Below are 69,200 nucleotides of genomic sequence, written 5' to 3' on the forward strand. Positions count from 1 at the left end.
GCTGAGATATGATGAGTTGTATTAATCGAAATGTTTTTATTGGGTGACAATTTTAATGATGTGTCAACATGAGAATATCTTAAAAAGCCGAGGTGTCAGACATGGAGAGACTCTTAGTGTTTTTATTGTATTGATTGGCTTTAAAATTGCTAGTAACTGACTTCAAGTTCGGTCAACATACTTTATGGGGTTGTAATTGAGAGATCAACGAAATGAGAAAAATTAAATATAACTTTTATGATATTTTAATGTCACTTGATATATCAAGCAGAGTCTAATTCTAATTACTTTTAAACTTGCCTAACTTATTTCAAGTTCGGTATAACCAACTACTTAATGGTTTGTAATGAGTTATTCAAAGATACTTATATGTCGAGTTCTTTTGTGTGATGAAAATTGTAGAGGAGAAGAAGAATGGCAAGGGAACAATTGCAAGTGTTGAATGCACTTGACGTGGCCAACACGCAATGGTATTGAAAATGTTGAGAATTAATTTCCATGAAATCACCGGACAATTCAGAGGAGAGAACATCGATAAGATCTTTGCCATAAATCTCTCTGTTACTTTCTCTGATCTTTCTTCTTTGGCTCTGATTTCTTTGTCCTAAAACTCTTATAATCGCCTTCTCATCTGGTCCCCATCCTGCAAGAATGAAAATTTTGATTCAGAGATTTATGTCTTAATGCATCGAACCACACAACGAATGCTTGCGTCTATTTGGCATGATCATTGGCTTTCTATTGGGAGACTCATTGATCTCACTGGTGTTGCAGGCCCTAGGATCTTAGGAATCCCTTTGCAGGCTACAGTTAAAGAAGCTCTCGGTCCCAATGGATGGAGGCTAAGAAGGACAAGACTACCTCACTTTGCACTTATAATTGAACATTTGCGGACTTTACCTGTCCCCTCTCCAACGCGAGGATCAGATCAGTTCTTCTGGCGACACGAGGCTGATGATTTCAAACCAGTCTTCTCAACTAGCCACACTTGGGAACAAATCCGGGTCTCTCAAGCACCGATAGTTTGGAACAAAGTGGTGTGGTTTCACCAAGGCATTCCTCGCTGTAGTTTTATTACATGGTTGGCTATCAGGGATAGGCTCTCTACGGGAGCTAGAATGCGGTTGTGGGGCAGAGAACAGCCGTGTGTTCTATGTGGTGAACGGGATGAAACACGTGACCATCTTTTCTTTGCGTGTCCATATTCCTTCAATGTCTGGTCCGCCGTTGCTGGGAAGTTACTGGGGCAGCGGCTAGACCCGGATTGGGACAGCACAATAGACAGCTTAGTGAGTGGCGTTGGAACCAGAGATAAAGACGTTCTTGTCCGGCTCTGTTTTCAGGTCACAGTTTATTATGTGTGGAGAGAAAGGAACACTCGCATACATGGTGGCGGTTATTGTTTAGTGCCTCACATGGTCCGAAGTATCGACAAGCAACTGCGTAACGAGATTATCTCCTTGGACTACACTCGACGCCCTCGTCTCCGGAATCTCCTTCAAACATGGTTTGAAATTTCACCAATTCCATAGCATCCTCGTCTCTGTTTTTTGCTCCGTTTGCTGTTGTAATAGGCATATTTGCTCTGTTTTGCATTCAGCTCTAATTTCCCATTGTACATAACTATTTATTTTTCGATCAATCAATTACACATTTAATCAAAAAAAAAAAAAAAAAAATGCTTGCGTCTATGAATGCAACGTACCGCGAATAGTAATGACGTAATTATATATTTCTGTCAAGTTCTTAGTTTTAAAGACAATATATTAGGGTCCAATATTGGTTCTTTAACGATTTGCACAATCTCTACCTAATACTTACCAGTTAACCCAAAATAAACGTTTTTCATATTTAAAGTTTTTGTAAGGTTGCAAATAAATGATAAAAAGGACTACGACAAAATAAATGGTTTTGATGGAAATTTAACTTATAAATACATGATAAAATAAATTATGATTTTTCATATCCAAAAAATAAAATATGGTCGCAAATAAATGGTCAAAGACAAAATAAACGGCTTAGATGAGGAAGTTAACTATATCTTAAATTAATAAATTTATATACTCTCTTTGTTCTATTTTTTTATTTGATGTTTTAGGAAATTGTACATAGTTTAAGAAATCATTTAATTTTTATTTATTTCTAAATTTAAACATCAATTCTTCTCTAACCAACCAATAGAAATACAATATGCATAATATAAATCATCAAAACCAATAAAAAACTAATTAATATTGCATTAAAAATTGAAAACATCATCTATTTAAAAACCAAAATATAAACTTAAAACATCATCTAAAAAAACGGAGGGAGTATCACTACTAGTATAACGTAGTGGTTACAAAATGAAAAGAACTAATAAAAAAGAGAATACATAATTTTGAAAAAAAAATCTTGGTAAACATAAATTTAAATTAATTGGATATTTCAAATACTCGAACCTTAATAACAATACTTATAGGAAAATAAATAGTTGTTGTCAAGACTTCAATTTTAGTTATAGAAAATTTGAGATTCTAATAAGCTCATTTGTATTTAGATTATATCCATTGTATTCTTTTTTTTTAATTATAAAATAAAATTGAGTTTTTTTCTAATGTATTATTCTATTTTCTACTCTTAAAAAGTTCGTTTGTAAAACAGAGTAACAAAAAGAATTACTCCAAATATAGAATAATTTTAACATTTATTTTATTTTAGACTGAAATATAGACTTAACTTGGAGAGGTCAAATTATTACATTGCTTCTTCTCTGCTTTTGTTTTTTTTTTATGAGTGAGTTTCTCGTAGTTAATATTTTTGAATCCCCTTCTCAAATTAAAAAAACCATGCTTTTCTATTTTTTTCCAAAATTAAAAATAATATAATATAGTATTATATAAAAAAAAATCATAATAAACTTGATAAAACAACTTTTAAATCCATAAACAGTTTGTAAGAAAAGAAAAAAACTACTAAAAGTAAAATTATTTTCTTTCAATACAATTATTTTCTTTGAAAGCAAAGCCTTCCATTTTTTTTAATGAAAGTCACATACATTAATTACAGTAAAATCCAAGCAAATTGAAGAAGAAATAACAGTAGAATCAATAAAGGGAAAATTTTGTACAAACGTCTTTTTTGGTTAATATAAATTTACATTCATACAAAAAGAAAAAAAATGTTTTCGATTAGTTTTTGTTTTTTCTAAACCAAAATTTTCTAAATTTTTTTATTAACAAATCGCTAAATTAATATTTTATTAACTTAACATCTTAAAGCCCAACAAAAAAATGAATTAATAACAAAACCTATGATATTTTGTGTTACATAAAATATGCCCTCTCTCTTTGGATGTGCTAAGGCATTGCTTGCATAGCTTGTGCGGTAGACCGAGCCTGTTTGGAGGTATGTGAGCGTCAAATCATCAAGAATTAACGATAAAGGATGCAATCACCACGGATGATCTTAACTGTGTGGATCAAGAAAGTAAAGACCGTTTGTTAGCTCATGAGGAGAGCAAGCTTGATATTGATCCTTGGAGGACGGTGAACCGGACTATCTTCTGGGTCACCGGGTCATTGGGTCAACCGGATCCGACAACGGATCAATTGATTCAAATTTATTTAATGTATTTAATATATATAGAGATTATATAGTTTTATAAATAGAAAAATAAAAATAATCATACCACGTTTAATAAAATATAAAGTCTAACTAATAATAAAGTGATTTAAAATTTTAAATAGAAATTTTATTGTGGACATGGTACCATAATCTCAGTTTAAGCAAGTCATTAGTAATAAAAATAATTTATAAAAAATATTCCGCGGCGTAGCGCAGATTTCGTCCTAGTCCAACTAAATCCGTTTAAGAAGAACCGAAGAATTGAAAAAGTTGTAAAAATAATAAAATAGTGAATACATTAAAAACCTAAAACCTTATATTTTATTCCAAAATACCAAAATCAAATGAATTTTGTTAAACCCAGGTCTGGCCGGTTCACCAGATCACAGATTAGTGGCAGATTTTCGTGGATTTTTCCGGTTTTGAAATGGCTAGAAAAGTATCTGGATCGCGAGTCAACCGGTTGGACCGGACCGGACGATTCGGATAGGATATAAAAACACTATTTTCCATTTAAATACCAAAACATAAAAAGCCCAAGTAGGTAAAAGTTGGAAGCCCAAAAATCCAAAACAGCTTTTTCATCAATATTAACTATTATTAAGGCACCGGAAAAACTAATAAGAGAGCAAAAGAAAGGATTTTAATCTTATTGGCCCATTTGGGGAGAATCATTTTTTGCAAAACCCCTCTTTATTCTCACTACCCCCTCTCCTTCCCAATTTTTCCATAAACCAACTTTACCCCTTATCCCTTTAATTCTACATTTAATTTAATATCAACATATTTTTTATTCAACCAATCAAAAACTTTCTCTCTCTTCTCTCATTAAAAAACAAACCTACCAAATGTCTCACATTTTAAGACATTAAACGTACGAGACTTTTGTTCACCAAAAAAAAACGTACGAGACTTTCTTCTCTTCTTCTTCTTCTTCTTCAATAGCTCCGACGTTGCAGCTCCGACGTTGCAGCTCCGACGTTCTTCTTCTTCTTCTTCTTCTTCTTCTTCTTCTCCATCTACCATTGAAGTTCACCATTAAAGCTTGCATCTCCAAAGACATATTTCTTCTCTTCTTCTTCTTGTATTCCCAACATACTGTAAGGTAAGTATACTTTTTCTTAGTGTAGTATGATTAAGTTGAATTCGTAGCTTGAATAGGGTTATTTGTTGAAATATTTTAGGATTGCAGATTTGGGACAACTGAAATCACTGGGTACAACTAAGTAGTTACGGAAACCCTAAGTTTGGTACAACTGGGACAAATGCGTACAACTATGTTGATGGTCTGCTACGAAAGTTATGAAATTATAGGCCGTTTTTTTTCTCTTTCTTTTTCAGGGACAATGAAGAGGTCGCAGAGATCGAGCGTTTTGGGCGAGTGATTTACTAATGATGATGACGTTGATGGAGACGATGCGGGTGACCAAAATTGATTTTCGAGTGCCATTTATTAGGATAATTTAAGAAACGATGTTGTTTGTGAAACTTATATGGTTTGTGTTGTACAACTAAGTTTTACAGGTACAACTATTGTTGATTTTCTTCTCGTATCTGTGCAAATTTTGTCAGTCTTGGTACAACTAAGTACCATAGGTACAACTAAGGTCTATTGCATTGGCCAATTTTTAGAATTTTATATAATTTGAAAATTTAAAACCAAACTAAAACAACTTAAAAAATGCATACACGATGGTAATGAAACTACACAACAAGTTTTTGACAAAAAATTTCATATTTTTAAAAAATACTAAAATTCTTACTCAAAATCCCACATTCATACACTAACAACCTTATACTTTCATGGTTACTTTGTAGATTTGAACTAAAAATTTATAAATTTTTGAAATACTTGTATTTTGATAAATATAAATACACAGATACATAGTAATGGTATTTTTATGAGGCAATACCATCGGTTCCACCCACAAAAATTAAATTAGAGTTGATAACAACTAGATTTACTAAAATCTCTATATTGTACAACTATGAGAAAAAATGTGCAACCGAGTACAACTGTACAACTATGAACAAATTTGTGCTATTTTTTAAATTATTTTTTTTTCAAAATAACGGCGCCAGGTACGCCTTTTGTCAGATCTTTTTAGATATTTAGATATTTCAAGATATTTCACTGTTTTTTTTTTTTTAATCAAAAACCTTACAAACCTACATATTTGTCAGATTTTTTGAATAATTTAGATTATTTTTTTGGTTCAAAACCCTTAGATTACATTCAATACTTAGATTCATACATAAAAATATTAAGATCTGATTCAAAGATTCATACATAATTAGATTCAGATTCAAAAATTTATACATAATCAAAAAACATAAACCCAGAAACATAGTTGTACGTGATCATACCAGTTGTACCTAAACACTTAGATTTATACATAACCTTAGAAACCAAATTACAAACCGAACAATTGTTACTAAAAACCATACAATATATCTAAAACCACCAACAGACCTTCTCCTTCCTCTTTTCATTCGTATACGGTTTGCTGACATGAATTGGAGGCTTAACTATCCTTTTGAATTACAACTAACATTTCTTTTGGAGATTTGCCGGCGACGAGAGTAGAGTAGATCTCTGAGAGGAGAACGACGGAGGGATTCAGTGGGTTCTTCGAATTCGTCGTTCTTTTTCTTTGAGAGAGAAAAGGAAAAAATTAAGGTGAATCGCCAAATGTTGTTCTCAAATTCTCTGCTTCATTGTCTATTATTTGATTTTGGCTTCTTCTCTATTTCTTTGACGACCTACTTATAATTGAAATCTGCAACCAAAAAACAAACAAGAAACTTCCATATAAAAATCCTAAGTCTTTGATAATAATTCCAATCAAAGCAAATCAAATTTGGCAAAAACATAATTAGATTTTCTTGATGATACGAGGAACAACAAGAGAAGGGTATGAACTCTTGATACCAGATAACCAATCTCTAGAGAACAGCAAGTCAATCTCAAAACAAAAATTTTCTATTTAGAATTAAAACATCCTAACCCTAAGATCATTCTGAGTTCTCTCCCGATCCAATAATCTTCTTGTAGATTGACATAGCAAGGGGAAGAAGAGCCATGAGAGCAATCTGCAACTGTTATGAGCTGTTGGTTCGGACAGTGAAACGCCCATTCCTCTTGCTGTCAAGATTTACAAAAGTTGTTACCTTTGTTTGTCCTCCAACAGAGAGGATCTTGATGTCGTATATTGGCTTTGACGAGAGTAGCGTAGATCTACGAGAGAAGAACGGCGGAAAGATTCGGTGAATTCTTCAAGTTCTTCGTTCTTCTTCGAGAGAGAAAAGGAAAAGAAAATAAAAGATTAGGGATTCTCTTCAGATTGTCGATTTTGAGGATTTGAGTTTAAAAGATCCGACAATGAAACCCAACATAAATGGATATAGATCCAAACTTAGGTTGGATTTGTAATTATGTCCAAAAGCCTAAATTTTATTGTTTTTTACCAATTATTCGAGTTAAAATAAATAACTAAGTAAAAAGAATTTATAACGGGGCTTAATAGAGAATCTTTTGAGAAGAGGGGGCGGACGAGATTAAAATCCCAAAAGAAAGGGGAAAAAGGTTTTGCCGAAGAGAGATCAAACAAAGATTCGAAGTTCCGATGAATTTCGGAGGAGGAATCGTTGCTGAAGCAGCTACAGCAGCAGATCCTTCAAGCGGAGGTGGTAATGTTGAATGGCACGTCCGATCACCGAACCCTAAAAACCCAGTTGGCGTCTTCGACGTTTCTATTGGTGGTGTCCCCGCCGATCGTATCAAGATGGAGCTCTTCGCCGACATTGCTCCCAAAACGGCTGAAAACGTCAGACAGTTCTGTACTGGTGAACACAGGTACACTTAATTTTTCTGGACTTTGATGTTGAATTTACGATTTAAGATTTTAAAATTTAGTGTCTTCTCGAGAGATTTAAGAGCTTTTTTGGATTCATATAGTATTGAGTTTGCTGCTTCTCCCATGCTTCAGTCTACCGTTTGTATTATTAATGCCTAATATTTGAACTTTGCTAGCTTAATTAAGCGTATAGATGCGCAATGGTTTGGACTAATTGAGAAATCTTTGGTTCTTAATCTAATTTTCTTTAACGTTTTGGTTTGCTTTGGTGCAATTGCAGAAAAGCCGGAAAGCCTCATCCCTTTGGTGACCGTTTGTTAGCTAATCTCGATCTTGATTCCTTGGAGAACCCTCCTCAGAGAATCCTCGGAGGATCCTCATCCACAGCTCATACCTATCGGTTAAACTCCAAGGGTTTGGTGAGTGAAGAGCTTATTAAGGATGATACGATGCTGGTCGTTGGTTTAGGTTTGTCCCTCTGTGACTCGCACGATAACACGATACTGGAGATTAATAAAGCTCTGAGAAACCAAAAGCTGGCACACCCAGAAGCTGCAGAACTGGCTGCCATCATTCACGGTTTGAAAAGGGCCTTGGAACTTGGTGTTCAAAGTATCCAATTCTTCTGTGACGACTCCAAGATCTTGGCCTACGTAAGTTTCTCTCTTCTTTTACCCTGAACCCAATATCCTGTACGTGTGTGTTATTCAGGCCTCCCATGTTTTTACAGGTTACTGGTAAAGCTGCACCGAAGGAGTCCATTGTAGCAAAACTTTTGGAGCAAGTGTCTCTTCTTCAGACAAGATTCACTTCTTGTCAGGCACTTGCTCTAAGCGGAGATATTATTTCTGTCATTAAGCTAGCAAAAGATGCTATAGCTTCCCAAACTAGATGGTGTGAAGGCGACACCGAGTATGAGAGTTGTCCAGTCTGCTACGCTTACGTTTCTCCTAATGATAAGTTTGAGGTGAGCGGCTGCTTCCACCGCATCTGCGTTACGTGCATGAGGAAGCCGTTCTCATCCGAACAACTACTACGAGGGAACACAGCAATCTGCCCTTACCCGGATTGCGAGAATGATCTTGTGCCAGAGGATTGTAGAGGTTTTGCTGATGCTGATGCTATTACTCTTATGATCCAGCGCAAGAAGGAGAAGGCGATCCCCGTTAAAGACAGAGTCTATTGTCCCAACCCTTCTTGTTCCTTTTTGATGTCGGACCTCGACCTCATTAGGCACGTACGCAATAATCCTCGGCAGTCAGAAGCACGGAAGTGCATGGAGTGCGGCTTGTCTTTCTGCAAAAAATGCCATGTTCCATGGCACTACAAGAAGACCTGCGATGAGTTCAAGAAGTCGGAGTCTTACCTGAAATCTGACGCGGCGCTTTTGGAGTCTTTTGTGAAGTCACAGGGATGGAAAAAGTGTTCCCAGTGTCAGAGCATCGTTCAACATGGTGGCGGGTGCAAACAAATGACTTGCAGGTATTGGACATTTGTTATTGAGCCTGGTTTTATATTATTTGTTCAAATTTGACTTTAATTATTTGTTCATGGCAGACACTGCAAACACGAGTTTTGTTACACATGTGGTGCTGCGTGTAAAAAGAAGAAACTGACTTGTAAATGCTCGCGTTCAGGGAAATAAAGATCCAAGGTTTGACTATATGGATCTCATTCCAAATAGTTTTTTATATAACTTATAAGACAAGATGACTTATTTTGATGATGTTGAAGATATTAGTGATATGCTACTGAGAAGATAGTAGACAAGATGAATTTTTGTGTGAATACTCTAGTTTAGAGGAAATGAAAACATAACAGTGTGAGCTTATGTAGAACCTTGTGCTGATCTTCTAATGAACTGCAGTGTGAATGCTGGAAAGACTCACTCGGAAGAAGCTCACCGATCTAGCCCTCTTTCTGTTCTGGAGCATATGCAGACTCAAACAAGAACAAGAACTCTGGAAAATACTTTTGTTTGGATTTTATTTAATGGATATACACTAATGAGTTTATGTAATGAAGCAATTTCGTTAATGTGCTTTAAGAGTTTATGTAATGGAGCAATTTCGTTAATGTGCTTTAAGTTTGAATTGAATTAGGTTATGGTTTGCTTACTACAGCTGCAGTATTCCACTTTTCCACTTTAGCATCGTTTAAGAGCAATATCTATTACTAAAAGATATGAATACGAGAATTATAGATATGCTTTGTCCAAGAAAAACACAGCATTTGACATTAGATTTTTTTCCAATCTCCTGCAGGAAGTTGCATCTTTATTGACCTCATCTGAAGTTAAATATATTTCCTCTTCGGGAAATCAGTCGTTTTCGGTGGCTGTAAGGTTTAATGGGCATTGAAGGTGTGCCTGCGCATTTGAAATCTGGAAACATGGACATAATTTCAACTCCGCCAGGTTTTTGTATCTCAAACATCGTTTGTGCTGAGGAATGTACGCCGAGACAAAGAAAAATCCAGGTCGGTGTCGACACAAGAGCAGACAACTGGATTCGGCCCAGGTGGTGAAGATAGTTGCAATATGTTTCTTACAAACCGACCGTGGATAGTGCATGATCACAAAATTCCCAGCTCAGAGGCCTTAAGGCCGAGAAAAACTGAGGTCTCATTACTATGTCTACCTCTTTCCTCTCTTTCTTCCATATAGAGGAGTTTTTCTTAGTATGCTGTTGTGAAGAGCAGTACAGGGAATATACTTATTTGAGAATTCTTAGCTTAGCCGTGTGGACAAGGGTTCTACGCCTTGTTGGAGGGTCTTTTGAGTATCATTGTTGGAGCAAGAGCCAATTTGTTGTGGAGGAATGCTTTTCCTTTTGTTTATTCAAGATAGTTATGTTTTCCTATTATTTTGAGTTCAAAGAGGAGATATTTCTGGAATGTGTGCATAGTCATTACTACTAATAGACATTTTACTTGATTGATGTATAAGTTGTTAGTTAAGCCGGAGATGTTCATGTTGTGGATTGCATATCCCTACTAGCCCCTTATGGTTTTAGTGTTTTAAGTGATTTAGCATGAATTCTTTAGAGCTGGATGTGCTGATTCGGGTAGGTCTACTATGCCTTTTAGACGTATGAGAGCATAGGTATCATGATTGTGTGTTCAGTCTTTCACATTCTTTACTTAAGTACGAAAAAATTCTTTTCACAGGTACGGAGAAGACGGCCCCTCAAAGTGTCTGAGACCGAAGTCCTTGAGGAAGTTCCTGTGTTCAACCCAACCGAAGAGGTCAGTTTTGTTTTCCTTTTATGAAAGAAAAATTAGGGTATTAAACTACTCTACATCATCTTTGGTAAACAAACATGTACTCTTACAGAGGAATATATTCCTTATCCTCTAACCCAGTGTTACTGAATCATCAGGAATTCAGTGACACACTCTCATATATATCAAGCTTGCGTGACAGAGCTGAGCCGTATGGAATCTGTTGTGTTGTTCCTCCACCTTCATGGAAACCTCCATGTCTTTTCAAGGAGAAAAAAATATGGGAGGCTTCTACAATTTTCCCTCAAGTTCAGCTCTTTGGAATTCAGACCAAGAACCCAAAGATTAAAAAGGAGGTTGATGCAGATAGTGATGATGCTGCATCTGAAGGGGTTCAGTTTGGTCCTGGGTATACTTTGGAGACCTTTAAAAACTTTGCAGATACATACAAGAAGAGTCATTTTATCATGAAGGATGAGGTTTTGGGTTCAGAGAACTCATCTCCACGACTTAAACCAGATGAGCTAACTGTGGCAGACATTGAAAAAGAGTATAGACAACTTGTTGAGAGTCCACTTATTGAAATTGGGGTAATGTTAAAATCAAGTCTTCTGCTTTTATATATGAAACGGGGTATATCACTAACTTTATGGCAATGATCTAGACACAGAAACTTTTGGAAGTGGATTTCCCTTATCTGCACCATCTGAATCTTGCTAGTACTCATCAGGTTGGAATCTGAACAGTACGGCTAAGCTTCCTGGTTCTCTTCTATCATTGGAAGGCTGCGAATCAATTTGTGTTCCTCGCCTAAGTGTAGGAATGTGCTTGTCTTCCCAGTTCTGGGTAAGTTTTAAAGTTGATGTCAAGCTATGTTCGTCACTTTCTGAAAGCATAAGCATAACTGGTCAACGCAGAAATAGCATTTGTTTTGCAAGCTACCACTAGAATAAATTTTGCAGCATTGTAAGTTTATTAATCTAAAATTTGCTTGTGTAGTCTCATATTTGTCTCTTGGAATATCTGTTACTGAACAGGAATCTGAGAAGGAGAGACTCTACTCTCTCTGCTATTTGTATGTGGGCGCTCCTAGAGTGTGGTATTCTGTAGCAGGATGTCATCGATCAAAGTTTAAGGCTGCCATGAAAAGCTTCATCCCTGAGATGTCAGAAGAACAGCCAAAGAAGAGTCATGATCCTGTAAGCATTAGAACACATTAAGCATCAAAAGTTACTCATTTCAAAATCCCTAAAGAAAATAGACAGAAGAGTGACCAACAACGATTCCACTTTCGATTTAGTTCTTGTTCAGCATAAACATGGCATGACATAGAGAGATCACACAGTATTTGGATTTATTTGTTCAAAGCAAAGCCTATCATAACTTTGTTAAATTTTTGTGAGCTATTAAATACTAGTCTTGGTTCATTGACAAGGGAAGCAATTCATTTGGCAGGTGATGATAATGTCTCCATATCAATTGAGCATGGAGGGTATACCAGTGACCCGCTGTGTCTAGAACCCTGGCCAGTATGTTATTATATTTCCAGGGTCGTATTACTCTGCCTTTGACACTGGCTTCAACTGTTTGGAGAAAGCAGATTTTGCTCCCCGTGATTGGTTGCCCCATGGGGATATTGCTGTTCAGCTGAATCAAGAGAAGAGTAAAAAGTCCCTAACATCGTATGATAAGCTATTATTAAGTGCTGCAAGGGAAGCTGTGAAATGTCTTAAGGAATATGCTTTGTCCAAGAAAAACACAGCATGTTACATGAGATGGAATGATTCTGGTGGGACGGATGGGTTGTTCTCCAACATAGTCAAGGTAATGCTCACTGCTCCTCTTTGCCTGTCTTATTCCTCATATTATGCACTAAACCAAACCTGTGTAGCGTGAAGAATTTCCTCTCTACCTTATGCTTATATTATTTCTCTCGTTTGTGTAGTCACGGATCAAGCAGGAGAAAAACAGACTTGAATTTCTTAGTAATTCACTAGAATCGCAAAGGATGGACAAGAGTTATGATGCTGTGACCAAAAGGGAATGCTATGTATGTCTTGGGGATTTGTATCTTTCCGCTGTTAATTGTTCATGCTCTGCTGATCGTTACTCGTGTCTAGGCCACATGAGGAAGCTCTGTGCATGTCCGTGTGACAGAAAGAGTTTTCTCTATATGTACAATATCGATGAGTTGAATCTTCTCGTAGAAGCTCAGCTCTATGTTCAGATGGGCAGGCATAGATCAAAAATACTGTGCTTCTCCAGCCACCACAAGTTCACAACCCGAAGGCAACAAAGGCAAGGAAACAGATATCGCAGCTGGAACTAAGGACCAGACAAGAGTGAAAGCGAGATCTATGGCCGAGATACTGAATGTTAAAGATGGAAACAATGATGCAAAAGAGACTTTGAAATCTTGTTCTAATTAATCAATCAGGCCTTGCGATTCCTCTGAGGCCAACACGCCAAAGAAACAGAAGCAGTGATGAATAATGAAGGAATGTTTTGTTTTGTCAAACGAAAGAGTGTTTTTTTTTTTTTTTTTTTAATGTAGTTAGAGAATAAAACAGAGTCTTAAATCGATATATGAATCAACTAAATGTGTTTACACAAAAACAGAGTCTTGCAACAAGTGACTACTGGAGTGAGACAATTTTATCAAACTCTCTTTATCAAAAAGAGTCTTGCCCATTCCACTTATTTACAAATCTAATTGCAAACTTTATCAAACATAAGCTGATTCCAGTTATATGCAAACTTTATCAAACATAGCTTCATACCTCCATTGAACTAAAGCAGCTTCATACCTCCATTGAACTAAAGCATCAGATATTGCATTTGCATGTAGCCTTCTTCTTTATACAGGGAGCTCCGCAAGTGTAACAAAACTCATGTTTGCATCGACTGACCAAAGCAAGAGTTAAATCTCATTAAATCCAATCCAACACACCCTTAAGAAAAGACAAGGAGAGATACCTGCACGTAATGTGGTTACAGCCTTCAATACGTTCGACAGTGGACTGACAATTTTGACATTTCTTCCATCCGAGGGTCCTGGATGCAGCTTCAAAAAGTGCATCTTGAGATTTCTTATAATCCTTGGACTTAAGGAACTCAACACAAGTCATTTTAGCGTGCCATTTTGTGTTGCACTTAATGCAGAAGGTGAAGCTACATTTGAGGCACTTAGAAGCTCCCGTCTGAGTCTGAGAAGCACCAAGGCTACCTTTTGACATGAGAAAAGAACAAGTTGGGTTTGGGCAGTAGACCCTATCCAAAACATGAATCTTGTCCTCCTCCTCACGTTGGATCATAAGAGCAATTTGATCATGATTTGCAATGTTGTGACAGTCCTTTGCCAGAAGTACCGAGTTGCAACCAAACCCTGGGCACTTTACTGCTGTTCCCCATTGCCCTAGGCTTACTGCAATACTGTTTCTCATGCAATCCAAGCAGAAGCTGTGCAAGCAACCGGCAACCTCAAACATCTCAGGAGCTGAAAACTCCTCCCAGCAAATCGCACAAGCCTCCTTCTGAAACATGATCGAGGCTGAAACAAGAATCGATTGGGATTATTCGATTATCATGATTATCAGATTCTCATGATTATCAGAAAATCCAAATTCATTCTCATGATTACCAGAAAATCCAAATCGATTATCAGAAAATCCAAATCTATTATCAGAAATTTGCATCCACTATCTAGTTCCTTCAGCAATTTTATTCCAGAAGCAAGAATGGATTTGTAAAGAAATGAGAATACATACCTCTGATCGATGAAGTAAGCAAAGCAATCCTCCTCAAATACAGAGACGACGGAGAGAATAGGAAGTGACTGATCGGAGAAGATGATTGATCGCAGAAGAGAATGAGCAACTACTGCTTCAAGCTACTGTCTTGAGCGCTATTATCATTTTTTCAAATTCTCACTACACGCCAAAATCAGTTACACCTCTGCCTTACTTATGGGCTAGTAGCTTACGGGCTTTTAAAGCCCACAATTTCTAAAAAAAAATATATTAGATCAATCAAGCATGCATTTTTCATTCAAATAAATAATATTGTATAGTTAAAGTAATTTTACAATGAAATTATCCACTCTCAAGGTTCTGAAATTAATTTTCAATATGTGGATTTAATGATAAAAAATAAAAAATATATGTGTTCATATTTGTTATGTAACCACCACAAAACACATGTATATATGTAACACACAAAACAAAACACATGTATCCCCAATCTTGTAAAAGTATAAAACTCATGAAAAATGTTTGTCTTCATGAGGAAGTTTATTCATTAATTGATATGATACATTACTAGAAATAGACCCACCCATTTGCGTGGATTCAGTGATATATTTTCAATTTTTATAATTTTGTAAATTATATTATTTTAAATATTTTTATTACAATACTATATGAAGCTTTATTGGTAATAGTACGATTATATAAAAAAAAATAAAAAAATGTTATACGTGATAATGGTATAGATTTAGTGATTTACTACTTATATTAAACATTTTTTTTTTGTTGTTATTATTGTACAACTTAGTAATTCTATAACCATTAGTTATATATATTCTCTTTTACTGCATAAATATATATGCATAACATCTTCTATTTATAAAATGCAAATGTGACATTTTAAATGTGGTTTGTCATTTCTAAATTTATATCTATTATATTTAGATGCAAAAAAGGAGTTATATATATAACTTATTTTATAATATATATTAGTTTCTCTTTAGACCTTTAACTTTGTGAGACTAATTTTGTCACCCAGTTCTGATATTTCTATAATCTATTATTATTATTATTATTATTATTATTATTATTATTATTATTATTATTATTATTATTATTATTATTATTATTATTATTGTTTTTATCTTATAAAATCCATTGTTGTAATTGTGCTCTTTTTACCTATTTTTGATATTTCTTAAATAACTGTTTTATAGTTTTAATAAGTGCATAATGTTTGTATTACTATCAAATGCATTTATACATTTACTTTCATAATTTTTTATATTGTATTTATGCAAATCTAAAATTAAAGGTATACATAATTATATTTTTAGTTTTCTTGTCAATTTTAAATATAATATTAAGCGATATTTTAACATTTTGTTTAGCTTTATTTATAAGCTAATCAACTATTAGTTTAGTTATTTTGTCATAAGTAACATTTTTTATATAAACAAAAAAAACTCGAAAATGTATGACTTTTCAATTTTCATTCTTTCTAATAAAGAAAAAACTTTCATAATATTTTTGAAATACCAAACATATCGATTTTAAGTATGTGATAAGATTCATATATCACTATATATATATATATATATTTTTTTTTTTAAATGAAAAATGTATGACCTTTCAACTTCCATACAATTTTAGAATTACCCAACATACTTATTTTTAATATATCAATTTTAAAACTGAAATATTTCTAAAATTTTAAATATTATCAATCATAACACTTTTTCGCTAAATTCAGATAATATTATTACGTAAAGTAACAATATAGTTTTATACTTTGAACCTGCATATGTATGAACATACACACACAACACCTTAGTAGAATAATAATAATAATAATCCACAACACCATCAATAACCCAACAGAACGTTTGATTTGCTCCAAACGTGTAACATACTTGTCTTCTCCTTGAGTTGCATAACCAGCCCATAAAATCCATATGACCAACCCAACTTATCATTGATCCTCTTGTATTGAACTTACATTCAACACGCTTCCGCTGTGATACTTCACACGGTCAAACGATCCTGAGATGACTAGCAAACCATAAGTTCCACCACTTATGAACCATCCAATCACACATTCTCCACCATGGCTTCTGTAAAGACCCCAAGAACGTCTTCAGTGATTGAAGAACCATATAACCCTCTGCAAAAAATGTGATTCCCTTGCTATAGCTCCTATGATTTACTCATGTGCACTGAGATCAAAATCCTCTGAATTTCCTTGAATCAATTATCAGAAAACCGATTAATCAACTTAGCCTCGAACTTGAAGCTCTTCAATTCACTATGTCGTCAATCTCTACAATAGCTTAGACCATTTTAGAATTGCCCTCTACACACCATGTTTAATAAAACATACCTTGGACACAACCCTTGTCCAATCCTTCTCTAACCACAAAACTTATCACCAACAGATGTTAATCACTTCTGGCGATCTTTATCTTGTCTCATACCAACAGAACCTTGTGATACCCTTGAGCCACGTCCTCAAATCCCCTTACACATCAACTCTAGAACCCTTGACGTCACTCTTAGCTGTAGACACACCTGCAAAACCCGCAGAAACTCCACCAAACAACTTGAACCATGCACCATTCAATATCAGACTTAAACCGAAGTCTCTTCTTCTTAATCATCACATCATACTTGAAGACTCTTCTCTTGAACGTCCATAATGAGTTCTTTCCTTGAGAGCATACTTACAAAAACTCCCCTTTGGTGTAGACAAACGACCTCAAGAGATCTTAGTCGTTATCCTCCAAATGCATCTTCGATTTCTATGCATTTTCGCCCTTTCTAGGACCCTACATTTCCAGAAGCTAACCACTAGCTTAATGTGTTGTGTATCAAGCTAGATACACACCATTCTCGCATCACTAGCACTTGTCCCCATTTCGTTTCTTCCTTCTGAGAATCCCTCTGTAATATCAACAAACTTCAGCCAAAAAATGTAAGAGTCTTCTTACCCTTGGATCTTGAACGTGTTGATTTGCACCATTCTTGACTTCCCTTTCTTTTTAGTAAACAGGACATGTACCCACAGTGGCTTCTGTAGCTTTCCATCTCTTCGTTTGAACTCAACCTCCACGGAAAAATGGCTCCACCAGAACCATAATAACCATTGGATGTTAATTCGTCTCTATAAGCTCAAAACACCTTTCTAAGTTCAGCCACTCTTCACTGTCACATTGCTCCACTGTTACCCAAAAGAACCACCAAGAACAATCCTTTAAAACCTCTGCAGCCTTGTCACCTCTACTTGGAGCCTTCTTCATGATCTAATGATGTAGCAACATTTTTTGACACATCATCAAACCATACCTCAATCTCATACTTCAAATCTTGTATTTTCCTCTAGCAAAACTACCATACACTTCCCTTGTACCGCTGTTCAAAAGAACAGAACACGCCGCCTAACACCCTTTGGCTAGGAAGACTTTCGACTCAAGTAAGTAGTACAGTTAATCGCTTACCATCAGATTCTCCTTCTTGTCACTTGAATAACTGATCAAAAACACAAGAAATACCCTCTGAGAAATCAATGCTCCACCCGAGATGAGATTCCTTGTTCCTTAAGTAACAAGTCACACAAGAGAATTCGTTCTCAAGACAAGTAAATCCGCACACTGCCCAGCTTACTCCAAACAAAATGCTAACCAAAACCCCGCTGCATTCCTTCTGAAAATAGCAGCCTTGTAGCTTCGTCACTTCCTCTGAAGACCCACTTCTGTAGATTCTCTCATTCAAAAGATCAACCGCTACTCACGAAGATGGGCAGTGACGCAGTGTTATCTTGTTATTATCCGCTACCCAAGAAGACCCACTTCGAGACATCTTGTTATTATCCGCTTCAATCATACATATTGAACATTGAACATTGAACATCTTGTTATTATCCGCTACCCAAGAAGATGGGCAGTGACGCAGTGTTATGTACGTCTTCAATCATACATATTGAACATTGTGAAACATCAGATGATATACTTTTTAAAGAAGGAATGACACTAACAAGTTTTTGTAAAGCTGCGGTTGATGGATGACCAAGGCGTTGGTGCCAAAGAATTCCATCAGCCAAAACAGAACCAGAAAAAGAAGAACATGCTGTAGGAAGAGATGCTGAGAGGGATGGCTTCTCTATATCCAAAATGTATAAGTTGTTGAAAAGTTTACCCCTCCCAATCATCAAGCCCCGAGAAAGTTCCTGAATGTAACAACAAGTAGGAAAGAAATGAGAAGAACAAAACAGAGTTTTGACTAAACAACTGACACTTATCAAATTGAATTTAAAATCAGGTACATGCAACACATTATGCAAGATTAATGTTTGAGTGATGCAAATGGTGCCAGTGTGTGTTATAGGAACTCTAGTGCCATTAGGTAAAGTCACAGTTACACTAGATACTGGTATTAAATCCCTAAACATTGCTAAATCTGAACACACATGGCTAGAAGCACCACTGTCTATTATCCAAGCATCATGTGAAAGAATTTTCTGTAAAGAAGATAGAGTATAGTTTTGAAAAGTGAGATTATTATTCTCATACTTAAGACTAGTAGAAGGAAATGAAACAGTACCAGAGGTAGAAGTTTGAGCCATCAAACCGAGTTCAGTAATTGTTGCAGTAGTACCAGAAGTACTTGAAGAAGTCACAGGCTCTTGTGCTAGTACTTGAGCTTGAAACTGTGAAAGAAAATGCTGGAGTTGTTGTGGAGTAAGATCTTGTATGTTGAATGTATTTCCACCATCAGTAACCTGTGGAAAATTCTGTGAAACCATATAGGGATACGTCTGAGAACCAGCTCCAGCATAATAAGGAATAGACTCTGTGTAGATATTAGCAACAACATTCGTCGGAGCCATTTGCATTTGCATTCTTGGCTGAGATGACATCATCCTAGGCTGAAACTGAGGAGTTTGAGTCTGCATTCTAGGTTGAAACTGAGGATTCTGCATCTGCATATTAGTGTTCCTGTAGTTAAAACCAGAAGCATTGACTTTATAGCCAGGAGGATATCCAATTATCTTGTAACATTTCTGCACTGTATGTCCAAGTTTCCCACAATTAGTACACACTGGTTTCTGAGCTGATCTCATCGTATTATAAGCAGCAATATATGCATTCTCTGCATCAACATCTGTAGTTGCCTGAAAAGCCACACTATCCACTCTAGAAGAAGGCTTGATTGATTTTTGTCTCTCATCCTGAGCTAACATATTGAATGCCTCTTCAATATTTGGGATAGGCTTTAACATCAATATATGTCTACGAGTCTGATCATAACTCTCATTCAACCCCATCAAAAATTTAGTAACACGACTTCGTTGCTATAAATTCTCCCATTTAACAGCCGCTTCACATTCACACTTACCACAAGTACAAACCGGAAGATCAACATAATTCTTATGTTCTTCCCAGAGAGTCATCAATTCAGTATAATAAGTAGAAATATCCATAGATCCCTGTTCAAGCTTGCTAAGACGCTGCTCTATATCAAACACACGTGGTGCATCATCTTGCTTAAATCTTGAAAGCAAATTACGCCATATACCTTCAGCAGTACTGATGAAAAGTAAACTTTGTCCAATCTTCTTAGAAACAGAGTTTATCAACCACGTTGTGACAATATCATTACACCTAGACCAAGCACCATAATCTCTATGATCTATAGGCGGTTTCTTTAAAGTTCCATCGATAAAACCTAGTTTATTCCTCACATTTAAAGCCATCCACACAGATCTTCTCCAAGAATGAAATTCAGAAGCCTGAGTAAGTTTATCAGAGACAAGAACAAGACCTGCGTGATCATTGCTGAAGAAAAAATGGATTCTCATACCGATCCACCTGATAGTGATAGTGAGACTGATCTTGATTAGGTCTAATCGTCGAAGCATTCACCGGATTGTCCGTCGAAGATGGAGGTACATAAGATCCCATTCTCAGAGTAAGAAATGAGAAATTACAAAGAAATGTGTGACGAAATTAGGTATAGAAACAAGAAATTCGTCAACACAAAGGTCAAAAACAAAGAGAAACAAAGAACAATTCCGGCGAACAGCTCAAAGAAGCTCAAAAAGAAAAAAGGTAGAATCGTTGAAGAAAATCAATCGGAAAACTCATCGCCGATGAAAGAAGAATGCGGAAGATCAATTAGTTTGCTCTGATACCATATTAAACTCCGATGATCGGAGTATCAAAGACGGCGACGAGAGTAGATCGGAGTTGTAACGGAAGAAACAGACTTTCTTATTCAAGAGAAATCAAAAATGTTTGTTACCAACTCAAAGACTAATTAATCTCTGATTAAGCTTATATATACAATCATAAGATAACCAAACCAACATTTAAACCGGAATAAACCAAGACTCTAATAATTCTCGTCCTCCTATAAAGTCAATGACTATGCAGAGGAGTCTCAGCTGTGTCCCAATTCAAACAAGATTCTCGTCCTCCTACAAAGTCAATGACTATGCAGAGGAGTCTCAGTGCTGCTTCGTCACGTGTCACCTCGAAATGGGTTAAATTGGGTCCATCAGATCTAAGAGATGAAAGGTTTAAAGTTACAACCGTTAATGCTGGTGGTGCTGCCGGAGGAGGTAAAGGTGGGTCGGCGGCTGGTCAGGGCCAGACCAAGAAGCAGTCAGGATTTGTGACATGTGGTGGTGTGGCCATGGATGATCAAATCTTATGAAACAGTCACTCAGGGTTTATCATTACACAGGACATTACTATTTGCTAAATGGAATGAAATGTGAAAAGTGTGGTTAAGTCTTTTGAGTCAACTTGGGGATTCCTAGTTCTAAAGGTGGATTTCAATTTCTTTATTCTTTTCCTAGTTGGGTTTGTTTTATGTTTTAGTATTTATAGAGATGAAGTATCAGACTCAACCAAAGGTAGAAGAAACTAGGATCAACAAGAGCTTTGTTTATTTATTCTCTTTGGTGTTTGATTCTCATATTCTGTTATGTTCTTTCAATTAATAATAATAATAAAAAAAAAGAAGCTTTGTGTGTGATCCTTAAATGTAATCAAATGAATTTTAGTACACACCAAAAAAAAACAAATGAATTTTTAGTTAAGGTCAATAACAGATGCAAACCAAACAACGACTAAATTAGCTGTGTTGCATCGCATTACCTATATATTGTATCTATAACACTTACATGTAAAGAAGTTGACAAGATTTTGTGACTTCAGTGCATATTCCCTCTCAGTGCAGCCACAAAATGAAGACCATTAGAATCGGAGACGCAAAAAGAATCACATATCCCCATTGCCTCTCCTTCTTTTTCCTCCTGCGCTTTGTAATTCGTTTTATCTTTGTCAAAGGCTTCAAAGTAGTCCTGATAACCAGTGTTTCCCTCCATGAAGCTCGACCCCTTAACCTTCAGCATCTCCATTGCCTACAAGTGTGTAAAGAAAAACCCTCACATTTTTAAGGGAAATTGTTTGCCAAAAACCAGAGGATATAATAAGTTATTAAGCCAACATTTTTTTTTTATCATTAGTCACACAATAAGCAAACAAAAAGAGTTGAATTGGCTCTTGTCCGATCATAGTCAGATAGCAAACTCAACTCATCTTGCTTGTTGTCATTTGTTGGTATAGTACTTTTGTGGGTGTTTGAGTTACCTGAAAACTGAACATCAACTGCCTCGCTTTCTTGCTCACTCTCGGATTCGGGTGGGATAGAAGCTTCTCATACATGCGCCTTGCCACAATACTCAACAAGAATACATTTTCTTTTTTTTTTTGACATCACTCAACAAGACTACTTTTGAGGATATTTTAGAACATTCACAAATGAGCCATCAACTTGGTAGGTATAAACAGGGGATGCTTCAAGTATTTTGTGGTTTTCTTGGGGACTTTTGGAGCTTGATAGAGTTTTGGGAGTATGGTTTACAAATACAAATATATACGAGTCTATTACAAAGTCAAATACTCATGGAGAAATACTTGTCAGTTGTCACCCTGTAGTTGCATCAACCGAAATTATAAGGAGAGAAAAACTTACTTTCGAAGTGAATCCTGACAAATAGACCACTGCAAAGCCGCTAGTCCATGAAGCTCACTCTGCACAACTAAACTCGTAACTAGTTAAGGTCACATCTGAAGCAGACTACTCTAGGTGATCTAGGTGGATCAATCGATTAAGATTTCGATAGAGTGACACCCAACAAAGCAATGAAACTAATAATGCAAAATACTGCTGGGTAGATAATGAACAAGTCTCATGCAGTCAAAACAAGCAAGGCATATATAGAAAGGTATTAGTAGACTTACGCATAAACGTAGACATGAACAATAAACCAGATTTGCAGAAATTTCTCCATGACCTTTTCATAGTATGGCAAAGCTTCCTTGAGTCTCCCAGAATCCATAAGCGAGTTCCCCTCGTCTATTGCCTGTTATAATTAAAGTATCACAATCAAGGAAAGAAGTGAATGATGAGCAAAACGATTGTAGCTACCTTGAAACACAGATAGGAGCAGACATGCCTGTAGATAAAGCACATAACCTTTTCTAGTTCTTCTCCACTCAAATCAAATTTTCAACTTTCTAGAAAATGTGGCAACATGCAACTCTAATATTAAAATAAGAGAATCTGCTTGATTGAAGATGAGTCCATGTCAGAGTTTCAGCTGAACCCATATCCTTGCTCTATATGATCTATAAATAGGATTCTAGAGACAGCGACTAGAAATTTATAAAATATAGATTGGAGCATTCTCATTGAGAGCAAAATTACTCGGTAAATGAGAATTTTTTTTGCAATATTACATCCAAATTAACTTCAGCATCAGGTCTGTCCTCAAAAAAGGAAGAACAAAAATGTATTTTTGGAGTACCTTCTCACACTCAAGTTTGAGTTTGGGATCAATATTCAGTCCGATTGATTCCTTGTAGGCTATGAGAAATTTTTTTGTCTGCTTTTCTCTCACAATCCTCTCTTCAGCGGTCTCAACTGAATCCCCCGGTCGGAGTGTCCTTCCACCACCAAACTTAAACAAGAAAAGTATATATCTCAATCCTCATGACTTGAGACCATAGATGTCAACATGAAAGTATAAATTCCAAAACCATTGAAGTTAAGAGTTGATAAACTTCTCATCAGAAGATGCAAATACATACCGCCAAAATTGGCTTCCCACGTATGACCATGAATGGATTAGTTTTAGAGGTTCAAGTTGTTACATGTATTTACTTATCATCTAGCTTAAAACGAGGGATATAAATCCAGCAGCGTTGATAGAATTTTGCAGACCATCAACAAGAATGAATTACTCAAAACAATTCAAAGAACTATCTGTATCTAGCTCACTTCAGAATACTAAGCAAGTTTTAATACCACAACCAACAATCCAGAATGTACTTATTGTTGGACTTATTTTCACTAAAGCCAAATAGGCTTAGTAAAATAAGAAATGGTGAAGAGAAATGGTGGGGTGGGCAAAGCCTAGTATCACTAATGGTGGTGCCTAGTATCACTAATGGTGGTAGGGTGGGCAAAGCCTAAAACCATGGAATGGTGGAGTTTTAATCACTCACTCCCACTCATGATTTGATTAGAATTTGTTGTGGAATTGGTTGAAGGCAACAAAATCCATTCTTCTATAAATGTTGTTTTGTTGTGTTGAAAAAAAAAAAAAAGAGAAACAAACATACGTTTATACACAAAGAGAGCAACAAACATACGTTTATACACAAAGAATCAAATCAAAAATTCCGTCAAATCTCCAAGTTTTTTGAGTAAGTTTTGAGAGTATCGTAGAGTTGTTGTTCGTGTAGAATCGAGTTTCGAGTGCTTGCGAAATCGATTAGTGTGGTTGTATCTTGGGACTCTTGAATCTTAGATTCCCGTCGCACTACGGGTGATTCAAAGAGTTAAGGAAAGAGTTTTATAACTCGCCTCCACTTGTTATTTTCTGGGTTTATGATTTCGTAAATTTCAATCATCTTTCGTAGTGTTGCAATTTTTGCTCCTACACTTATAGCTAGAGGAAAATACACCAACAAGTCATTTTTAATGCATCATATTTCAGAGTAGACTAAATGATACGCGAACTAAATGATAAACCCATGAAACCTTCTGGTACTCCTACTTGTAAATATCGGAAGTAAATGGCTCTATCGACCCTATCTTAACAACATTGGACATGAAACTTCTTTCCCCTTGGGGTTTTTGGAACAACTAATCCAGTTGCATAACACATATCTTTAGATGGGTCAATCACATACTGTCTTAGAGATGTTGCTAGGTCTTGGGAAAACTCACTAAGTAGAAACTTTGGGCTTATACACATCAGAGTTTCCATCTCCTTCTTGCTCGACCTCCTTCACTTTCTCCGCAAATCTTGTTAATTCACCAACACTAAACAAGAAGATAGTCCACCTCAGGTAAGTCTCCTTCAGGAAGATAGTCCCCGCTGGAAGCCCCCTTGTGCTCTTCTTATCAGCAAAGCCAAGCCCCATGAAATCAATGCTGGAGACTTTCAATTCTTTCTTCTTAACATCAATATCTTCAACAACCTTAATTGTTGATCTAACAAAACGTTGCTCTGTATTACCTGAAATCCGTCAGAATCAACATCATGTTTTGATCGACAAGCACTTGAATGCTTAACAGTAATACAGCTAAAGTCAAAGGCTTTACTCCTAAATCTAATCAAAACCAATCTTTTCAAGGAACAGGCCACGAAATACACATGAATGATGAGGTGATACTAAAGCCTATTGGAAAAGAAATGTTGCAGCCACGAGTCTGTGAAACCTGAAAACATGAAAGAAAATAACAAAGCAAAGTTCACAATCTACTTATCATCTGTTTCTTCAACACTATCATGTCTTTTTTGGAACTTACGTCAAAGAGTTTTCATTGTAAAAAACTGTTTGGTTACAAACTTGTACTAAACTAATGACAATTATAAAATCATCAAATAGTTAACCATAGTTCCTAGCTATAATAATTGTAAATTAAAGTCCCAAATTGGGCAAGACAATTCCTTAAAGGCAGAAGAGGGAAGATGAGATGGATCATCTTAAGAGCACCAACTAGTTGCCATGATTTTAAACTAAAATCTTTGAATTATGGTGGTTCTCAAAACAAAATCTTAACTTATATAAATAAGAATAAGCAAATATAAAATGAAAAGCCCTAAAAAACTTATAACTTCATGTTAATATGGACATGAAGCTATCATAATGATCTGAGACCGTCATAGTAAGGTAACTGAATTCCTTAAGAACGGAAATAGGCAGTCCTTCAATTATGACATTTCTGATGCGTTCCATCTTCAAGTTTTAAAAGAAAAGACAAAACGGATCAGACAGTTTTTTTGAAACCAGACAAATCTCGCCGGCATAAAAGTAGGTCATGACGTCTAAGTCAAGGCAAGCAGCAGATTCGGGCAAGCGATATATGTTCATGAACCATTCCTCTTTCTTAGCATCTTTTAGAACCCACATTCTAAAACTACCACGACGAGGTTTCTCGACAACAGCAATTTTCCCCCAAAAGTTAATAAGAGTTTTATCCGTAAAATCGCTTTTAAACTCATTATTAAGCTTCTCAAACACTGGTCCTTTAATGATGTTGAAGGTTTCAAGCCTAACATCAAAACTCACAACTATAGAGAATTTGTTGTACGTCCTAATAGCCCCATAGTAAAGGGTTCCGTTGATACATAGCCCCGAGGTCTGAGCATGGTGAAGATAGCCAAACCATGGAACCTCTCTCCAAACTCCATCTCTTCCCAATACCACAACACTGTGATACAATTGCATTCGCATATCATTAATGGCGAGCACTTTGTATTGATCTTCAACAGGATCATAACCAAAATAGTAAACGGTAGATTTACAAAATAAACCTGCAATACTGATTTGAGGAAAAATATATTGCTGGCTTGTGCTAGGGTTATATATCTCCACCTCAAATCTACTTCCAATGCAGATCAAGCCCCGAACCGAATTATACACCTTTCTATCTTCAACTTTGAGCAGTTTCATATCTATATCTCTAGAAGGTATACGACATGAAGAAGAGGGATACAACGATGTTTTAAGGTTAGGACATAAGACCAACGTAAGCAGGTTTTCGTAAATGGTACCGAAAGGGGCGAGGAAAGTGATGAGGAGGCTAGGAGGAGCTGAGGAAGCAGTAATAGTCGTTATGTGTTTGTTTTGGAAATATTGGCTGGTGATGATAGAGGACCAAAGCTTGGAGACACATCGAAATCTAAGTAAAGACTTCACAGGCAATCTTAAAAGTATATTGATCTTGATATCGATAGGAATGTAGATACGTTTCGGATTCGGATTTGGACAAGAGATTGACATTCTGCTGGTGGGCACTCGCTTAAACCTTGTTCTGTTCCCTTTCTTCTGGCGGATGCGCAATAGCGGAAAACACAACCTAACTGTCTTCGTCAAGCTTTTGTTTCTCTACAAAACCCTAACTTAACCTATTTATTTTGTTTTTCATTTTAGGAATATTTTTACATATTTTTTACTTCATTTTCCTTGGGTAATAATTATTAAATTCAAATTTTACATAAACTTTTAGTTAAGACCTCCCAAAATCTATCCTCAAGCACGAAGCCCTAATTTATGGCTGTGTGTACGTAATTTCTAAGAGAGAAAGTGATTCAAGCCCTAAGTTATCCGTATGAGTTCTTCTTCCAGAAATTTGATCAGCAATTTGCCAAATGAGATTCTTACCAAAATTCTGTCTTCACTTGCGACAAAAGTGGTTGCCTCCACACAGATTCTGTCCAAGAGGTGGAAGAATCTGCTAGGTCTTGTAGACACCCTTTGGTTTTATGATTCCATGGTTGTGTATCCAAACATAAAGAACAAAAAAGGTGGTTTAGACCGCCTCTGTGATTTCGTAGAGAAGACATTTGCTCTGTCAAGCAATTCTCCCATCAAGAAATTATCTCTGCCTCATCGACCTAGACCTAACCGTCCTCTCCACAGTTGGATTTGGACTGCAATGGAACGTGGTTTATTGGAACTACACTTGCACGCCGGTCAAGACGATAATGATGATGCTTATTTTTCCGTTTGATGACGATGATGGTTATTGTGACAGACCAAAGACGGCTATATTTGGTGATGTTACAAATCTAGATGTAGAATCTTCTTATACATTGAGAGTAACAAGAAAAAAGTTAGCAAGTAATGCCACTTTCTGCTCAAGAGATGTCCAAATCTACACACTTTAGTCATCAAGGGTCTTTTGCACAGAGTAACAAACAGAGCAAGGAGGCATTTTCAAACGCTTAGCCAACAAGCTTTGATATGACTTTATAACTGGTATCGCAGCACCTAATGCGGTTCATATTTACACCTTTCTTTTACACAAACCAATCCCACTCCCTTTCTCATCATTCACACAAAGTAGCCGGTCAAGCAAAAAGCTCTCATAAACAAAGTCCCAAAAGATAAAACTCTCATACATCACTTTCCTGTTTCTTTCTTAACTTCATTGTTTGTCCAGACTACTTGCTCCAGAGAATTAGAGAGCTTCTTATAGAACTGCAAACACACCATCACCTCTGCTTAGCTCATTAAACCGGTTACTTACCCTATGATATAGTCGAAACCAAACTATGGACTTACCTTGTGGAATTCGAGAGTGTCCCCTTTCGACTTCGATACTTGAACCATATGAAGACTTGGCGCTACTTGGAATATCTGCTTGTCACACCAAAGAAATAAAAACACACTGATTCAAAAACTGATAAACCATAACCAACACTTTCTTGAATGTCCAGTTTCATATAGCATACCTCCGTCGCTACATTGAGATTCCCTTTTCTCCCGGCCTTCACATTCTCAAGCCTCATCTGATTTCAAGTAATGTACCATGTCTTAGTTATTGATTCATTTCAATTTCATTCCATTTCCAGAGGTTTCACTAACCTTGTAGTTCTTCTTTTGCACATCAAAACCGAGAGGCTTTGCAGCTTCTTCTATCTTCTCGATGATCTCATTCGCGCCTCCTCTTAGTGTTATCCTTGTTTCCCTCTTAAATTCCTGTTTTTTAAAGAAATTATTTCATCAACAGATTACAAAAAAAAAGAATGCCAGTTTTATTTATAGGAATAAAATCATGCACAAAAACACAAACCTGTTCTGGATCAAACAGATTCTCTAGGTTAAGTCCTCTTGACATTGAGATGATCTCAAAAGCGTTGATTGCCGCTGGCTGTTCTTCTTTCTTCTCAGTAACAAGATGTTCCTGTACACGATCATCACATGCGTTAAGTGATGCTCTTCTTAAGAAAAATGAAAAAGAAGAAGAAAAACTATCCACACCTCAGAGTCCTTGAAAACAGCATCAATATCATCCATGTTTGAATAATCTTTCTCCTCGAAAACTGGAGGCTTGTAATCTTTCTTGAACCATTCGTCTTCGAAGACCTCTTGTGGTGTTACACGCTGACACAAAAACCACATCAACTCAGTTTCTTGATTACGTTGCATAAGCAACAGAAATTCTGAAAAATTCCTCAGGTATTAAAAAGACATGTTTATTTGATTAGTCTGTTTAACCACATCTACTATCCTTTGAACTCAGCTAATTGAGGATTCGTCTTAGATTTTTCCCAAAAAGAAACATAAAACGTGCAATGAAATGAAAGATGAAGCAGATAGAGTTGTACATTTTAATATGTATAACACAGTTCCCCAACCTTTTTTCTCCAGCCCGTTTGTGCTGGAAAAATGGAAAACATGGTTGAGTACCACAATAAATCATGGTGCAAAGGAAGGAATATATAGCTCATTACTCAACTCAAGTTTCTTTTAAAGGTCATAAAGTTCATGTTTGTGTGAAAATTCTTAGCAATGGAAATGCCTTATATTGGTATGAGCATGTTAAATTACTTACGGTCATCGGATTCGGATCTAAGATTCGAGTGATGAGTTTCATGGCGCCAAGTGAGAGCCATGGAGGACAATTGAATTCACCAGATGAAATCTGCACAAAAGGAAAAATGTCAAAAGGGAGATATAAAAATCCAGAAACAAGGATTGTTGGAAGATTCTATCTAAAAGAGAGAATTTTTAAAAAGAGTTGTTGCTCACTTTTTTATAAAGATTCATTAGATTAGAATCATCAAAAGGTAAGTAACCTGCAAGCAGAACATAGAGTATAACACCGCATGACCACATGTCCGCTGTTGCTCCATCATAGCCTCTATCATTGAGGACCTAAAAAGCACAAAGATAAGAGATAGGTTATAAACGCTCTCAAAGCATAAAACAAAGGATAATATCATCATTAGATATAAGGTATAGGCAGACCTCAGGAGCAACGTAGTTCGGAGTTCCACACGATGTATGAAGGAGTCCATCATCCTGATATCCCCAATCATATAAACCATGTTTAAGAATAAATATGGATAAAATTTTCGACAACAATATCCGTAAATTCTTGGGATAAAGATGAAATCATTTCTTGGAAAAATAAAGAATATCTGAAACTATAAAAACAGATGGTCATTACCCTGACTTGTTGGGACAAAGCACTTAATCCAAAATCTGAGATCTTGAGGTTTCCATAGGCATCCAATAGTAAATTTTCAGGCTGACAAAACACATAACAATAGTCAATTGTTGCACATAACATATACATAGGTAACTTCTCTATCTATATACCATCCTTTTATCGAGATTTCGGTGGTTTGTTGGGAAGAGCTCTATGATCACAATCCTAAAGGCTTTGTAATTACAGTCCTACCATTTATAAAACCATTTATGTTCGTATCAAGTACCTTAAGGTCTCTATGGTAGACACCTCTGCTATGACAGTAATCCACAGCATGTATAAGCTGTTGGAAATATCTCCGCGCCTCATTTTCTTTCATCCGCCCGTCATTTACCTTCATTCATATGTTATACACAATCAGATTTCAACAGTAATGTGACATTACAAAATCACAACCATTTATAATTGTGGTAACTAACTTACAATCTTATCAAAGAGTTCTCCTCCTGTAACATACTCCAAGACGATAAATATTTTCGTCTTACTTGCCATCACCTGCAACAACAACCAGTACAATTTCGACGTAAAATTAGTAACTTCCAATTACATAATCAAATAAAACATTTAACTAAAAAAGTGTTAATTACCTCATACAATTGAACAACATTGGGATGCTTAATCAACTTCATAGTAGCTATCTCTCTTCTGATCTGTACAATTCAATAAAAAGACTAAGCAAGATCAAAATCAACCGATAAAAAAAGCGCAATGCGAAAGCAGAGTATCCATAATTCAATAACAACAAACAAAAACCTGTTCAGCCATTTTATGCTTGAGAACTTTCTCTTTATCAAGAATCTTGAGAGCAACAGGTTCTCCAGTTTCAGAGTTTCTAGCAAACTTAACTTTAGCAAAAGTTCCTTCTCCAATTGTTCTTCCAACTTCATATTTACCTACTCTACGTTTCACTTGCTGCCTCCGATTCATTCCTTAACCACACCACATACAAAGACTACTCCAAAACTTAGAACAAAGGAGGAAACTTCAGAGGATTTGATTAGAAGAAGCAAGACAGAGAATATCTCAATCTGTATATATAATATATTAGTACTTTATTTAAAAAGCAGAAAAGAACCTTAATTTGATTGTTGCAGATCAACACAGAGAAAAGATCTGATAGCTACACAGAGATTGAGAGAAAGAGAGAGATTCAAAATGGCCTTTGAAAGAGACGAAGAGGCAGAGGTCGTGATAAACGATGAAGATGAAGAAGAAGGTTTTATTGATTTATTAAATTTTGGGAAAGAATCGTTTTTGGTGTAGTTACAGTTTTGCTTTAAGGAGTTACAGTAGAAGACAAAGATCCTTAGAACACAAAGAAACAAAGATTTTAATTGCTGTCTTTGGTCTTTTTTGAGGTTCGTATAAATTTTAATCATTAAAACAAAAAAAATAAGATGAACTCAATTCGGATCTGTTTTCTCTTTTCTTTTATTTTATTTTTGATATTAAATTTCTTTTTAATTCTGACATGATGAATTATTTTTGTCAAACAATTCTGAAATAATGAGGATATTAGTAATTTTTATAGATTAAAGAATTGCGGCGAATTTTGTTGTGACTACTAGTAAAGAATTTTTTTTGTGATGAATGTTTGTGTATTGACTTACTTACTGATAGTGACAATAATAAACTAATTTTAGTTTTCTTTAGGTGACAAAATTAAATAAACTATTTCTAAAATTATTTTTTCCAATTTAACTACTATAAAACTAATCAACTAGATATTTTTTCTACAAAACTTTGGGATAAATAAAAGAGTGAGTTAAAAATATTTACATGGAAGAAGAAGAAATTAAGAATTTATACATACAAATAAGATATTTAGTTCTCTTTTTCCATGCAAATTATATATGACAAAACTACCCCTACACAAAGATACGACAAAAAAATAACGTATTATCGGAGTAATATCGTTAGCAAAACATGGATGGAGGTTTGATGGATGGATGAAAGACTTAGATAAAAACCTACATAACATGTTAGCAAATAACGTATTATCGGAGTAATATCGTTAGCAAAACATGGATGGAGGTTTGATGGATGGATGAAAGACTTAGATAAAAACCTACATAACATGTTAATAATATACTTAACGAGATAAATAGATTTTTAGTTATCGAACCAACGATTAAATTTCAAAACTTGGATTATATATGCGAAGACGGTAATCATATAGAGAATAATACATGCATTGGGAGAGTTAGCAACTAACGTGTTATCGGAGGGTAATATCGTTAGCGAAACATTGCTAGTGGTTTGATGGATGGATAAAAAGACTTAGATAACCACCTACTTAACATGGTAACAACACACTTAACAATACCCGTTACATGTAGCATCGTCTTCAAGACCAAATAAAGTATGGGTAAATTTGCTAAATAGACAGTTTTTTTTTATGTAATTGTAAATATGGGTCATTTACTATTCAAAATTAGGAAAATAACCTACGTGTGATGTCCCACACTGTTTTGATGTCTTTTAAAGCCTCACTAAACTAACAAATTTACTGTAATGCCATTCTCTTTCTTATTTTCCCCAAATCTTGAAAATTTGATTTCAATCACATATTTTCAGTCCAAAAAAATATAACAATATGATTTTAATCTTTAATATTATTTTGTGAATCTATAGAGATCAATTTTGTTATATTTTGCGTACCGTTCAATATTTATGTACTCCATATTTAGACCATGCAGTGTGTACGTACCCTAAGATCTGGTATACAAAAATTAGTGATGTTTATAAATTTAGGTGTACACGAATTAGTGTGATTTACAAATCTATATGTACATGAATCAGTATACGAAAATTTATATATATGAGAAAAATGTGTAAGAGATGGTGTATAAAAATTACTATTGTTTACAAATTCTAGGTATACAAAAATTAGGTGTACAAAAAAAAAATGTGAAAGGGTAAAACGAGAATAAATAGTGTACGAGATACATATAAAATGGTGTACGAAGCAGTACTATACAAACGATGGTGTACGACACGGTGGTGTACAAGCGATGGTGTACAAGCGATGGAAAACACTTATCTTTCTATAAGGGCAATTTCGTCATCTTCACTTTCTGTATTAGTGTAACAGTAAATATGGTTTATTTTCCAAATTGTAAATACTGAATGGTCTTGTTTTCTAATATCTTTTAGAAAATTGTGCATAACGCCAATAACGCCATAAAGTATTGTAGAACGAAATTTTTTTCCCAAATAAAGCTTTTGTTACTCTCTCTCTCTCTCTCTCTCTCTCTCTCTCTCTCTCTCTCTCTCTCTCTCTCTCTCTCTCTCTCTCTCTCTACCTCTTTCTCTTCCGTTTCCACTCCGATCTCGTATTAGTCCCACTCGATATCTACCTTTTCGATGCTCTCCTCTCTTTTTCTCTCTTCCTTCTTCAATCGTTTGCTTCTCCACTCAAAATCCCTCCTCCAATTACGACCGCGAAGAAGTCTGGTGGCTCCGAAGAGCAGAGATGGATTCGCGAGGAGCAACGATGGCTTCGTGAAAAATAAAAATAATTTTGACGTGTTTTCCCAAATAAATATCACACCAATTAAAGATCTCACTATTACCCTACGAATGTCCAAAAACAGCTATAGGGGTAAAGGAGACTAATCCACGTGAACAGAGTGGGCCCAACAGTAGCTTTTTCTGTCAGTTAATTTTTCTGAGTATAGATCGTGCAATTTCCCTAAATAAAACTTGTATAAAATAAATTGTGCATTATGTAAAGAGTATACAACAAATGTCAACAATATAAACACATAAGATGATGAGAATCATATTGTGGAGTTTACTATGAGTGAAATGGTTATTTTCATAATTTCCGTGTTGGAAGATAAATTTAAAACAACAAAAGATTGGAGAAAAATCCTTAATTTAAACATTGAATTAGATCTAGTGTAGAAAACAAAAATAAAAGAATTACTGTATAAATTAAGTGAAATAAAAATTAATATAAAGTTAATCAGTGGCAACTGGCCCACTGGCTAGTGTGTAACAGCAGCCAAAGATCCTAGAAAGATCGACACATTAAAAGCTAATTAAATTATTCGAACCTAATTTTTCTTGTTCAGATTTGTTTTAACTTTTAATTATGGAAAATATCAATGGACTAGAATTTAACCTGCGGTACACCGCGGAATTATATTTTTTAAAAAAATGTAATGTTATTTTTTAAAAAATTAACTGAAAATATATCATATTAATTTGTATTTTTAAATGTAGATATCTATCTATGTATTATTTAGTGTATGATTACTATTGTTTAGGTTTCAACTTTTGAAGTATAGATTCGAAACCATACTTTTTTTAAGTAACGATGTATGGTAGATTTTAAAATTTTGAATATTTTACTCCGCAGTATACCGTGGGTCGATTTTTTATAACTAAAATTTTTAAATTTCAAGTTATATTTGTTTTGTTAATATTGTATATTTTGTTTTGTATTTAAGGTTGTATAATTGTATTTTGATTGTTAATTTTAGGATTTCATCCGTGATAAACTGTTCTTTATTAATATCGATCCAAACCCGTCATCCCATATAAACCCATCTATATTATCCCGTTAGCTAAGTTATTAGTGTTATAAAATCCAAAAAAAATAAATTTTATTATTATAAAATCCAATAATTTTAGGAACTCACCTGTGGTATACCGTTCCTTGAATGATTTTAAATTTATACTACTAATATATATTTTAAATTTATCATATAAAGTATATGATTTCAACTTTTTGTACTTTTTTTATTATTTAAATACAGCAACGGCTTAAATGATGATATATATAGTTCTTGTTCATGTATGTATATATGATTTTTCTATGTGAATATTTTGATTATTATAAATTAGTATTTTTAATTACTATGCAAAATTTTAATATAAATATTTGCTATAAATCGGATTTATGCATATTTTGTAGGGTAAAATTCAGGAAATTGTTTTTGAAGATATATGGAAAGATTGTGTAGAGATTTTTAGAAACAAATTAGGCAAGATATCGTTTGGTTAATATCTTTTATTTAAATTTTATAACTTAATAATAAATGTCAATGGCATAAGTTGTAAATACTTCCCAACTCCAGGATTTATTTGCTAATTATGTTCCAAAAATGTATATATATATATATGCTCAGAGGATTGAAAAATTAGGTGAGTAAAATAGATACTGTTTCTACAGTAATAAAACTAAGGAGATTACTCTACTATCCTTCTTTCTCTCTCTTTTTTTTTAATTTTTTAATTTCTCACATTTATATCTCTCTCTTTTCTTCGTTGCATATTTCCAGCGAAATTGCTCCGGCCAAGAATTCATCCCAGTAAACTTGAAATAACAAAATCTAAATGGAGTGGGTTTTTAATTCCGTGACGGGTAAAGCCAAGGTGGACAGCAGTTTTGGATTCCGGCGGAGTCTATGGTTCAATTTTCGGTTCAATTGTGGTGTCATTCATGTAACAAAAGCAAGATATCATGTGGGTTTGGAGATTCATAATCCAGCGAGCTGTCAGTGGTCATTATTGGAAAAATTTGATGATTAAAGTTTTTTTGGCAAAGTTGGAAGAGGAGATCAGAAAATATGGTGAAGGGTGTCTCGGACTTCGTCCCAGAGAGATAACGTACCCGTTAACCCATAAAACTTTGTTTAGACCGTAAACAATTTGGTTAATCTATTAAACGATCTTTTAGTAATCATTTATTAAGTTTGTATCTTTATGTTTTCTTGTTTAGTAATGTATTAACATGGTACAAAAAATATGTAATTCGCTACAAAAAACTTTATCTTTTTAATAAATTTTGTATCTTGTTAATATTTTATATAACACGTTTATAATTTTTGTATTGTGTTATATGTTAATTTTTCGACATACAATTTACTTTACCATGTTAAATAAATAAATAAATATCTAAATTAATACATAATCATTTGTTAGGTATCTCATTGGTGTCCTAATTTATCAATATATAATACTATTTAATGTATTAACAGATTAATATTAATATTATTTGATGTATTCAATATCTTAACACGTTACAAGTATGTGTAGTGCGTTATCATTATTGTTATCGTTACCATTCTATGTAATTTGTTTATAATATTTTTATCATGTAATTAATTAAGCTTTTTAAAAAATATATATTAATTCACAATTCTAAATTAATATAAAATATTAATTTTGTATGATATGATAACTCGTTTAACACGATAACTATGAATGTAACACATATTATATGAACTTATCACGATAATATATCATTTAACATGTAAATAAAATAAATGTTCACATAGATGAGCAGTGTCGTTATGTGGTTGATGAATATTATCCGGTGATGAACAGTGTCGACGTCGGAATGAACAGTGTCATAGATATATTGAAGTAGGAAAACAAATTTTTTAATCAATGGCATTTTCGTGATTAATCATAAGTAGAAGGAGAAACTTGGTTTATTTTTTCTCTCTTTCATAATTACTTAATTACAATATTATCATGCATCCTATACTATTATTTGGGGAGTACAATTTATAATTACCCTTTAATAACCTTCTTCTTTGTAAGTTATTACATTCGAATGCCATTAGAGATAAAAATTTCAAGAATAAATTAATTAAGCTCATTAAGGATAAACAAGTCAAATACTAATTTATGCAATTTAATTAATTTAATTATTAAAAATGAAAATATATTATTAACTTAAAAAAAGAATGACCAATCATAATGAACATATAAGATTTGATATCTAACTTACCATATTAATTTGTTATTAATCATTATACTTCACACTCATCTTTATATGATTCTATTTTTATAAAACAAATAAATCATCATATCATCCATATAACAAAAAAAAGTAAATTTTTTCTGCTTATGCCAAGATTTGAAATTTTTAAAACGAATATAAATTGTTAAATCTATGAAGAAAAATATTTAACGGATCAAAAATTCACATTTGAGTAATATATTTCTTTTTACCAAAAATAAGTTCAACAAAAATTTTGACTGAGTAACAGGTCAGAATTTGAATATTTATATTCAATTTCATACATTTATTTTTCGAAATGTATTATTATATATACAATAATAAGATTTTTAAATATTTTATTTAGCAACATATAAAATTAGTTCTACTTGATATTTTTCAAGAATATCATCAATAAATACTCTAATTTGATTTTTTTGAAAACAAATATTTATAATAGGCATAGGTTAAATATAATATATTATATTAACAAATGAGTTATGATCCTTATAACTGTTTGAATATTTCTATTTAATTTTATATAATTCTTTTTTGAAATTCATAATTTTATATACTACAAGAAATATTTTTAAAGATTTTAATTTGGAAAATTTAAAAATAGTTTAATTTAATATTTGAATGAATATCATAAATATTTAGTAGATTAAAAAGTTAAAAAAAAATTATAAAGCCTTTAATTTGATTTTCTAAAAAGATAAATTTAAAATAGTTATAGTAGGCGGAGGGTTAAATGTAATATATTATATGATATAAAATTATGATCCTTAAAATAAACGGCATGTTAAGATTATATGATCAGATAGATTAAATAAGGTTGACGCTTGACACCACGAAATATTTGAAAATTTGATTGTGCAAGCAATTTTGGAAATAACGAATAATAGATTGTGCACGCAATATTTTCATTATGATTCTAAAATAAGAATATAGACTCCACGCACGGGTTGAATTTGGTATATTATAATATATGTTCATAACATATTCGATTACACGAATAATTGGTAAATTCCGTAGTTACCTCAAACAAATCTCTATTTCAACAACCAAAGAATTAGAAATTGAAAAAAGAATTTCCTAAATTAATTCAAAATAATAGCTAACTTTCTTAATTAATTAAAAATAATCTACGTTTTTGAAGCGATTCATTATAATATTTTGATTTTTGATCTAACTGAATTATATGCAATCTCATTTTGTGGTTGTTAATATAAATTAGCTCATTTTTCAGACCATATTAATTTATTAAAATAATTTTATTTTCTGTTTTCATATCTTAAAAAAATATATCCATAAATGAGTATAATTTTTTTAAAAAAAATATATTTATTCTAATATTATATATAGGAACTGACAAAAATCTAATTATATTTTTTCAATAACTATTATAATATATCACAATTTTATTCTAAAATAAATAAAATTTAACCCGTACTATAGCACGGGTGATGATCTAGTAAATACTTAATTTTTGGATCGTCTGGGCATATCAATTAATATAGCCCTTTAATTATTCAAATGTAACATAATTTTAAAAAGACATCCACGTTATTTGTACGAGTTCGGTGTATATCACCTATCGCTTGCAATTACTATTTAGTTGCTTCCAAAGTAAAGAAATCAATTTTAAAGACGAGAATTTAGAAACTTTCAAATCCTTTTTTTTGGCATTGAAGTGGTTTATCAACTCCATAAAATCCAGCTATGTGAAGATAACAAAAGAATCCACAAAGGTTACTAGAATGTGCATTATTAATTTCAGATTGTGACCACATGATACTAGTTTCTGTTTAGGTTGCTCAATCATCAGACAGGTCACTTATATATTCTGAAGTTCAACAGTGATGACCGCAAGTTTTTCTGTTGGCCATGCAGGTCACTTATTTGTTTTCTTAAAGATACGTGTGTATGTTTGTTCCCCTAATTACTTTCATCTTTGATCTTAAGTGTTTCTCATAACTCTTTTTTGTTGGTGTATTGAAGAACTTTGATAATTAAAAGGCAGAGAGACTTTACGAAAGAGAGAAACAGAGTTATTAAAAAAAACTGAAACTTCTTGTATTGAATATCTGAATATGTCAAAAAAAAAAAAAAAAAAAAAAAGTTCTGAATATATGTTACAAAACAAGATATCATCTTAATATAGTCAACCGACATGACCGAAACAACACTAACAACAAGAGTTGTAACTCTTCACTTATGACTCTTAACATAACTACTCTTACTTGGTAAATAATTCACGACTCTCTTAATACATACATACTTAACATAATGCGTACTTATATAATTATACAAGACAAACGACCAAACTCAATTATCACTAACATTTTTCTTACTTATTTTACAGGAGCCAAGCTCTGAAGGTGATGCCGAGTTGTGCTCTTCGGTCAATCAATACCTCAATCAACCACTAGGCATGTTACAAACAGTCTAGGATATGATTGTACCCTGGCAGTGTCTTTCTTGCTATTTAACCTTCTAACTTGCATGATGAGCAAACTAGCTTTCTTATCTTTAAAATACACATTCTTTCGTACTTTCATTCATATTATTCTGGTATTTTATGTGTCACACGGATTTGGAAATAATGTAATCGGGCTATTATAAGGAGCTTCCCTTTCCAATGAGCATCAACCACAATTCAAATGTGCAGTAATAAGTTCTATTCCTTGTCATTGTTGGTTTGTGTATTAAGAAAAGTTTGAAGTGAGGAGCTAGAATGCGTATTGTTTATTAGCACAAAAAAACTTCTCTTATCCCTGATGGTTTATTTATACTCTCATTAAGATGATGTCCGGGTTTGTCTGAGGCCATGTTTTGCTTCCTCCTTCTCAAGGCTCTCTTCCGTCAGCTAAGTGAAAGTTTGTGTGGCTCGTAAAGTGATACAGTAAAACTCACGATTCTGATAAACACAATAGATTCTGATAAACACAATTGAATCGTCGTTCATAAAACGAGAATCCAAATCTCATGTGATAGAGCTTAGAAGTAGAAACAGCTCTAGCAACAATGAGATATCAAAAACCCTAAAGAGTTTACAGAGATAATTGAAGAAGAAGAAGATACAAACTTAGATATTTTTCTGGTTATCCTCCCCAATCGATCTTCGAATTCTATTTAGCTTCAGTTCTTCTCCTCATTTCCAGCCAATCATTAGTTGCCAACTCACAACTTACACCTCCACCAATTAGATTTCATTAACCTTCCACGTCATCCCAGCCTACCATTTTCCTATAACAAATCTCCCCTCCTTAGAGAACCTTGACCTCAAGGTTCATGGTTTTCCAATTTACAGAGTAATGATGAGACGGATTTCTCTCAATATCATAAGAACTTGTTGTATTTAAGCCTCCGTTGATACTTCTTAGCACCTCAAAGTTTCCATTTCTTCGCCATCTCAGTTTTGTACTTAAAACACCAATCTTTTAAAAACTTACTCCACCAAAAATTGGTAAGCCAAGTGGTTCTATCAAACCAGTGTAGTACATAAACCACATTCAGCCCACAGACATATGTTGACTGCTCACACCAATCCGCCACTTCGAAGAAAAACCCTGTGATTTCTTCTCTTGAAGAACAAATGACCTTGTGTAATTTCAGTTCTGAATTTGCATCAGTCCACGCCAACATTTCCATCGATTTTTTGGCACAAATCGTTTTATGTTGCAGCAATAAACTTTTCACCAATTGCTCCCCTTCAAAACCTGTTTGGCTAGAGTGATGTTTAGCTTCCAAAGAGCACAGTTCCTCCGTAGGAACTTCATGAACACATATCATGGAAGGTTGAACTTGATCTTCTCTCCGCTTATGAAGCTTTAATGCCTTCACATCTCTGACGGAGCCTTGCCTAATACCCTGAAGAAGAACCTTTTTATGTCCTAAACGGAAATGCATCTCTAACTTCTTAAAATCACAAGTTATTGGCCCCAATGTCCCCATCCACTGAGCGCCTAATACCATATCACACCCCTTCAAGGGAATTATCATAAGATCAGCCTGAAATTGTGTGCCTCTAAATTCCCATTGGAACTTATCTATTTTAGCATCAACCTCCAACATTCTCCCATCATCGACTAAAACTCTAGCCATACTTGCAGGTTTTAAAACACATTTCAATTTCTCAGCTACTTTAGGATCCATGAAGTTGTGTGTAGAACTCGAGTCAAGAAGTATATACAAGACTTGCTTCTCATAAGAACCCTTCACCCTCATCATTCGATAATCAGAGATTCCTGAAACTGCTTTAACAGAAATATGAGCTATTACTCCAGTTTCCTCCAATTCAACCTTCTTTGCATGTACTTCTTCCAATTCCCCACCATCCTCTTCAGCTCCAAATCGTGGATTTTTGTACTTCTCATCACCAACATAACAAAGTTTTTGATCCCTTCGCTTACTCATATCTTCAGTGGATAAGACTTTGTGAGGCTGCGTTGTAGTATCCTTAGGTCTCTCCATACTAGTAAGAAGTACTGTTTTATGATCAGTCTCCGGTTTAGATGATAAAATCCCTTTAGACTGATTGCTACTTCCACTCCATTTAGCACCAGACCAATTGTTTACATTGTTCTTCTTGGGATGTGCTCGCTCATACAATTTTCCAATCAAGAAACATTGTTGAATCGTCTGAGGTTGAAACATCTTGACATTCACTTGAGTATCATTTTCCAGTCCTGTCAAATACAGACTTACAAAGTAATCTTCATCTAACTTCACTCTAGTGCTAATCGACTCGAAACGAGCATGATAAACCTCAATTCCTTCAATTTCCTGCAACAATTTCAGTTTTGCAATCGAATCATCCACATGCTTATTATATCTCACTTGCAACAGCAGTTTGTAACTCCACCAATCATGCCTAACATGCTTCCACCACATTGATTGTACAATTGATTGGTGCAAAGTCGCAACAATGTCATCGAAATGGATTGAAGCGATACCAACTATAAATTCCTCCGGAGTACGATCAATTAAGAAGAATTGTTCAATCTGAAACAACCAATCCATGATTTTATCACCATGAAATCGTGGAAAATCAACTATCTCTAACCTTTTAGGATCTGCGTATCTCGAATGCGATCGAAGCCACATCTCTTATACCGTTTCACGAACCACTGCGGTCGCTTCTCTAGCCACCGTCTCCTTGATTGGAGTTTGCGATCTTGTCTCCGCCATGGATTCCGAGAATCTGTTGGCTCTGATACCTTTGATACAGTAAAACTCACGATTCTGATAAACACAATAGATTCTGATAAACACAATTGAATCGTCGTTCATAAAACGAGAATCCAAATCTCATGTGATAGAGCTTAGAAGTAGAAACAGCTCTAGCAACAATGAGATATCAAAAACCCTAAAGAGTTTACAGAGAGAATTGAAGAAGAAGAAGATACAAACTTAGATATTTTTCTGGTTATCCTCCCCAATCGATCTTCGAATTCTATTTAGCTTCAGTTCTTCTCCTCATTTCCAGCCAATCATTAGTTGCCAACTCACAACTTACACCTCCACCAATTAGATTTCATTAACCTTCCACGTCATCCCAGCCTACCATTTTCCTATAACATAAAGCTTCAGTTTTGGTCGGGTTACTCTGTGATTGATCATTGCGTTTTGGAGGTGTTAGTATGGATTTTGCCTTTTGGAGGATAAGATGTTGCTCAAGTCCACGCTACCGACATCTGGAGGATCTTAGAAGAGGGCAACATTTCCTGCCACGTGAGGAGAAACGGGGTGGTGACGGGGACTTCTACATTGGCGTTAGAGGCTGCATCGTCTACATTGGCGTTAAAAGCTGCATCCTCTACATGGACGGGGACTTCTACATTGGCAAGATTTTCCTTGACATTAACAAGGAAAATCTTGCCATAGTAACCTAGAGATCATGAAATGGTCAAATCCGAATGGAGCCATGGTAATAGTTAACCATGGTGAAATACTGCCACTGAACAAGTTTATATGACACAGTATCCTATTATAACGTTTCTAAAAACTTTAATCTTTGGGTCTTACACAGATCTTATACCATTATTTATTTTTCTACTCAACGTCTGAATTATTGTTGACCAAAAACATGTTTTTGAGTCAAAAGAAGTAACAAATACAGATTTAAGCCAAACATCAGATCTTCTTACGATGTACATACAAGACATCAAAGTCCCCACAATGAAGAAGAAATCACATATGTAGTTCACATTAATAAAGAGTATCTGGAAACTTTAATCCTTGGGTCTTACACGAACCACATTACATTTTTGGTTCAATTGAAACATTTAAGCCAAACATATGATCTTGTTACGATCTACAACACAACAGTCACCACAATGAAGAAGGAAAACATTGTATGTTCGTCAATGAGGATCAGAGGACGACAACTTGGCATGAGCTAGAGCGTCTTGGAATGGTAAGGAGTTCTCTGAGGATGACAGATTCCTTTCTGGAACAATCATTCAAACATAGAGTGACTTTCTTGAGGACTGGTGAGTTCTCAAGAAAGTAACTCACTAATTTCAACTCCATCATGTCTAATGACGATTCAATCTTAACATACTCGAGAGATGATAGGAGACGCCGAGGTCGAGATAAGATACTAGTTCTCTCCTTTGGATAAGAAGTAGATTCCTGATATATTACAACCAAGTGAATGAAACAAGTTTGAGTAAACTTTCCCCATTTTCATTATTATACCAAAGAAAGTACATAAGTTTTAAGTAAACAATCCTTACCACGACAAGAGAATTTAGATTCGGGCAGCTCTCAAGAAAGAATGGCAATATTTCCCATATGTCGTCATAGAAGTCAACACTCAAGAAAGATAGATTACGAAATAAGGGCAGTGGTTCACATCTTGAGTAATCATATATGACCTACAACAACCACCAAAAAAAAGCTTTAAGATAAGCTGATAAAATAAAGTTAAAACCTTAAAATTGCGCGGATTCAACATAGGTTACCTCAAGAGTACATGGAGCGATGATCAGATTTTTGACACTAGAGATCCTGGCAAGAAAATTACGAATCATTTTTCTCTTTGGTAGATCTTTGGGATCAAACTTTTTTCCCAAACCAAAGTTAAACTCAATATTGATATCCGCCTTTACAAGTGAACTGGAATTCTTTATTATGAAACTTGCAGTTACTTGATGAGAGAGCTTGAGATTCTCAAGCTTGGGAGCATCAATTTCAACTACTAGATCTTTATCATAAAGACCTTTGTATTTGGGGCCGTAATAGTTGAAGCTCAATAGAGACTGAGAGCTCACACGTAAAACTTTTACATTGTCAATTGGACTTTTGCATAAAGTTAAGCTTTCGAGAACTAGGCAGCTTGAGATAAGCATTTCCAAAGCCAAATCATTTGCAAACAAAACCCACTCTAGAACGATAGCTTTGAGAGAAGGTAAAGACACAAACTCAAGATTTGGCAAGATTACGCCACAAAGCTTTAAAGATACCAAGCTCTCACACATGTAAAGTATTGGAGGTATCTCCACTGCACTCCACGTAAGATCGAGATACTGAACTTTCTGCTTAACAATAGTGTTGATCCACCGCCTGATATCGTTTTCAGTCTCCTCATCAACATCGCAATAGCTTCTTAACTTAAACTTGTTTAAGCATGACTCACGGTTGAAACTCAGAAACCGTTCGATAAAACTCACAACAGCATTGAATTCCTTGAAATCCCGACAGTCCAAGTCCAAACCAGGAGCATACCTCCAGAGATTTCTCCATTTGCTCGATAAGACACTACTCTTAACCACATCTTTTGTCGGAAGATTCAGGAGAACATGAAAAAGCAAAGATTCTGGCAAATCTCTTACCCAATCAACTTCATCGCCAGATCTTTTTTCGGAAGATTCAGGAGAACATGATCGTTTGGTACGAACACGTTTCTCTCCGTCTTCATCCATGTAGCTTCAAAATTGCGAAGAAAGAGGCAAAGAGTATGTGAAAATGAAAAGGTAACTATTAAACCTAAACCTAACAGTACCACTTTAACGGCTTCGAACGTAACAAAGATGACAGAAACAAAAACAAACGCCGTTAACGTTTTAAAATATCCCAGATACTGGATTATGGATTTAAAATTAATGATGGATTTTAATGGATATATGTTAAAAAAAAGTTAAAGACAATTCCTTTTGTTGCAGAATATAAAATTTGAAGTTGGTGTTTGTTATGAAAAATTAGAACGATTAATTTTTTTGATAGAACGATTTATTAAAAAAAAACTCAAAATTTTTAAATTAAAATAATGATATTTAAATAACACAACTTTTTAGTTTCTAAATAAAATTACAAATAAAATTTTAAATATTTTATTAATTTATATTTTAAAATAAATTTGTATTTACGCATTATACGTTGAGGTATATAGATTTTTGGTTCAATTTAAATTTATATAATATATGAAATAATTTTTCATGTTAAAATGCATAAAGTATATATTTATATTGTTTAATTTTCAATAGAAAAAAAAAAAACACAACGCATTTAGTAGAAATAATATCTTTTTATAGAAGCTTTCTTATTTAAAAAATTCGAGATATTTAATTTTGGTAAGTTTTAGTTAATAAAAATAAGGAATATATTGAATTAATAAAGTCTTTGACAAGACCGATAATGGAATTAAATAAATCAAAAATAAAAAAAATTTAGAAAAATTGTGGATTTGACACATTATCAAGAAAATCCCTATTTTAATATATAGAAAATTAGAGAAACTAGAGAAACAAAATATAAATGGATCAGTGTATAATTAAGTGAAATAAAAATAGTTAAATCAAATGAACAAACAATTAATAATTAAATTAATCAGTGGCAACTGGCCCACTAGCCAGTGTGTAAACAACAGGTCAATAGCCAAAGATCCTAGAAAGATTGATACATTAAAAGCTAATTAAATTATTCGAACTTAATTTTTCTTGTTCAGATTTGTTTACCTTTTAATTATTCATCGATGTAACCAAAATTTTTTAAAAAGACATCCAGGTTATTTGTACGACTTCGGTGTATATCATTATCGCTTGCAATTCTTTACTATCTAGTTGGAAGTTGGAACAAAGGTAAGAAAGCAATTTTAAAAACGAGAATTTAGAAACCTTCAAATTCAAATCCTTTTTTTGGCATTGAAGTGGTTTATCAACTCCATCAAAAATCCAGCTATGTGAAGAGAAACAGATAATCCACAGAGAATCAACGCCAAAACACAAAATCTATCGAAAAGATGAGGTTGAGAAATTAACAGACTCGGCTGGTGATATTTGAAGAAAGAGACTTGAGCTGTGTGTTCCATTTATCAACCGCCTTATGCAGCTTCCTTCCATTGCCACTGTCACCTCTCAGCAAGTAACGGTTCATTTCGTCAATGTGACCGTCGATTCGACTGTCGAGTATCAGCGACACTAGCAACTCCGTCACATCCTTCTCTGGTACGTTCAGTTCCTTTGATATGAACGGAATCCCTATCTTTGTGTATGGCTTTATCAGCTTCAGCAACACTTGTGTTCTCACTTTCCTCAGCAGATCTTCCATGTAGTTTCTGATGAATGGATCATCCATTATCGTCCTCCGGTTACTCTACATTCCAAAACCATTACATGAGTATCGTTTTGAGATATAATGTGTTAAGAAACAACCCAATAATACTTCACTTATTACCTTTAGTATTCTCTCAAACTCTATGATCTCATTTCGTTGATATGCTGCGATCAAATTTGTCATTGCCAAGATCTCAGGGTCGTTTTTGTACCTGCGGAGAGCTAACTATGAAGCAGCCAACCAAAACTGAGTGTACAAAACAAAATATTTAGGGCAATGACTTACGGCTTTGCCTCTTGGCCATCAAATGGATTCACTTCCGACTCCATCAGCATATTCGCGAGAACAAGATATCTTGCAAAGCAAAAAAAAAGATCAATAACTCTTGAACATGCTTGGACCAATCACAAGAAGCAAGATACAGAACAAGAGTAAAAGAAGAAATACTCATGTGCACCACATGTTCCCTTAAGTCAGATCTAAACAATATAGCTTTGCTTTATTTACCCAGCATATCTTTTATGTCTACTTTTATACCATGTATTCATGTAATAATCAAGTGACCAGAGCGTATCAAATAGGGAAGGATAAAGAGATGAGAAGATAATAGGAAACATACTTCAGGCACTGTATACGTCTTTGGTTGCCAGCTTCATCGTAATTTTTAAAAGCCTCAAAGAAGTCTGTCGCTGCTTCTGCCCACTGACGTTCTGCCATGTGCATTTTTCCACCACACTCGCGGATTATACCCATGATCCTAGGATGAGGTATGGCAGATTTGATGGAAAGTGCCTTATGGTATAGTTGCTGCATCCATTCAAGAGTGTTGCATCTCAGTCACAAAAGCCAAAAGAAAGTATGCAATAATAAAATCGCAGAATCTCGAAATTACTTTGAGGTAAGAAAACATATAGCAGATGATGTTTACCTTAAGCTTTTTGTTGTCCTTCGTTTCAGTGTAAATCTGAATTTCAATTGCATAAACCTCAAGCAGCTGACTTCCTTTCTTCTGATCATCAGTTCCATCTTCCTTTTGACAAGATTTATGGAGTTCCTTAAGAATCTGGCAAGCAATAATAGATGTTATTTTCCATTCTAAGATCTCTAAACATAATCAGCTCCAGTCAAAAGATTTGATTAAACACAATTATACCTTGGTCATACGTCTGTATTCACCAATGTCAAACCAGATGTTGCAGAGTTTAAGATTCGTCTTGAACCAGAGTCTCTGTGAAAGAAGAAAAATATGTCACATCTCCAAACAATTGAGAAGGAATGGTAGCATATACAAAACGAAAGAATAGCTTCCAGACCTCATTCTTAGCCTCTTCAAGGGCTTTCAAAGTGGTCTGATAAAACTCTTGCAGCAGGCCAGTATTCTGGCTAGCAGATCCAGAGACGAAATCCATAATATTGTTTATACATTTTTCGCTGTAATTCCTGGTCACTGCTGACTTGATATATGTAAGCATCTCTCTATATGCTTCCATCATTTCTTTGTATTTACCTAGACGATAATAGATCTTCACAGTCTGCTTAAGAGCTTTGAAACCCCTGAAAAGAAACAGACCATTGAATGGTTTAACTAGATTAACAAAACTTCAAATAGACTATTCACACATACTACAGATAGACGAATAGTAGAGGCAATGAATCTTTAGGAATACCGTAACTAGAGTTACATAAACCATAACTAGAGAAAAGGGTCAAATCTGAATGCACCAACAGCCTAAGGTCAACAATCAACATGGTCAAAAGACCCCTATTTGACTGCAACTAAACAAGCTATATTACATGATAATTTATAAACAATACCAGCAATTAATCGTAGGAATACTAATGTTTTGTATAATAAGGAAAACAGACTACAGGAACAAAACCTAACTTGACATAAACAAGGAATATCTTGCAGGTAACCTAGAGATCATGAAAGGGTAAAATCTGAATGCAGCCACAGAACAAGTATCCTATTATATATCAGAAAGAGTATTTCTATATGTTCCATCAACATTACATTCAAAACCCAGACAAAAACACAAATCTAGAATTCCTCTAGAAGATATACAACAATCACAGACACTATTCAAAGGTCTTACCAGTCAGCTTTGTCAGGTTCCATCTGAACAACCTCAGCAAACCCAGAAAGTGCTTCTTCAGGTTCAGTCTCAACCATACCTTAAAGAAAGAATCAAGATTTAAAATCGCAACACAAGTTTGAGAATGCAAACATAATAGAACGCAAGAAAAAAAAGAACCTTTAGAGTTATAATACTGGTTCTCAATGTCAACATCTTGTTCCTCTTGGTCCTCATCAGAATACTCGAATCCATAGTCCTCCATATCAGCATCTACACAAAACTCAAAAACCCAAATCAATAATAAACCCTAGCGATTCGTGACAAAGTAAGTAGTCGAATTCGGGAACTTTCAAACCCTAGATGGTTTCAGAATAGAAGATTAAACAAAAACAAAAGCAAGACCTGAAGCCATGACGATCAGAGGAAGAAGAAGAACAAACGATTCGTGAATTAGGGCAAAGTAAGAACGATGAGAGAATTTTGCTTCGGCTTCAGATTTTTTATGCAAAGGGTTTTTGCGGAAGTAGAAGAAGAAGAAGGTGGAAGCGGTGTGTTGCTGGATTTGTAATATTTTGGTATTGGGCCGAGTAACCAAATAAGATAGTCCATATATATAAATAAATAGGAAATAAATTTTGATCATGGTAAAAAGGAAATAATAATAACAACTTTTTAAGAAAAATATAAATTTTTAAAAGTTGTTGAGATTTGAAGAAATTTATATGATATATATATATATATATATATATATATATATATATATATATATATATATATATCAAAGGGAAAATAAGTTAGAGAATAACATAAATTTTAAAAAATAAGAACATAATTAGAAATTGGTCTTGAAAAAGAGGTTTTAAGAATTTAATAGCACTCTATCATATAAAAGACTGAAAAATCTAACAAACATTTATAAGTTTCTCTTAGTAATATATCTACTATACATTTTTGAAGTACATTTTAAGGATTCAATCGGGTCGGATTTTTTTAAAATTTTGACCCGGAAATCTATTGATTTTGACCCGCAAATTTGTGTCTCGGATCTTACCTTATTTGTTATTTTGACCCAAAATCTCTCACTAAAATCCTTCCATATTTGCTGCTACCTACATTCAAGGCTTAAATGATTAAGTTTCTCTAAGAAATCCCATTTAAAGATACACAAAGAGGCCATTGTTGATGGTAAGGGTAGAGTACTTTCTTTGATATTGCAAACAGGAAATGAGAGAGACTGTGAATAGAAAAGATGAAAATGAGCGCATATTTATATAGTTTGAATTGGTATGATGCATTACGTTTATGTGAATATTAGAAAATCTTGGTGAGCAAGGATTGAATATATTTCGTGATCTTAGTAATTGGAATAACAGAGAATATGTTAGGTTGGTAGTTAAGAAAATAAGGATAAAATCTTCTAGGTATTAACTAATTTCCAAGTCAATAAATTGAGACTTGAGAGTATGATTCCTTTAGTTGTTAGAAAGAAATGATTAATAGAATCATTACTCTTGCATTATAATAGGCAAGAGTATCTATCTTGCCAATTTTTGTTAACTATTGTTATAATTATAGATACAATTTGCTCTGTTGAGGGATGTCAGACCATACAAGACCTCTTGGCGTGTGCAGGTTAAGGTTCTCCATTCTTGGCGCCAATATACCAACAACACTGGAGAAACCCTTGAATTAGTCTTGGCTGATTCACAGGTAAAAAACATGATAATCAGACAAACCTCATCTCTATACTATTAAAAGAGAAGTACAAATGAAAATGGGTCGGGTTAAAATCAGAAAATTGACCCGAAATTCTGAAATCGGATCTTTGAAATTTTTTTGGAATATAAATTCGAATTAATAATGAAAAATCGAAATAAAATCAAATATTTATGGAAATCAAATAAAATCTGATTGTACTTATGGTAACTAATAATAAAAGCATATTCCAAACAATATTATACATTAATTACGTATAATAAATTTGTTCATATATTTTTGGGACTAATTCCAATAACAATCAACGTTTTTGTCATTAATTTCGCTCATTTTAGCCAATTATCATTAATTAAAAGATATTTTACTTGCTTCTAAAGATTTCTAGAAAATTTATCACAAATAACCCATCTGTTTTATAAATTAAATTGATATTTTTATTTTGGTAGTGTAAATTAAATAGATATTTTTATTTTGGTCGTGTAAATTAAATAGATATGAAATCCATGTAACTAATTTTAATTTAATTAGATTAAATCGAAATTATGATATTTTCATACCTATAGCTTACCAAAGAAGTTTAATTTTCAATTTATAAAGATTTCTTGAATATGATTTTAGAATTATTCAACAAGATGATAAGTATTTATTAAATTTTGTGAATCATGAAAAATAATAATTAATTTTTAATCATTATACTTCATCTTTCAATCTCTCATCTAACAAATAAGATACATATTCTATTATTACTATGTCCAAACTTCATTTTGTTGTATGACTAAACAATATTCCTATTAGAACTGTCAAAGCGAGTTGATTCGTCCCGTTAAGTCCATTTTGCGATAGACAAAAAATATTTTGACTTGTAGTTAGTCGGTCCGCACGATCCGCGGGTAGCATATATGAAATACAAATCCGTCCCGCGAATGTATGCGGATTTGCGGGATTGTCCATGAATTTTGTTTAAATAATTTAAAGTAACCAAAATTTAAAATACTACTAAAATAAATAAATAAATCAAAATACTATTAAAAGTTTGTTTAAATTACCACATGTTGAATAAATTATAATTATATCAAGAAATACTAATATGCGGGCTGATCCGCCAACCCGCGGATGAAAACCGATTAAACCTATGACCCACTGCGAATTAATCCATGTGGCCCGCTTATTTGCGGGTTTAATATATTTTCCCAAATCTGCCTCATAGTGAGATAATGTGGGCTCGACCCGCGGTTTTTGATCTATTTTGACTGCTCTAATTCCCATGAATCGTCTAATTTTAGAATTTTAAAACACAAAATTTTATTTTGTAAATCATAATTAATACGATGGGTATATATTTTTAAACAATTTTACATTTTCTCTACAATTCGTTATTATGAATATTTATAAGTATACTATACGATTCGTTCTACTAAAAAACACACACAATATTAAACGCAACGTATGTAAACCAATATTCTCCCGCGGTGGACCGCGGGTCCGATCCTAGTTTTACATATATATTTCTATACATGAGTGATTAATAGTAACTAAACCCAAATCTACTTCATTTCAAAAACAGGGTGTCAAGATTCATGCTTTCCTGAAGAAGGATTTGGTTGCCAAGTATGTAAACAGCCTACAAGTGAATGAGTGGAAGTTCATTGAACATTTTACACTTACTCATGCATCAAGGCAATTCAGACCAACCGGTCATCTATACAAGATGACCTTTGTCAATGGCACTACCGTGACACGGTCTGACATTGTCTCTGATTCAAGCTACTTAACACTGGTAAAGTTTAGCAAAATATAGAGTGGGGATTTAAATCCTTACATGTTGATTTGTATGTGATTTTGAAAGATACAGTCTGTGGTTAAAATGATTAATTGTGTTTTGTAGTTGCTAAATGTTCTTTCGTGATCCAAATCTAGATGTTATGGGTCAAGTGGTGAATATTGGTGAGCTAGAGGTGCTGGAAGCTAATAACAAGCCAACCACTAAGCTTGACTTTGAGTTTACTAATTTATCCGTTTTATTATTACATAGAATCAGAATGTTAAGTATGCATTTGATATGATCAAATATTTGATTTCCTGTCTTCTCCTATAGTGATTACATGATGTCATGCACACTCTGGGGGACATTTGCTGAGAAAATGTTTGAAGCATGTGAAGCAGCTGAGTAAATCATGGTGATATGTGTAATCAGATTTGCCAAGATTAAGGTCTACAAAGGTAAAATTCACTTTTTCTAGCTCAGGTATGCTGAAGAAAGATTTTATTTGACAACTATTTCTGTTTTATTTCCAGGTGTTAGGAGTCTCTCTAATTCATTTGATGCCTCCCAAGTTCACATCAATCCACCTCACCCGGAAGTTGAAGCTTTTACTAGAGCGTATATATTTACTTCTCCAACTACTATTTTATCTAGATGATGACTACTCTAAAATTTTGTATTTTTTGACAATTTAATTCTTTTATTTTTTTCTAAATAGTCTTCCCTCTGATGGTATAGCATTAACATTCCGTGAGAGTGTTCCAAAGTTCCAGATGGTGACAGCGAAGAAGGATGATGATTGTCTCCAGTATGAAAGGAAGACAATCTGAGAGCTTCTTAACTCAAATGAGGTTTGTATTAATTATTGTTATCACCAGAGCATTGTTATATACTATAGTTAGTCTATATGATATATAATTCCCTATTAACTGTAGATTGGTAAGGCTAGAGTGATTTGAACAATCTACGGAATTGATACAAATTGGGCTTGATATTATTTTAGTTGGTATTATTTCATTCTGGAGTGAATTCTGTATCAATGAAGATCAAAAAGCCAAAATTCTGGTGTGATGTCAGCAGGAATGCTATCTTTGATATCCTTGAGGATTCTGAACAATTGGTTAATCCTGCCTCAATTGTTTCTGGAGACCATGTACCAGTTTCTAACTCTTTAATCTATGTTAATATAGCACATATCTCTCCTACTGATAGTCTTTTTTTCAGTGTCTCATGTTAACAATGAGTCAAGACACATCTAACTCATCTACTCCATCTTCCAAGCGAGTTTATGCGCTTAATCTGTCTGAGTCAGAGCAATCATCAAGTTCTAAGAAGGTGTGCATTGAGCCTAAGGACTTGGAGAAGTCAGAGCCAGATTTTAGAGATAATGGTGTGTCTGAAAATGGAGGTGCTGAAAAGACCACTGAAGTTGTGAAGATAGAGAATGTCAAGGTTGAAAGCAACAAAGGCAAGGATTTTCAAGACAGAAATGATCTCACTGAGACTGAGAAGAAGGAAACCAAGAAGGTGGCTAAAGTGGTTGGTGTGAAGATCAAAAAAGAGAAGTAGTGATTGAGCACCAGTTTGTTAAGAAATAAGGAGTTATATGAATTCCAAGTTCTTTTTAAATTTCATGCTAAGACATTTTGTTTGGTGATTTCTTTGGTTTATTATTGATTCGGTTATTTGGTTCATCAACTCTTTTAAAATAAATTGGTTTTCGATTATTACCAATTTACCTACTGCGCTATTCTGTTATTACCATTTAATTGCTAGATTCATGAGTTAACAAAATCAATAATCCCAAATTCATGGTAATCTATATTTATAGTTATATATTATAACTTAACTGAAACCTAATCATTACAACTAAAACCTAAAGCAATTGATATAAAATTATTTCACTATTTCACTATATGAAACCTGTGTCTTTACCCAATGAAAAAGATCTTGAAAACTGTAATATGGAAACTGCGGTTTTATACAATCATTGCTAAGATATTCATGATTCATGTTAGAGTCTAACGATTCATTTTCCTATCTATATTATATATAACTTAACATATTTCAAACGGTTATTATTTTATACAATATCCATTTTCCTTTTATTTTAGACAATAAATCTTTAAAAAATCATTAAAATTAAACCACGCGTAGTAATAAAAAGGAAAGTTTTAACCTAGTATATATATATATAACTAGATTTGAACCTATGGTACACCGCTGGGCTATATTTAAAAAAAAAGAATTAAAATGTAATTTGTTTTTTGTTAATAGAGAAAAATATATTTATTTGTATATTTTAAATGTACCATCCATATATCTATATCTATATTTTGTTTTAGGTTTACGGTTAAAAAAATATAGGAACAGTAACATACAATTCCGTAAGTAACGATTTAGTTGTGAGAGAATAAGTTTTTTTTTTGTTTTTTTAAAAAATTTAAAAATTATATTTCTAATTAAATTATAAAATTTTGTAATATAAGTTAAATATTATTATGTTTTATCATTTTGTTTGTTTCTAAAATAAATAATGTATCACTTTAGAATATATAGTTGTGTTGTGCAATGAAAATATGAGTAGGAACAATTATGAATTTCACACCAAATATAGTTTTAAGTTAATTGTTTTATAAACTTTGATTATTAAACTGAACCAATTCTAATATATTTTTTCCGAATTGAAAAAAAAAATGTATGTTGGTCTTTAAAAATATATAACTATCCTATAGACAGATTTGGTAATTGGATTTTTGTGTAAAAAAGGAAGTGAGTAGATAATTAAGTGTAGATTGTTGTCGGCACCTACTTTTTTTTTGTCAACCTGAAATTTTATTAAAGAAACTTGTTGTGGAACCAACAGAGGAATACATATGCCCAAACAAGGGAAACTTAAGTCGGCGGACAAACTAAAAGTCCCCGAAAATATTGCCGAAGGAAAAAAGAAATTCCCCGGGAAACTAAGCCCTATCGAAGGGAGACAAAGTTGAACTGAACTAGAAATACAAAGCAGATATCATCAAACCACAATCGAAGGAGGACGAATTGTCGGCACCTACTTATCATCTTCTTTTTCAGAGCAAATTCCACTCTTATTCGATAACCTAGGATTTCACTCTTTTTTCAAAAAATTCACAAAATCGTTGTCATAAGGAGCTGATAGTTCAATCGATTTCTTCATCTGCTCCAAAGAATAGATCAACGGTACACCGGTTGTTTGCTACGAATTCCACCGTTTCAACATCTCTCACATGAGAACTAAATCGTAAAAATTCGTTTCCTTTTCTCTTTTACTCTTCGAATCCATCTCGTTTTATTCCTGATTCTTGAAATTTTATCCTCGATTAGAGCTGTGAATAGAAGATTTCATCACAAATCGTCCATAACCCCAAATCCAAACGATTCTTCTTATGGATCTAAGGTAAAGTCTTCGATGGCTACCAAAATCCCTTGTTTCGGCCTTATACCCTCCACAAGTCTCTTAAACACATCAAAATCTCGGTGCCATCATCAGCTTCCAAGAGTTTCATACTCTGTTTCTTCTCCGCATTCTCTCAAGCTAATGACTTCAAGAAAGGTAAAGCCTTTTCTAGTTTCAAGCTTAGTTTTTGTGGGTTTATCCTCAAATGATTTGTTTAGGATCTTTTCCGATACCAATTGACGATAATTGAATATACTTTAGGTGATAGCAATGGTTTGTGCAAGTTCCAGAGAGTTGGAGATGTCAAATTTAACAGCATTATCGCCTTTGGATGGACGTTTTTGGAGGAAATTTAAGGAATTGGCTTCTTCTATGAGCGAGTTTAGGTTGATCTATTTCCGAGCACTTGGTGAGGTTCTTCCTTCTGATATTAACTCTTTTTGTTACCTATTAAGTGAAGGGTTATCATCTGATTAATTGATTGCGACGATTATAATTGGGTAGATTGATTTTGTTTTTCTTTGGTGGAGGAAGCATGTGAGAGTAGTTGAACTGATTGTTCCAATGCTAAAACGTTTGTTCTTTTTTCCTTATATATTTTTGCTAGATCAAATGGCTTCCTAAGCTTTCAAATACACTCTCAAAGTCACTGAAGTTCCAAGCTTTAGCAAAGAAGCTCAGATTTACTTGCAAGGCAATGGAAGTTAAGAAGATGGATTTAGCATGGATGATGTATTGGAAGTTAAGAAGATCGAGAAAGTAACAAATCACGATGTGAAAGCTGTGGATTATTTCTTAGATCAAAAATGTGAATCACATCAAGATATTGCTAAGGTCTAGAAACTATTCTATCACAAAGTATAAAGATAAGTACTCCTCAACTTTATAAATTTTTATCAAATTGTGCAGATGTTGTTTAGAAAACGAATTGGTAGTCATTGCCATATAGCTTATTGTTATACATGAATGGTAGTAAGTACTGTTATATGTAGCTAATTGCCAATAATTTCCGCAGAACAAAAGTCATGGAAGCAACAAATGGAACTAAGTTTAAGAATAAGCAAGGATCATAAGTTCCAAGTTCGTATTTACTATACCAATTTAAGCATATCTGTATAGGGTCCAAAGCAAACTTTTTTTGAAAGATGTCGGGGATATTGAAGTAACATAGTCAATAAACTGTAATAGAATGTTGTAGATAAAAATTGAAACCTGATTCAGAAGGATAATTTTGAAAGTAAAGATCACAGTTTGAGTAAAATAGAAACGTATTATGATTCTGATTGTCTTCTATCTGAAATTGTTACGTCTTTTTTTTTTCCTTTTGATTGAATTGATTGCTAATGTGTCACCTCCATGAATAATATAAAAAGAAGAAGCATATTAGTTAGTGAATGGCTGTATTCGTAACCATATTGAAATGGCTAAGAGATAAAGGTAAAGTGCATTTACCTTTCCAGAGGATACTGGGACAAAGATTGACAATAGTTAAGTCAGTTTATGTTTTGTAGCAGCCATTTCTTAGAGTGAAAAGGTATCCACGTCTGGATTAATGAGCTTTTGATTTTTGTGAGAGGAATAGGTGTATAGTAGAGTATATATAGGGAAAAATAATTAGGTTATGTGAACATTAATTTTTGGAATAATATCTTTGATTTTGTTATTTTTGTTAGGAATATACCAGTTTTATGCTATTTAAATTCCGAAATTGATTTGTTAAAAATTAATGTGGAAGATTTTTAGGTAGATATTGGAATGAAGATATATTTTCGATGGTCAATATAAACAGATTTTGTGGTATATTAGGTATTATAGAGATCTCGTAATATTTATTTACGGTTGTTTGGATATATATGATAGGATTCAGAGATATATTTTAGGAATAGTAGTGGATTGATTGGAGGGAGTTAATTTTTTGAATTAATTATGTTGAAAAAGAAGAAAGTTGAGAGATATTGTATTGTGATTCCGTAAAACGGTTTTGTTCCGAATCTTTTTTTCCTTAAATATAATTTAATTGATAGGATCGTTGAATAATATTGAATAATATTGGGAATAATATTGAATTGATAGGATCGTGGAAATATTTTTTAATTTAATGTGGTTTAATTTAAGAAAGTTAATTAATATTGAGTTGGTTTTGATTTCTTAAATCTGTTGTTAATATTGTCTCACTAATTAATTACGATTTTGATTTATTGTTGTAGGATAAAATTTCGGAGGTATCCGATTGCAACAAAATCGGGTCAAATGTATGCAAAAAAACCTACCCACCAATAACATAAGTTGTAAATACTTCTCAACCCCAAGATTTATTTGCTAAATGTACTCCAAAAATGTATATATTAAATATGGAATACCCAGTATATGTGTTGTGTTATGTTAAATATAATCTAACCCAACAAATTTTTTATGACCAAAAGTTTTAAACGGATCGGATATCCATTATATTAAACGGTCCCTTGCCGCCGAGCGACTAGCCGCCGCAAAATCGGCCGCCTTGGCCGCGTTTTTGAACAAGGGCTAAAGCTAGTCATCTAAAGATAAGATGACGAGTAATTTAAAGTTAAGACATTGCTATTGATTTGAGTTTACTTCTTCGAGTCACATAGGTTTAGAAGACAAGTTGCATCTTTGCTTCTTAATGGGAGTTAACGAATATGCTTAATGAAAGTTATAGTGAAAAATGTCGAGAAAGCCTATTTGGTATAAAGGATTTCTTATTGATTATTGTGTTATGTTAAGGCTTTTCCTTATATACATAACAAGAATACAAGATAGAGGGCCGGCTTTGACCTAAAGGCAAACAAGCAAGAGCTTTATGCGCCAAATATTATAAAGAATTTAAGGGCATCAAACTATTAAACTCCTCTTAAGTCCAGCGGCTGGCTCCTTCTTTAATAGTTCTTCTTGTCTCAGGTTTGAGTCTTGGTAGTAACGTTTAGCCCTTATTTTTATATTTTTAAGGGCAAAAAAAAAATTGCTTTAGGCAGCCCACAGTGTTGGGCCGGCCCTGACAAGATACCTAAATACATTCTTTCATGAATATATCATCTAATTGTTTGGTCGTATACACATGTGGTGTGGAGATGACGCCTCAAACTATTTCATCACGTATGAAATGACAATCATTCTTGACATACTTAATGCGTTCATGGAAAACTGGATTCGCCGCAAGATATATAGCTGATTTGTTATCACAATGTAGCGGAATGGCTTCAGAACAATCCACCCCAAATGTGACCAGCAACTCACGGATCCATAATATTGCACTAACAGTATCCGCCATAGCTCTATATTCGGCATCGGTAGAGGAACGTGATACCACCTGTTGCTTCCGTGTCTTCCAAGAAATTGGAGAGCCACCTAACTGAATAAACCATCCTGTAAGAGACCAACGAGATAAAGGGCACCCATTCCAATCTGCATCACACCAAGCCACCAGCTTTAGATCAGAATCAGCTCTTAACAAGATACCTTCACCTGGACAATTCTTCAAGTAACAACGAACCACACGGACTGCAGCGTCCCAATGAGCCGTTTGTGGAGCTTTCGTAAAACTGTGACAACACATGAATAGCGTATGCAAGCTCCGGTCGTGTGTTAGCTAGATAAATAAGCCACCTGACCAAGCGTCTATACTGTGATGGTTATGGAAATAGACTATCCTTTGCCAAAGCGAGCGTGTGGTTCTGCTCTATAGGATGAGAAGCCGGTTTAGTTCCTAGTAATCCCATTTCAGGTTATGATATCAAGTGTATATTTGCGCTGGCATAGGTACACTCCATCGGGACTGCGAGCTTCTTTGATGCCCAAGAAATACTTCAAAAGCCCAAGATCCTTCAGATCCTCAGATCCTCAGACCAAAGAAGGTACTGATTAATCTTACACAGTCTAAGATAGTCACATGACCAAAGAATGGTTCTTCATGTGTGAATTATTCGACTTATTATATAAGCTTTTGAAATGAAACTCATCACGAACTCTCTCCTCCTTCTTCATAACTATTCTCATACAATTATATGCGTATACTTAATTTGCTTCCTTTCTACTTTCAATAACTTGATGACCCAAATATCGTATCATGTACTTGTCACTCTTACATGTTAATGCACGATCAATTATCAATAATGTATGATTTAAATTAAAGCGTAACATTAAATTTACATCTTTCTCACTGGAATTTTAAATATCATTGATAGTAGTTCTTGTGCGTGTAAGCATCTAACGATGAGCTATTATTTCTGATGATTGAATTTGCGAGAACAAGAAGCCATACAAATTAAAGTCTTTGAGCAATAAAGAAATCACGTAAGAAAACAGAAGAATGTGATGAGGAATAATAAGGAGAGAACTGAAGCAAAATATAGAACATACAAAGAGATAAGACAGAAGATATTATATTCATCTTAGATATGATTCCCAACAAATCACTATCTTTGGCACCATTATTAGGCTTTAGTGAATTTTGTTTCTTATTCGGAGCGTGCCAGCCTAATTCGGATCACCAAGATATTATCTCAAGCCAACTTATCACAGAATAAATCACTTCTTTTAAGGTAGAAAAAAAAAAACGTTACTTCCTTCCCAAGCATTCGCTAATGCTAACTTTGACGAATTAAGACAATGACAAAACACTGTTCTTTTCTTCAAACAGTACTTAACAGATTTGCTTGAACGCTTAATGCCTTTATTATTTCTCTATTGTTCTGAGAAAGAATGTTTACTTTTATTTGCTGAAAAAATGTTATATTCAATCGGATAATCAAAACACAAAAATTCTCCAAGAGCTATTCAAATAAGAACTTTAAGCTATACCATATCTAAACAAGCAGAGTCATCATCTCACGACCCACCTATAAATAAAGAAAATTTAACTACGGTATCTATCTTTTTATTCAAGAACGTTGAACGGTTTTCTTGAAGTAGAGAGCTTCATACTGATTCTCAAATCCAAGGGTATTCTACTGGAGGAATGGATATTGGTGGTTGATCCGCGTTATTGATCATCATGTCACAAGCTTCTAATCCCTTTACAAATATATCATACATATCGGCAGTCCAATCTCCTTGTTCTTCCCTTGTCATCTCCATGGCATTCTTCTCTGTTGCGAGTACGTCTGTTTGGTGAACCATGTTTCCTTCTCCACTCTGCTCCTCGTTTCTCTCTGTTTCCGCAGTAGAACAAGGAGATGATGCTATCTTCGGAATCTCTGATTCATTACCACCACACAATAATGGTTGCTGCGGCTCGGAAGACGCAGCTAGAACAGACTCATGCTCCTTCTTGGACTTTTTGGACTTCCTTTTCTTGATCGGCTGCTGCTCTGAGGAAGAAGAAGCTTCATGCTGATGATCCTTCTTGTCCTTCTTGGACTTCTTTTTCTTGTGAATCTTGCAGAGGACTAGCTCCTGAAATTTATCTTCGTCCGGTTTCGGTAACACAATTACAAACTCGTCCATAATCCAGCCGCTTTCGCTGCCTGGAGCAGAAGCACCGTCTCCTCTCTTCTGCTTCTTGTTCGTCTTGGTGCCCTTATAAGTTAAGTTTTTCTTGATCCCAATGATAGCCCCTGTATCCTCGTCGATGATATTTTCTTTCCCATTTATCCTCCAGTTCCCGCGGTCGATGCCGTCGTTGTTGTCTCCGGTGATCTTCCGCTTTGGGTACTTACCACGACCAATCTTCTTCTCGGAGATCTGAGTCCTTGTTGAGAAATAGTACCATTCGTCTTCCTTGAAAAAAGAATTGTTGGGATGGTCCAGCAGCCATGGCTCCTTGGCATAAACATCCTTCATCAATATGAAGTCTCCACAATCTTCACCTCTTAGCTTCCGTTTAAGATAGTCCTCGATGACTTCTTGGTACGTTGGATCAAACTGAATTTAATGAACTTTGTTTTCATAAAAATCTCATGATAAAATATTATCTCTTAAAATGAAATTAAATAAAGAATCCTAAGAAATTCGTTTTAAATATTTTAGCAATTAAGAAAACAAGAAATTTATCCAAAAAAAAAATTCATCTTTCAAACTAATCCAAATCAATTCAAAAAAAATTATAATAAATATAACTAATAATATATAACTTTTCTTTCCTTATTTATTTAGCATGTAGAGACATGAATTATATGACCACAACTATAAGAAAAATTAGAAATTTGGAAATAAATTTTTAACATAAATTATGTAAAAGGTTATTTTCATGATGATAATATCTTTTCTCTCTTTGTTAGAAAAAAAAAGTCAAAATTACTCTTATTTTTATTTAAAAAACGTGTGGGAGAAAAAACTTGGGAACTATATATATTTTTTTTAAAGTCTGTTGGATTTGTTGTGACAGGTTTATTTTCCTTAACAGACTTATTTGTCTACGGCAGATTTTTCGTGACAATTTTTTTTTTCCGACAGACTTATTTTAACAGGTTACGACATATATTTAAATTGTTGTAGATTTATCCTCACGACAGACTTATTTTGTTATGACACCACAGACTGTAGTCACTTTGACAGATTTATTAAAATCTATAGCAGATTTATGTTTTTAGTAGCCTTAGACTTTTATTTTTATAAAAATATCTGCAATCAAGTGACATATTTTTTTTGGAAAAATAATTACTAGTGTGACTTAGTAGTGATAACAGATTTATTTTATGTTACGACAGTTTTTTATTTTATGTTACGACAGTTTTTTATTTTTTAAACAAAATACTGTTGAGTGATAGCAGATTTGTCATACAAAAATAAAAATTGTTAGACTGACAAACAATCGCAAATAAAATGTTTTATGTGATGACAAATTTTATTTACATTATGACAGATTTGAGATAAGTTAAAAAAAATGTCATATGTTAGCAGTCTTAGTGATGAAAAACAAAAATTGCTGGAATGATTTATATAACCATAACATATATGTTTGAAGCAATGATATATTTAAAATTTTATTTCTATTATGACAGATTTTTATTCTTATTTGATGACAGACTTTTCATGATAGACTACATATTTTAAACACGACAGACTTTTTTGTTTTTAATTTCCATAACTGAAAACTAATAAATGACGAGACAATCTAATTTATCATATTTTTTTTTTCTGATTTTTTTTTGTTTTTTAAGACTAATAGAATTAAAATGGGTTTTTGGTCATTTTACACAAAATTTGTGTTAGTCTAATAAACTAAAAAATTAGAGTGTTAATCTAGTTATTAATCTCTAGATTTGGGTCAATCTGGATAAATTTCAGTATATCAAATTGTTAAAATAGTTTATGGCTAAGAAACTATTACAAACCACTAAATTTTATCCGCGTTTTTTTTTTTTTTTTTTTTTTTCCTTCTAAAACCTTTTATTAAGCAATGGGTATTACAACCATACAAGGCCAATACAAAACTTCACAGAAACAATTTATTACATAAGCAAATTTATGAGCCATATGTTGAAGACGGCATAATCGAAGAAGTGAATTTAACGATGCTTCTTTTCCATAAGCCTTACTCGCTATCATGTTATAATACATGACTAGGATATGACCCGCGGTACACCGCGGGTTAATTTTTTTAACAAAAAATGTAAATTTAAGTTGTATTTTTTTGGTAATATAGTTTGTTTTGTTTAGTGTTTAAGATTGTATAATTGTATTTTGATTGCTAATTCTAGGATTTTACCCGTAGTATACCGTCTCGTATTAATAACGATCCAAATCCGTCCCACCATAGAACCCGTCCTGTGAATTTAAACATCATTTTGTTATTATTTTTGTAGTTATAGTCTTCAAAGTAAAAACACTGATATAGAACTGGAGTCATCAAAAAAAAAAATTCCGAACCTCCTAAAGATTATGAATATTTTATTCATTAATCATACAGAAATTTTAAATAGTAAAACACCACCAAAATTATAAAACTTATGTTAGAGAAAAAAAAACATAAAGCCGATAAACGATATAAAACTGGAAAAAAATTAAAATTAAAGCAAAACTGTAGACGTAGATGAGTTCACTTTCTTCTTAGTAAGCTCTATAATATAGCCGACAATACATTTGTAGAACGTGAAGAACGTGAAGCAAGTAGGTTAAGTGAATGCATATTTATAGTGTTTAGGAACTAAGATTGAAGAGGTATTTATATAGTACAATGAATAGGTTAAGTAAAATATTGTAATCATAAAATATCTTGAAGATCAAGCAAATGGAATATATTCGAAATCCCTAAATAATTGGTAGTTTCTTTTCTCTAACTAAACAAACTTTAGAATATTCTTTAGTTTTGTTGTGATCATAAAATCATAAAACTTCGTTAACTATTATTTTCATGATATGGAGAAGATTTGAAGTTAATAAAATCTTTCCTATTAAACAAATGAAATTTTTCACTAAAATAATTTGTTTTACAAAAGTTTAAAATATTTCCGATATTATAAAGATTTAACTATATATGGGCTAAATATTAAATTACCACATATTTATTTCCTTAATTAAAACTCGTAATAACTATAAATATTGAAATCAAGATTTCCCATTTAAAATAAACTATCTATATATACAATGCTTTTTAATTCCGATATCTATGTTTTCCTTAATTTAAATTTAGATTCTTTAAATATTCTAACCGAATTAGATTTAGGCAAGATTTTGGTTAGCTAAATATCGTTTGGAGTTAATATAGATATTAGGAAATTAGGAATGATCCGATTCAAAAGATTTCGGGTCAAAACATCAAATATGGGAGGATCCGAATCAAAGAAATCCGGGTGAAAATCAATTAAAATCCAACCCGATTAGAAAGAGCAAATTTGTACTTCAAAAATGTTAAGTAGATTGCACACATACTTTTTTTTCTTCATCAACTGAGTAATATATGTCTGTTTAAAAATAATTTGAATTATAACATATGCAGAAAAAACTAAAATTTACTATATGTATATATTATAATAATTCAAAATAATTTAAATATAACATCAAATAAAAGTGAAATGAGAATCATATATTTATGTTTAAACTAATTAGAGAGATTTTAGGAAATTCGCTCAAATTTTGTTATATTAGCATTAAATCATCATATTTGATTTCCTTATCTATAAAAATCGTAAAGAATATACCATAAATTAAGAGTTTAGATATAATAATTAGTTGAGAAATATATATATTTTAGATTTTATTAATTAATTTCGTTTTTGAATTTTGCCAAAATTTAAGGAAAGATCCGATTGAATATTTCCGGATCAAAATCAGAAAAAAAATCCGACCCGATGAGAGAGCAAAAATGTAATTCAAAAATGTTAAGTAGATATATATTTAGTAATAACTACATATATAATCAATCATTTAAATTGCTAGGATTTTTTTTGGAAAGTCTCATTATTTGTATCCAAAAGACTTAATTGAGGGTCAAAATTAAAAAAAAAAAAACAAAACTGACCCAAAAAAAGAGCAAATATGTACTTTAGATTGTACACATGTTTTTTTCTTTATTGATTGAGTAATATATGTCCGTTTTAAAAATTTTGAAAAATAGCATATGTAGAAAAAAATCTAAAATTTAATTAACTATATATATTTTATAATAATTAAAAATAATATAAATATAAATCAAATAAAAGTGAAATGAGAATCATATATTTTTGTTTAAATTAGGTAGAGAAGTTTTAGGAAATTAGCTCAAATTTGTTATATTAGCATTAAATCATCATATTTGGTTTCCTTATATATAAATATCAGAAAGAATATGCCATAAATAAAGAGTTTGGGTGTAGTAATTAGTTGAGAAAATATATATTTTTAGAATTTATTAATTAATTTTGTTTTTGAATTTTGCCAAAAAATAAGGAAAGATCCGATTGAAGATTTCCGGGTCAAAATCACAAAAAATCCGACCCGATTGGAAATAGCAAATTTGTACTTCAAAAATGTTAAGTAGATATGTTCCTTCTTTAAAAACCATCTTACTCGAGTGTGATATGGATGCCTTATTAGCATTCTTTGTTTGGAACTCCACATCACATAGAATAAACCCGTTGCTCCTGTAATGAGTTTTATAATCTCGACATTCCGATACCAATTAGTCCATATCGGTGCCATTGCACAAAGCAAAAAGTTTGGCTTGATACCGGTGTAAGCCCATCTTATTGTACATTCCACACCATAGACGTCGTTGGAAATCTTCACGACAAATGCCTTCGCTGTAATTCCGGGATCCCATAAGCATCGAGGATTGCAAATTTTCACTAAATCACTGTCGACAATTATTGTCTCCAAACCGAAAACGCCGAGCATACCCGGAAAAACACCGTGAATGAACCATATAGTCATCACACGGACAAGTACTCCTCTGGAAGGAGGAGAAAAAACCCTAACAGCGAAAAACAAAATGACGTCGGCCACCTTTGTGGAGACCAAAAGTTGAAACAAATCCAACCATGAATTTGTTAACAAAGGCATCATCATCTCTAAATTGTCATGTCCTTCGCTGCCAGACAAACCCATCACTATCAGTAAGACAAGATAGCCGAGACTTACCTGACGAAACAGAGAGACTTGTTGGGATTCATGCATGAGAAGACTTGCGACATCCATGGCTGCATAGCCCATAGCCGTAGACAACCCCACACTTATATTTGTTATCAAAAACTCCATCAAACCCAAAAGCCTATCTCCTACGATGCCATACGAGACCATTTTTGTCCAGAGAAGATCAAAGTTGTTGCCAATGAAATTAAGAAGAACGAAAACCAAAAGGAATCTCCAAGGTAACTGACGGCTATGAAAATCACCAACAGGTGTGAAAAGGGGCCAATCAAGAGCAGTTGATTTTCGAAATCCCATTGTTGATAACTGAAATCTATGTATGTAAACTAGTAATTGTTAAAATTATGAAGATGAAAGAGTACAACCGACGTCGGAGTCGACGCCGGTCGGAGAAATCACAGAAGGAAAGTCGTATCAATCGCTTTTTCTATCGCCCCTCTTCACTACGATATGTAATGTTCGAATTTTAAAAGTAAAACATTTTTTCTTATACTCGAAAAATAAAACTACGAACCATACAACATAGTTAAAGTTTCCATATTATATAGGGGACATAAGGCCACATTGAACTAAAACCAAAGGTAACCAATAAACTGAAGAAGATGTGTAACAACAATGAGATTAAGAAAAAAAACTGAAAATCAAGAAGTAGGAATCTGCCTACTTTGAACTTAAAGAGATTTGGGTTCGAGGAACAAGACTGCACGTAAGAGGATTGGCCATGGTAATAGTTATTTTTCCAGCAGCCTCATTCATGTTGATCTTATCTCCTTTGATCTTCCAATCAAAGCATTGCACCATCACTCCAATAGCAGTTTCTACAGAGACATAAGCTAGATTTGCTCCAGGACAGCCTCTCCTTCCACTCCCGAAAGCAATGTATCTTAGGACTTCTTCTTTTATCGCGTCCTTTTGGCTTGATCTTGAAGAATCAAGAAACCTCTCGGGTTTAAACTCCAGAGGATCTTCCCAGTTATTAGGATCTCTCATTATAGCATAACCATTAATAACAAGTCTTGTCTTCTCCGGTATATAAAAGCCTCCTATCTTACACCCTTCTTCAAACGTCCTTATCACAATAGGAGAGGAAGGATGCAATCTTAGCCCTTCTTTGACGGTCGCTTGCAAGTAAGGGAGGTTTGGTAGATCCGTTTCTTGAACCAACCATGTTTTCCCTACAACGGAATCAATTTCTTCTTTCAATCTCTCAAGAATGTAAGAGTTGTTCATGATTTCAGCCATGGTCCATTCTATAGTGTGGGTCGAAGTGTCAGTACCTACATGAAAAGATCCTGCAATAGCATACATTTCTTAGTCAAGAAAAAACGAATGGTGTTCGCTTGGGCTCTCAAAAGAGTGGAGTATTTACCACAAACAAGGCCTTGATACGATTTCTAGTGACCTTATACTCTGGGTTTTCGGCTCTACAAGCTTCCAACAAGACATCCATCATGTCAGTACCTTGATGATGTTCCTCTGCTTTCTCTTCGTATTCCACAATAATCTTTTCCAACACCTCGTCAAACTGTCGGGAAACATCCATTAACTCCTTTTCAAACAGTGAGATCCCTAGCTTCTTAAGCGGTTTGTGCAAGATGATAGCCAAGAAAAGCTTCTTCGTCAAGGCATCTGACTTGTTCACCAAGCCTCTGACCCTCTCTGCTTCACCGTCCTGCTCTGAACAACTCCTCCCCATAATCATCTTGCAGAGGCTGTTGTTGACTAGCTTCATAGCTTCCTCTGCAATCTCAACGGTCTCGTTCTTCAATGCCTTATCTAGTAGGTTTGAGTAAAACCCAGTGCCGGCTTAGGAGGGAGGGCAATGGGGCGTGGGCCCAGGGGCCCATAGATTTTCAGCAAATTTTTTAACTAATTAGAGGGCTTATGTTTTGAAAAATGTTAAGTTTAGGGGCCCAAAAAAAATTATTTATCTTTAATAGCTTAGAAAATTTGTATTTATTAACCTACATATATTTATTTGTCCAAGGGCCCACAAATAACTTGAGCCGGCCCTGGTAAAACCGCTCTACCTCTTTTGCACGGACGCCTTGTGACCTCTCGAGTGCTTGAGGTCCAAGGATCTTGGTGACCATGAGCTTCTTTTTGAACTTTCAGTAATCTCCATAAGGTGCGGTGATGATGCCGAGGGAACTGAAGATGAGAAACCCCTCGTTCGTAGGGAAGTTGCGAGAGGAAACGTTTACGTCTTGCGACTTAAAGATCTCATAGGCTATTGAGGAAGAAGAAACAAGCAATATGGGGACATTAAAGACGCGAAGATAAAGCAGCGGTCCAAACTTGGAGGAGAGTTTCTCTAATGATCTGTGCATTAGAAGAGAGAGGAGAAGGTGAAGATGGCCAATGATCGGTAGAGACGGAGGGCTCGGAGGCAAATTGAAACCATCCTTTGGTTTCTTGAAGAAGAAAGAGTAACAGAGGAGTGAAAGAAGGCAGAGGAGGATTAAGATCAAACAGTTTTGAAAGTCAACGTTCATTGTTGCTCAAAGTGAAAGAAAACAAAAAAAGCTGACGAAACAGAGAACTCGTTTATCAAGAATCCATGAATATAAATAATATGATCATGCTTTGTTTATTAATATGATCATGTTTTAACAACAACAAAAAAAAAAAACCAATTCAGAATTTTTTGAATAATTGATTAATAACTTTGAAAAACGTGTCTGTCTTTGAGATGAGTAATAAAGATCCAATTCAGAACGGATAATTTAAAAAATTCAGATACTTTTGAGTTTTTCTAATGTACTGTGGAAAGAAAATATTTAAATTAATTAATCTTCATCCGAAAAAATATATAAATTATGTGGATGTACATGTATATTACTATTTTTTGGAATTTGTACTATAGCTTTGTTTGCTGTAAATATCTGATTTTTTTCGTAGTTCTGTTAGATGTATCTATAGATTTTGTTGCTGTAAATATTTGGTTATAGATATTTTATAATAAAATAATATTTATAGATATAAGATTTATGTTAAAAAAAATTAGTTTATTTCATATCATTATTGTTTTATTTTTCTGTGTCCATTGATAGTTTTCTGATTTTTAAAACTTATTTTTTTTTTGATTTTACCATAATTTTTAAAATAATATTGCTTGAAATTTTTTAATATACAAATATTATATCCGAAAAATAAGGTTTTCGTATTTTTATCTCCTACAGCAAATAACTTTTTTGTTTGGACTGTAACTTTAAAAATAAAGCTATAGCATGATTGGTACAAGTATATGACTTTAGAAAAAAATAAGGGATGTAGAAAAAACTCACAAGTTACAGCCCAACCAATCAAACCTCATATCTCGTACTTTATTCGTTGAGATAGATTAAATATTTCTAAAAAGAATAATTAAAGGTATAACTAGGAGTGTC

At 33.8% G+C, this 69,200-nt stretch overlaps 10 protein-coding genes, 1 long non-coding RNA gene and 2 pseudogenes across 15 annotated transcripts; 3 read left to right on the forward strand and 10 right to left on the reverse strand.

Moving 5' to 3' along the window:
* Nucleotides 1-5,976: 5,976 nt before the first annotated feature.
* On the reverse strand, nt 5,977-6,949 carry LOC110229133. The gene is made up of 2 exons (XR_002332578.1): nt 6,615-6,949; nt 5,977-6,386 (listed from the first exon to the last, which is right to left on the reverse strand). It is a non-coding gene; the product is annotated as an uncharacterized LOC110229133 (long non-coding RNA).
* A 206-nt stretch (nt 6,950-7,155) lies between these two features.
* Nucleotides 7,156-9,561, forward strand: LOC110229132 (ATP-dependent RNA helicase DEAH12, chloroplastic-like). The gene is made up of 5 exons (XM_021028297.1): nt 7,156-7,462; nt 7,744-8,116; nt 8,194-8,945; nt 9,021-9,117; nt 9,331-9,561. Exons 1-4 carry the CDS (start codon nt 7,233-7,235, stop codon nt 9,106-9,108), a joined length of 1,443 nt encoding a protein of 480 aa, XP_020883956.1. The 5' UTR covers nt 7,156-7,232; the 3' UTR covers nt 9,109-9,117; nt 9,331-9,561.
* A 118-nt stretch (nt 9,562-9,679) lies between these two features.
* Nucleotides 9,680-13,301, forward strand: LOC9316930 (annotated as a pseudogene).
* LOC9315096 (E3 ubiquitin-protein ligase dbl4) lies at nt 13,250-14,227 on the reverse strand. The gene is made up of 2 exons (XM_002880817.2): nt 13,662-14,227; nt 13,250-13,589 (listed from the first exon to the last, which is right to left on the reverse strand). The coding sequence occupies exons 1-2, from the start codon at nt 14,225-14,227 to the stop codon at nt 13,511-13,513; spliced, it is 645 nt and encodes a 214-aa protein (XP_002880863.1). The 3' UTR covers nt 13,250-13,510.
* A 1,937-nt stretch (nt 14,228-16,164) lies between these two features.
* On the reverse strand, nt 16,165-20,707 carry LOC110228907. The gene is made up of 2 exons (XM_021027213.1): nt 19,025-20,707; nt 16,165-18,650 (listed from the first exon to the last, which is right to left on the reverse strand). Exons 1-2 carry the CDS (start codon nt 19,746-19,748, stop codon nt 18,616-18,618), a joined length of 759 nt encoding a protein of 252 aa, XP_020882872.1. The 5' UTR covers nt 19,749-20,707; the 3' UTR covers nt 16,165-18,615.
* An 891-nt stretch (nt 20,708-21,598) lies between these two features.
* Nucleotides 21,599-23,740, reverse strand: LOC9315097. 2 transcript variants are annotated; one of them, XR_002332656.1, is made up of 4 exons: nt 23,584-23,740; nt 23,301-23,453; nt 22,081-22,856; nt 21,599-21,851 (listed from the first exon to the last, which is right to left on the reverse strand). XR_002332656.1 is itself a non-coding variant. In XM_021028690.1 (3 exons), the coding sequence occupies exons 1-3, from the start codon at nt 23,611-23,613 to the stop codon at nt 22,731-22,733; spliced, it is 309 nt and encodes a 102-aa protein (XP_020884349.1). In that variant the 5' UTR covers nt 23,614-23,727; the 3' UTR covers nt 21,922-22,730. The 2 variants fall into 2 exon arrangements, 1 of the variants encoding a protein (XP_020884349.1); XM_021028690.1 differs by lacking the exon at nt 21,599-21,851 and having other exon boundaries at nt 21,922-22,856; nt 23,584-23,727.
* Nucleotides 23,741-25,611: 1,871 nt separating this feature from the next.
* On the reverse strand, nt 25,612-26,693 carry LOC110229195 (putative F-box protein At3g47150). Its single transcript, XM_021028691.1, has one exon. It carries the CDS (start codon nt 26,458-26,460, stop codon nt 25,753-25,755), a length of 708 nt encoding a protein of 235 aa, XP_020884350.1. The 5' UTR covers nt 26,461-26,693; the 3' UTR covers nt 25,612-25,752.
* Nucleotides 26,694-27,631: 938 nt separating this feature from the next.
* On the reverse strand, nt 27,632-31,076 carry LOC9315098 (CBL-interacting serine/threonine-protein kinase 3). 2 transcript variants are annotated; one of them, XM_021028692.1, is made up of 14 exons: nt 30,761-31,075; nt 30,595-30,657; nt 30,431-30,502; nt 30,234-30,341; nt 29,966-30,046; nt 29,764-29,817; nt 29,545-29,670; nt 29,348-29,437; nt 28,774-28,896; nt 28,586-28,696; nt 28,378-28,491; nt 28,245-28,301; nt 28,075-28,149; nt 27,632-27,990 (listed from the first exon to the last, which is right to left on the reverse strand). In XM_021028692.1, the coding sequence occupies exons 1-14, from the start codon at nt 30,932-30,934 to the stop codon at nt 27,913-27,915; spliced, it is 1,326 nt and encodes a 441-aa protein (XP_020884351.1). In that variant the 5' UTR covers nt 30,935-31,075; the 3' UTR covers nt 27,632-27,912. The 2 variants fall into 2 exon arrangements, with proteins under 2 accessions (XP_020884351.1, XP_020884352.1); XM_021028693.1 differs by lacking the exons at nt 27,632-27,990; nt 28,075-28,149; nt 28,245-28,301; nt 28,378-28,491; nt 28,586-28,696 and adding an exon at nt 29,121-29,173 and having other exon boundaries at nt 28,806-28,896; nt 30,761-31,076.
* Nucleotides 31,077-42,678: 11,602 nt separating this feature from the next.
* LOC110229390 (FBD-associated F-box protein At1g66320-like) lies at nt 42,679-44,743 on the reverse strand. The gene is made up of 3 exons (XM_021029411.1): nt 43,718-44,743; nt 43,490-43,630; nt 42,679-43,385 (listed from the first exon to the last, which is right to left on the reverse strand). Exons 1-3 carry the CDS (start codon nt 44,675-44,677, stop codon nt 43,125-43,127), a joined length of 1,362 nt encoding a protein of 453 aa, XP_020885070.1. The 5' UTR covers nt 44,678-44,743; the 3' UTR covers nt 42,679-43,124.
* Nucleotides 44,744-45,859: 1,116 nt separating this feature from the next.
* On the reverse strand, nt 45,860-48,940 carry LOC9316933 (COP9 signalosome complex subunit 2). The gene is made up of 10 exons (XM_021029435.1): nt 48,788-48,940; nt 48,563-48,655; nt 48,404-48,482; nt 47,621-47,861; nt 47,461-47,535; nt 47,236-47,370; nt 46,927-47,114; nt 46,593-46,661; nt 46,428-46,518; nt 45,860-46,346 (listed from the first exon to the last, which is right to left on the reverse strand). Exons 1-10 carry the CDS (start codon nt 48,795-48,797, stop codon nt 46,008-46,010), a joined length of 1,320 nt encoding a protein of 439 aa, XP_020885094.1. The 5' UTR covers nt 48,798-48,940; the 3' UTR covers nt 45,860-46,007.
* A 5,777-nt stretch (nt 48,941-54,717) lies between these two features.
* LOC9316934 lies at nt 54,718-57,688 on the forward strand. 3 transcript variants are annotated; one of them, XR_002332446.1, is made up of 5 exons: nt 54,718-55,131; nt 55,215-55,443; nt 55,549-55,696; nt 55,895-56,367; nt 57,495-57,688. XR_002332446.1 is itself a non-coding variant. In XM_021027372.1 (5 exons), the coding sequence occupies exons 1-5, from the start codon at nt 55,118-55,120 to the stop codon at nt 55,909-55,911; spliced, it is 315 nt and encodes a 104-aa protein (XP_020883031.1). In that variant the 5' UTR covers nt 54,721-55,117; the 3' UTR covers nt 55,912-56,371. The 3 variants fall into 3 exon arrangements, 2 of the variants coding, with proteins under 2 accessions (XP_020883031.1, XP_020883030.1); XM_021027372.1 differs by lacking the exon at nt 57,495-57,688 and having other exon boundaries at nt 54,721-55,131; nt 55,215-55,287; nt 55,381-55,443; nt 55,895-56,371; XM_021027371.1 differs by lacking the exon at nt 57,495-57,688 and having other exon boundaries at nt 54,724-55,131; nt 55,895-56,371.
* A 2,366-nt stretch (nt 57,689-60,054) lies between these two features.
* LOC9315099 (NAC domain-containing protein 19) lies at nt 60,055-61,156 on the reverse strand. The gene has a single exon (XM_002880821.2). The coding sequence runs from the start codon at nt 61,084-61,086 to the stop codon at nt 60,235-60,237; it is 852 nt and encodes a 283-aa protein (XP_002880867.1). The 5' UTR covers nt 61,087-61,156; the 3' UTR covers nt 60,055-60,234.
* A 5,128-nt stretch (nt 61,157-66,284) lies between these two features.
* Nucleotides 66,285-68,312, reverse strand: LOC9316936 (annotated as a pseudogene).
* Between the last annotated feature and the right edge of the window lie 888 nt (nt 68,313-69,200).

Source organism: Arabidopsis lyrata (genome assembly GCF_000004255.2).
Source record: "Arabidopsis lyrata subsp. lyrata unplaced genomic scaffold ARALYscaffold_4, whole genome shotgun sequence".
Lineage (NCBI taxonomy): Eukaryota > Viridiplantae > Streptophyta > Magnoliopsida > Brassicales > Brassicaceae > Arabidopsis > Arabidopsis lyrata.

Bases quoted from the DNA above. Each gene is read 5' to 3' on its own strand.
- LOC110229132 (XM_021028297.1), top strand. From the start codon at position 7,233: ATGAATTTCGGAGGAGGAATCGTTGCTGAAGCAGCTACAGCAGCAGAT. The intron at 8,117-8,193 runs GTAAGTTTCTCT...ATGTTTTTACAG, and splicing joins ACTCCAAGATCTTGGCCTAC to GTTACTGGTAAAGCTGCACC. The intron at 8,946-9,020 runs GTATTGGACATT...TGTTCATGGCAG, and splicing joins TGCAAACAAATGACTTGCAG to ACACTGCAAACACGAGTTTT.
- LOC9315096 (XM_002880817.2), bottom strand. From the start codon at position 14,227: ATGTTTCAGAAGGAGGCTTGTGCGATTTGCTGGGAGGAGTTTTCAGCT. The intron at 13,590-13,661 runs GTATCTCTCCTT...TGCTTTGGTCAG, and splicing joins TGTAACCACATTACGTGCAG to TCGATGCAAACATGAGTTTT.
- LOC110229390 (XM_021029411.1), bottom strand. From the start codon at position 44,677: ATGGATGAAGACGGAGAGAAACGTGTTCGTACCAAACGATCATGTTCT. The intron at 43,631-43,717 runs GTAACCTATGTT...TGGTTGTTGTAG, and splicing joins TCGCTCCATGTACTCTTGAG to GTCATATATGATTACTCAAG. The intron at 43,386-43,489 runs GTAAGGATTGTT...GTAATATATCAG, and splicing joins ATCTAAATTCTCTTGTCGTG to GAATCTACTTCTTATCCAAA.
- LOC9315097 (XM_021028690.1), bottom strand. From the start codon at position 23,613: ATGGTCATACGTGGGAAGCCAATTTTGGCG. The intron at 23,454-23,583 runs GTATGTATTTGC...TTCTTGTTTAAG, and splicing joins GTGGGAAGCCAATTTTGGCG to TTTGGTGGTGGAAGGACACT. The intron at 22,857-23,300 runs GTACTCCAAAAA...TAATTATAACAG, and splicing joins TCAAACTTGAGTGTGAGAAG to GCAATAGACGAGGGGAACTC.
- LOC110229195 (XM_021028691.1), bottom strand. From the start codon at position 26,460: ATGAAACTGCTCAAAGTTGAAGATAGAAAGGTGTATAATTCGGTTCGG.
- LOC9315099 (XM_002880821.2), bottom strand. From the start codon at position 61,086: ATGAAGGATGTTTATGCCAAGGAGCCATGGCTGCTGGACCATCCCAAC.
- LOC9316934 (XM_021027371.1), top strand. The intron at 55,444-55,548 runs GTAAAGCCTTTT...AATATACTTTAG, and splicing joins AGCTAATGACTTCAAGAAAG to GTGATAGCAATGGTTTGTGC.
- LOC9316933 (XM_021029435.1), bottom strand. The intron at 47,371-47,460 runs GTATAATTGTGT...ATTGCTTGCCAG, and splicing joins AATACAGACGTATGACCAAG to ATTCTTAAGGAACTCCATAA. The intron at 46,347-46,427 runs GTAATAAGTGAA...TTTGGAATGTAG, and splicing joins AGTTTGAGAGAATACTAAAG to AGTAACCGGAGGACGATAAT.
- LOC110228907 (XM_021027213.1), bottom strand. From the start codon at position 19,748: ATGGGGTTGAATGAGAGTTATGATCAGACTCGTAGACATATATTGATG. The intron at 18,651-19,024 runs GTACTGTTTCAT...TGTTACATTCAG, and splicing joins GGCTCAAACTTCTACCTCTG to GAACTTTCTCGGGGCTTGAT.
- LOC9315098 (XM_021028692.1), bottom strand. From the start codon at position 30,934: ATGAATCGGAGGCAGCAAGTGAAACGTAGAGTAGGTAAATATGAAGTT. The intron at 30,658-30,760 runs GTTTTTGTTTGT...TGAATTGTACAG, and splicing joins AGCATAAAATGGCTGAACAG to ATCAGAAGAGAGATAGCTAC. The intron at 28,492-28,585 runs GTTTGTGTTTTT...TTTAAAAAACAG, and splicing joins ATCTGTTTGATCCAGAACAG to GAATTTAAGAGGGAAACAAG.